This window comes from Balaenoptera acutorostrata, chromosome 9 (assembly GCF_949987535.1).
Source record: "Balaenoptera acutorostrata chromosome 9, mBalAcu1.1, whole genome shotgun sequence".
NCBI lineage: Eukaryota > Metazoa > Chordata > Mammalia > Artiodactyla > Balaenopteridae > Balaenoptera > Balaenoptera acutorostrata.
Window position 1 is genome coordinate 72,767,338 of NC_080072.1, and position 60,948 is coordinate 72,828,285.

At 41.1% G+C, this 60,948-nt stretch overlaps 2 protein-coding genes, 1 long non-coding RNA gene and 1 other non-coding gene across 5 annotated transcripts; all 4 read left to right on the plus strand.

The window, feature by feature from the left end:
• The first annotated feature begins 13,593 nt into the window (after positions 1–13,593).
• LOC130708963 (uncharacterized) lies at positions 13,594–16,039 on the plus strand. The gene is made up of 3 exons (XR_009009365.1): positions 13,594–13,870; positions 15,603–15,734; positions 15,989–16,039. It is a non-coding gene; the product is annotated as an uncharacterized LOC130708963 (long non-coding RNA).
• A 7,810-nt stretch (positions 16,040–23,849) lies between these two features.
• On the plus strand, positions 23,850–55,386 carry LOC130708881 (uncharacterized protein C11orf97 homolog). Its single transcript, XM_057553276.1, has 5 exons — positions 23,850–23,991; positions 28,705–28,809; positions 36,527–36,652; positions 53,752–53,821; positions 55,206–55,386. Exons 1-5 carry the CDS (start codon positions 23,850–23,852, stop codon positions 55,384–55,386), a joined length of 624 nt encoding a protein of 207 aa, XP_057409259.1.
• LOC130708971 (U6 spliceosomal RNA) lies at positions 51,762–51,868 on the plus strand. The gene has a single exon (XR_009009381.1). It is a non-coding gene; the product is annotated as a U6 spliceosomal RNA (small nuclear RNA).
• Positions 55,387–55,594: 208 nt separating the features above from the next.
• Positions 55,595–57,211, plus strand: LOC103006600 (alpha-(1,3)-fucosyltransferase 4-like). 2 transcript variants are annotated; one of them, XM_057552992.1, is made up of 2 exons: positions 55,595–55,730; positions 56,153–57,211. In XM_057552992.1, exon 2 carries the CDS (start codon positions 56,268–56,270, stop codon positions 57,099–57,101), a length of 834 nt encoding a protein of 277 aa, XP_057408975.1. In that variant the 5' UTR covers positions 55,595–55,730; positions 56,153–56,267; the 3' UTR covers positions 57,102–57,211. The 2 variants fall into 2 exon arrangements, with proteins under 2 accessions (XP_057408975.1, XP_057408974.1); XM_057552991.1 differs by lacking the exon at positions 55,595–55,730 and adding an exon at positions 55,819–55,925 and having other exon boundaries at positions 55,958–57,211.
• The last annotated feature ends 3,737 nt before the right edge of the window (positions 57,212–60,948 follow it).

The window sequence follows — 60,948 nt, forward strand, 5'->3', positions numbered from 1 at the left end:
GCTGTCCTAGGGAAATACGACTGCCCTGCATAAGTCCTACCATATCTGGGCCCAGGTCAGGCAGAGAGGTCCCCTGTCCCCCTAGGAGGACATCCAGAGGTCTTAGATGGTGAGTGTCAGAAACAGCCATGCTTAGGCCTCTGGAAGGTGTGCCTTCAGCAGAGGGCTACCAAACTAACAAGTCACTGGATTAAAGACCCTTGGCCACGTGGCTTAGGGGACGCCGGGTGTCTCCCCTTTTCTAGCAGCTCCAAAGGTCCAGCGAGATCATTTGGATTAGCCTCCATGGCTTGTGGACTCTCTGCAATCCCAATGGGCTGTTTAGAACAGGGGGCAAGTCTGAGCTCTAGAAACGTTTTATTTGGCTACCAGGACTTGGAAGTTTTTTGTTAACTAGCTGTCAACATTTACATTTTTTTTTCTCCATAAAACCCCAAGTTGTTAGCTTCTCTGGAAAATTCAGAAAATGACAACCCCATGACCCTCATTCCCACAAAACAATAGTAGCCTGGCCCCCAGGAGAGTCTTTGGCCTTATGATGGGGCATGAGCCGTCCTCCTCACAGCAACAGTCACTTAGAAAACCGGCCTGAGCCGGGTGGGAAAGGGAATTTTCTACCAGGGTTCAAGGGTCTCACAGGAAAGGTCAGCAGGCTCTGGGTGCTGTGAGCAGTGGGCAGGAGTGGATGAAGGAAGGAGATGAACCCCATTTCAAGGAAATACAAACTCCCACCGCCCAAAAGCCAAGCCCCAGGTACACAGGCCTGACAGAGACACTGCCAGCCAGCCCAGCCTGGACATTGTGACCCGCAACCAGAGACACAGAAACATTGGCCAAGAAGCCTGCACAGAGCCTTGTCACGTGTCCATAGTTGGAATGAAGACGGGGAATGGCGGGGATGGGAGAGAAGAAAGTGTTCTCTCCGTGTCCCTCCATCCTTCCACTGGACCTGATGAGAAAAAAAACAAACCCTCTCACTGGCACTTGCTGAAGAATCTAAACTAAACTCCCATTCATCCCTGCAGCCTAACTCCCCATGGACCAAAAGATAGATGGGTGGGTGTCAACCATGACTTCACAGCAGTTGTAGCATTTGTACTGCAGCCAATGGAGTCGGAATTTTGGGGTGGTGAGAGGATGGGGGTAGGGTGTAGACATCAGTGTGTTTCAAATGTGATTCCAGTGGGTTGAGGACCAGCGCACTGCAGCAGTGCCTCTCCACCTTGAACATGCCCCTGACTCACCTGGGATCTAGTTTCAAATGCAGATTCTGAGTGGTAGGTCTGCGGCCGAAGTCTGAGCTCCTGAACTTCACCAAAGTCAAAGGCGATGTCTGTGCTGTGGATCTTGTCCACGCTTTGAGTGATAAGAAGCTACAGCCTTTTCCAAGAGGCACAGGAAAAGATGTTCAACATCACTAATTATTAGAGAAATGCAAATCAAATCTACAGTGAGATATTACATCACACCAGTCAGAAAGGCTATCATCAAAATATCTACAATTAATAAATGCTGGAGAGGGTGTGGAGAAAAGGGAATTCTCCTACACTGTTGGTGGGAAAGTAAATTGGTATAGCCACTGTGGAGAACAGTATGGAGGTTCCTTAAAAAACTAAAAAGAGAGCTACCCTATGATCCCACAATCACAGTACTGGGCATATATCCGGAAAAAACATGGTCTGAAAGGATACATGCATCCCAATGTTCATTGCAACACTGTTTACAATAGCCAAGACATGCAAGCAACCTAACTGTCCATCGACAGGGGAATGTATAAAGAAGAAGTGGTACATATATACAATGGAATATTACTTAGCCATTAAAAAGAATGAAATAATGCCATTTGCAGCAACATGGGTGGACGTAGAGATTGTCATACTGAGTGAGGTAAGTCAGACAAAGACAAATATTGTATGATATCGCTTATATGTGGAATCAAAAAAAATGATACATATGAACATATTTACAAAACAGAAATAGACTCACAGACTTAGAGAACAAACTTACGGTTACTAGGGGGAAGGTGGGAAGGGATAGTTAGGGAGTTTGGGATTAACATGTACACACTGCTATATTTAAAATGGATAACCAACAAGGACCTACTGCATAGCACAGGGAACTCTGCTCAATATTACCTAACAACCTAAATGGGAAAACAGTTTGAAAAAGAACAGATACATGTATATGTATAACTGAATCACTTTGCTGTGCACCTGAAACTAACACAACATTGTTAATCACTTATACTCCAATATAAAATAAAAAGTGAAAAAAAAAGGAAGAAGAAGCTATAGCTTTTTCCTTTGTCATTCTCCTTTCAAGTACTTTAGCAGGGACAACCCCAAGTCTGTCACCTCTAAGTCTGAGAGTAATAATAGTAATGAAAAATATTATTAAAGTAATATAAAATAAGTAATAATAATAACTTCAATAATAGCTAGACTTTGTTGTGTGCTTCTCGTCGAACACTGTGCTGAAATCACACTTTTTAAAAAAAAATCTTCAACTAGATGTGAAATAATAGCTTGTTTTTGCCTCAAGCTGGTTACTACTCTATGTCTCTTACTTATATTAAGTCAGTTGAGCTTCACAACCATCCTATTGCTGTGAGTACTGTTATGATCATGTCCAGAAGCAGCCTGCCGAGGTCACACGGTTTTATGAGCGCAGCCCTGGTGTTTGGACACAGGGTGTGTGCTGGGCCCCGCTGGCTCTCCCAGGAGCAGGGGCCTAGGAGTGCTGAGTCCCTTGCCCGTCGCCCTAGCAAAAGGCAGAGCTGGGCTTCCAATCTCCATCTGCCCGACTCTACAGACTGAGCTCTTGGAAAGAAAAGTGAACGATGTATACAAATTGGGAGTCAGGGTTCTTGGCACATTGTAGACACTCATAATATGGTAACCACGTTTCCTGCCTCTAGCTTACTTGTTTTTACCTTTCTCCTAGAGTAGCCAGTGTGAACTGTAGACAAGCAGTTACGGGGGTGTCTTTATCCATTTGGGCTGCTATCACAAGATACCATAAACTGAGGGGATTGAACAACATGTTTTTTCACGGTTCTGGAGGCAGGAAGTCCAAGCCTAGGGTGCCAGCATGGTCAGCTTCTTGGTGAGGGCTCTCTTCCTGCTTTACAGACAGCCACCTTCTTGCTGCATCCTCACACGGTGAAGAGAATAATCATCTCTCTTTTCAGAAGGACATTAATCTCATTCATGAGGGCTCCACCCTCATGATCTAAAGACTTCCCAATGGCCCCACCTGCAAATCCCTAATTGGAGATTAAGGTGTCAACATATGAATTTTAGGAGGACACATTCTGTCCATAGCAAGGGGGCAGATAGTGGGAAAATGGAATGGAACACAGGAAATGGAATTGAAATGACCAGGCTCCCTAAAGGAGCCAAGGAATGTCAATGTCATGGGCGGAGGAAGGGAGGGATTTAACAGCAAGCCACACTCACTCCTAGAGTGAAGCAGCCAGTGGGGGCATTCAAAGCCAGTCCCATCCCCCTGCAGCCCTGGGAAGAAAGGAATGCCTGGAGCAGCCATCATTCTCCCAAAAAGGTGACCTGTGCCCATTTGTCAGGTACGATTGAGAAAAGTGGACAAGAGAGCTGCCATGAGCCCGAGAACAGACTGAAACAGCTCTGAGAGCCCCAAGAGGCTTTGGCCCTGAACTTGAGTCTGACTGATCCCAGTAAAAGATAACTTCTTCAGAGGCTCTAAAACCAGCAGTTTGGGGGAGAGCCTGGCTATGGTTATGGTAGCTGGGAAGAAGCTGTGGCGTGGTGAAACTGCCTAATTGCCTGTCTGTCTCCAAGCAGATCATAAACTTCATATTATGTTCCCTTAGCATGTAGTACTAGCCTGGCACGGTGAGGGGGCTTAACAATATTTGTTGCGTCAATGAATGAAGGTCTCATATTGAAATAAGAGAAACAGAGTTTATTCTCTGGCTCTGTAAGTTATTTCAACCCCCACCTTAGAACTGGATATCTTATTTTAAAAGACATTTAACATGGAAGCAATTATGCTATAATAGGAAATATTTATTTATTTTAGGTGTTTCTTATGATGCTAGCTCTTTTTTCATTTCTATTGGTGGTTTCAAGTCATTCACTTAGTCGACAATTTTCACTGAGTCCTCACTAAACAGAGAAAGCCAAGAAAGATAATTATCAACTGTGTTAATCTGGTTCAATCCATGAGCTAAACTACAGGTTAATAAAGTTCTCAGGGTCCTAGACGGCCGTGTGTAAGTACAGTCAAGGTGATATACCACAGGAGAGGTGAGGTTAGGTCACCTGGTTACTAAGGAGTTTCTCCGGAAAAAGAAACTTATGCAATAGACGCTTGACATTCCCAGGGAATGGATCCTGAGCTCTTTCTTTGCAAATTCTTAATCCTAGCTCTTTCCTAAAAATTATCCTTATCTGGAGCCAGGATTTCCCGCGCATAGCCTCAAATTCTAAATCTATAGCCCGTTCAATTCTGACACCTGATCTCTCACCTGGTAGCTGTTTTTCCAGAGAATTTCTCCTGAAGTCTCCTGAGGAGCTTCCTTCACTGCCCTCCACATTATTGAATATTTCCCAGCACAATTCCAAAATATTGACTGCATTGATTTGGAGTTGCTCTTAAGTAGCTGGGATGGCTGTTGTCAATTTAATGAATGCCAGTGATCTGCTGGGTCTGTTAAAGTCCCACCTAATTCAATACGAGTCAGAAACGTGACATGTCAGCTGATACAGCAGGAAACCAGAACCTACAGACCTTCTGCTCTCAGGATTTGCCTCTGGGAGGAAAGATAGAGCCATTTCCAGGGATGGCTGTGAATTATCAGTGCTTTCAAAGACTCTGTGGTTGGGGCTTCCCTGGTGGCGCAGTGGTTGAGAGTCTGCCTGCTAATGCAGGGGACACGGGTTCGAGCCCTGGCCTGGGAAGATCCCACATGCCGCGGAGCGGCTGGGCCCGTGAGCCACAACTGCTGAGCCTGCGCGTCTGGAGCCTGTGCTCCGCGGCGAGAGAGGCCGCGGCGGTGAGAGGCCCGCGCATCGCGATGAAGAGTGGCCCCCGCTTGCCGCAACTGGAGAAAGCCCTCGCACAGAAACGAAGACCCAACACAGCCAAAATCAATCAATCAATCAATCAATCAAAACATACGCATCTGATTCAAGATCCTCATTAAAAAAAAAAAAAAAAAAAAAAAGACTCTGTGGCCCCCAAATTCCTCCATCCCCAGCTCACCTAAAACACCAATGGCCCCGATCACTCAGTGGGAGGAGTTTGCATTAACTGAGTTATGACATATTGTGCCTTCCCCCCGCCTCAGCTCCCGCCGCCTCTGTCCTGCCCTCCAGCCACGTTGCTAATCTGTGAGCACCTTAAGGCTGCCCCCACCGCAGGTATTTGCATGTGTTGTCCCTCTGCCTAGAATGATGCTCTCACTCCCTTGTCCACAGGGCGCACTCGAAGACCACACTCCCAAGAGGCCACCCTCTCTGACATAGCAGTCCTGTCACTCTCTAACCCCTTACTCTGCTTTATTTTTTCTCCTAGCCCTTATGACTGCTTGACTTGTTATGTGTCTCTTTATAATGGGAATATAAGATCCAGGAGAACTGAAACTTTGCCTTTTTCACTGTTGCGCCCCAATTCCGCAAACAGTGCCTGGTACATGGTAAGTGCTTAGTAAACATGTGCTGAATGAATGAATGAATGAATAAGTGAGTGAGTGAACGGGCCCTGAAATATATAGGCACCATGTGAATCTTTTGAGAAGAGGCTCTCTGAGAGATGGGACAAAGAAAAGATGCTCTCTGAGGTCTACAGGCCTAGACGTAGCTCTGTGTTAGGTAGAGGGGCCTGAACATTTAGGGCACGAGGATACTGGATGCCAGGATCCTAGAAAAATCCAGAAACCTGGCCACACAAATGTTGCATTTTCATAGAGTGGCACCTCCATCATGTTACCCATGTCCAACAGGGCTCAGTTGTGCCCTTCCTCTGTCCTCCCTGAAATTGCTTATCCCCCTAACACCCGCCACTTGCTGAGGAACCGTGAGAAGGGTCTCATTATTACCCTGTAATCACTGCAGGTCAATGACAAGGAGCTTGTGAGGCATTTCAGTTTGAGAGGCTGGTGAGCAGAGCGGGATGGACAAGGGCTGTTCCTCACCAGGATCTGTTCAACTCAGCTCAGCGTCCATTCCACTTATCTCGGTAGCCAATTCCTAGCATCTGTTTGTGGTTTCCTATTTAAAGTGATGAAAGGTAACACAAACATTGGGGGAAAAAGCAACTTCAAAACCCATATATGGGGCTTCCCTGGTGGCGCAGTAGTTGAGAGTCTGCCTGCCAATGTAGGGGACACGGGTTCGGGCCCTGGTCCGGGAAGATCCCACTGCCGTGGAGCAACTGAGCCCATGCGCCATGGCTACTGAGCCTGCGCTCTACAGCCCACGAGGCACAGCTACTGAGCCTGCGTGCTGCAACTACTGAAGCCTGCACGCCTAGAGCCCATGCTCTGCAACAAGAGAAGCCACTGCAATGAGAGGCCCGTGCACCACAACAAAGAGTAGTCCCCCGATTGCCACAACTAGAGAAAGCCCACGTGCAGCAACGAAGAACCAATGCAGCCAAAAATAAAATAAAGTAATAAATAAATTTATTAAAAAAAAACAAACAACAAAACATACCCATATATGGTCACCATCTAACGACATAAATATCATGGTGAAGTTATTTCTAAATATCTGGAAAGGAATCCTTACTCACACGGAAACTGAATTGGTGTAATGGTTAATCTCTATGAATAATTCATTGTGGCCAGGTAGTCAGACAAATCCATAACTGATGCTTTTTATAAATCTTAGAGGAGTCCCAAGACCCGAACTCCAACCTCTACAAGTTACGTTTAAATACAGGTTCTAATGTTCATCTTACAACTTTGGGTCCTAAGTAATAGTGATAATAGGTAATATTTAGTTAGCACAAATTATGTTTGCCCGGATCTGAACTTGTTATGTGCAAACTCTCTCAGAGGTGCAATGTGGCTAAGAGCTCATTTTGCCTAAACTGGCAAGTGGAGAGCCATCGAAACCTGATTTGTTGAAAGACTACTAAACAAGTTGGTGTAGGCATCTGAATAAGGGCTGGGTCCTCTGGCTCTTGACTGATTGTGAAATCTTTACCTTGCCTTTGTAACACTGTAACAAGGAGAAATACCCCAAGGAGTGGAATTTGCAAATGGGTATGTGTGACCTTTTGTGCAAACATGAGGTAGATCAGGAGCAAAAAAAAAAAAAAAAAAAAAAAAGATAAGTTTTCTACCGGTAAGAATAATTGGCAGTTTCTTACAAAACTAAATATAGTCTCACCATACAATCCAGCAATTGTACTCTTTGGTATTTACTCAGATGAGCTGAAAACTTACATCCACACCAAAACCTGCACACAAATGTTTATGGTAGTTTTATTCATAATTGCAGAAAAACTTGGAAGCAACCAAGATGTCCTTCAGCACGTGAGTGGATAAAGGGTGGTACCTCATACAATGGAATATTATTCAGCAATAGAAGGAAATGAGCTATAAAACCACTAAACGTGGAGGAAACTTAAAGGCATATTATTATGTGAAAGAAGTCATTTGGAAAAACAAAACTATGGAAGCAGTAAAATGATCGGGGTTGTCGGGGGAGGGGGGAGGGGGAGATGAATAGGCCGAGCACAGAGGATTTTTAGGCAATGAAACTATTCTGTATGGTATTATAAGTGTAGATACACGTCATTATACATTGGTCAAATCCGTAGACTGTACAACACCAAGAGTGAACCATAAATTCAACTACGGACTCTGGGTGATAATGAGGTGTCAGGGCAGGTTCATCGATTGTAACAAATGTTCCTTTCTGCTGTGGATGATGGTGGAGGAGCCTGGGAAGGAGTATGTGGGAATCCTCTGAATTTTCCACTTAATTTTGTTGTGAACTACTCTGAAAAAATAAAGTCTATTAATTAAAGAAAAGTAATGTGTAAGCCTGGGGGTTGGTGAGGAAAACAGCAGTAGAACTGAGCATCAGAGAAGGAATATGAGCGGATGTCCTTGGCCTTGGGCTGGCCCAAGAGGCCAGGAGAGTGTATGAATGAGCATCACATTAACTGAGCACCTCCTACATGCCTGTCACATTTACATCCCCAGTATCTTCACAAAACTCTCACACTGTAATTCTGGCTCAGAGAAAATCAATCATTTTTTTTGCTGAAGTTCCCACGACTAGAAAGTAGCAAAGCGCAGGTTTGAATGCCATTTCTGCTGACTCGAAGTCCAGTTCTCCCCTCTAAGTAACTGCTGGAAAGGTCAAAGCAGTGACTACGGACAAGTTTGCTTTATGAAAGACAACATGCTTCAGATTCAACTTTGCACCTATGCATACAGAGTGGGTGCATGGATGGACTGAGTTTGTGGATGGAGGGAAAACACAAAACCACATCAACAGCATCACATTTATTTACTTCACTATTAAAAGAAAAAGAAGAGGCTGCAGGGGAGGCGATAGGGAAGGAGTACTGAATAGAGAATCATTATTACTATCCAGAGTAATAGCCTTTCTGGAATTTCCCATACCAAGGACAAAATTTCATAATGGACAGAGTCAGGTTCTCCTGGGAGTCACCCTCTCTGCCATGATGAGGAAGGAAAGCTTCTGCAGCTCTGGAGAGGGGCCAGGGAAGGTGGCCTCACAGTCTGGTGACAATGCATACCTCCCCAAGTCTCCTTTCTTCTCTGCGCTGCATCCCAGAGACACGGCCCATCTTCCTCACCTCTTCACGGCCACACTCATCTTATTCTTCCATGTCCAAGCCTGGCTGGAAAGGAAGATAAAGTCTCCCCACCTCCCCACTTCCTTGCTGCTCCAAGAAAACAAAGTCTTCACTCCATATTGCTTCAGGAAAACAGAAGGCAACACACACACACACACACACACACACACACACACAGTTTCAGTACCTTACAAGTCTCTGGTCTTAATGCTACTATTCAAAACCCCAACTCCCTTCCCAGCTGGTAATTATAGGTCCCCTTTAGAGCCCCCACCCAGCCACACATTTTCAAATCTCCTCAGGGTGCTTACCTGAAATCTCCCTTATTCTAACCCAGATTTTTCCAAAGGTCATGCACAGCCCTATTCCCATGCCACTTTGCCATAATCGATCCAGCGCGAGGGTTGGGGGGATCGAAATTGATGGCTTCCGTGCAGTTGAAGCCCTGGTTGAAGCCAGAGTGGTAGCCATAGGGAAAGGTCACGATGAACTCTCCAGCCTCCTGAGTGACCCGATCGAAGGGGATGCCGTTGTCCTTGAGGACCGTGGGCGAGATGAGAGCCACCTTGTGCCGCAGGAAGGCCTCACAGCCCCGCGCGCTGCCCGGGAACAGCTCCCTGGCCAGGCGTTCCAGGCGCCGGCCGTGCTCCGGGGGCACCGCGTACCACGTCTTGGGCTCCCCGAAGTGCAGGTAGTTGATGCTGTAAAGGTCCATGTCCTCCGTGTGCCAGGCGAAGGCGGTCTTCCACATGCCGAAGTACAGGTAGGGGGTGTTGACGCCCTCGATGACCACTCCGCACTCCTGCTCCAGCAGGTCCTGAATGGTTCCCAGGTGTCCAAGGTTCCACTGCTCCGTGTTTTGATCGAATAAGGAGCCACTGACGTCCGCACCATATACTGGTGAATCATAGAGACAATATCTAAACGCTGTGTTTAATAAATTTCTTCTCACGTTAGAAAGTCTACTTAGCGTTTATTGAAAATAATTATAACCATCATATTTGATGGCTAAATAAATTCTATTGGATGGAGATACGTGACTCAACTTTCCCCCTATTATTGGACAGTTATTTTGTTTTTTACTTTTCCACAAGTATTACTAATCCCTTATAAATATCCTATATTTCAGTACCTAGGTCAGTATATTTGGTAAAATATTAGTGAAATAATGAAATTCCTTGGATTAGTTATCTAGAAATGGAATTACTGCATTGCAAGATTTAAACATTTAAAATCCTTAACATGTATTGCCAAAACTTTCCAGAAACATATCACTTTATATCCTCACCATTAACTTTACAATGAAAAGAAATCTCTAATAATTTGGTAAGAAAATTATTGTGAAAAATTTTGGTGAAAAAGTGTAGCTCAAGTTTTAATTTATACTTCTTAGATTACAGCTAAGATTGACTTTTTTTTCTTCAATGAATGCTAGCCATTTGTATTGCTTCATATCCTTTGCCCATTTTTCTCCAATATGGTTCTAGTGTTTTTTCTCATCTACTTACATGAACATTTTATATATTATGTGACTATTCTGCATATTTTACACAGTATATGAACATTTTACTTGTCATGTGAATATTTTCCATATTAAACCCTTTGTTTAATCTGTTCATAGATTTTTCCCAGTTTGCCATTTCTTTAATTTATATTTAATTTTAATTTTAAATGTTTTTCACATATATTTCAGTTTAATATATTACAATGTTGAGTCGGCCTTTTCCTTTGTAATGCCTTTCATGGCCTTTATGTTTAGAAAGTTAGAAAGTTATTTGCCCATCCAGAGACAGATAAATATTCTCTTATGGGGTTTTTCCTTTTTATATGTTAATTGTACTTTTAATTTTGATTTTAATTATACCTTTAATTCTACCTGGGATTTTGGGTTTGTTTTATTAACTTGTTTTATTGTTTTGTGAGTGTGGTACGAGGAATAAGGGAGATGTAAGTATGATTCCTAGGCCTAGTGTGCTGTGTTCCTCTCTATTAGTTTATAGGAGCTTTTCTTTGTCCCAGTGCTCTTAAATGTTTTCCGTCTCAAAATTCTGGTTCTTTAGTTTTCTGAAAGCTTTTTAGTTACTTCTTTGACAACTTCCTCTAGTTTCTCCCTCTGTACATTACCTCCTGTATTTGGATATCAGACCTCATGGACCGTACCTCCAATTTTTGTGTCTTTTCTTCTTCCAATTTTCTATCCCTTTATGACTATGCTTTACCTTCTGAAATTTTTTCTCATCTTTATCTTGTACACCTACTTCTATTGTCTTTTTCATTTCTCCTATCAAACTTCTAATTTTTAACAGCTCATTTCTGTCCCCTTAGCTTTTTCAAGTGTACATACCTTCCTTCCCTGTCCCCCACCATTGTCCTCTTTTGTTTCACAGGTGCACTTATTTCATCTCTCAGAAAATACTAAAACCAGACACATATTGAGAAAGCAAGCTTCATGTAATAATCCTTATGCTTAAAATTGACATTGCAATCTAGTATTTCTGTTGTGTTCTATTTTGTTCCCTTTTAAAAAATATGCTGCTGGTAACCCACAAAGTTGTTTCTATGACCCACTAATGGCTCATGTCCTGCAGTTTGGAAAGAAATATTCTATAAATCATGTTGAGGCTTTTGATCTTTCAATGGCCGAGACACAATCACATTTGCTTTCTGGGCAGAAATGGGCAGACTGGAGTGGCCGAGAATGAATGAAGGAAAACATTTATAAAGATCCAGATGAGAGATGGTAGCTTGGAGTGGGGTGGTGGTTGAGACAGCAGCAGAGTGCCTCCTAGGGTGCCTTCACTCACATCTTCTTATTTAATCTTATTTCCTCAGTGTGCCACGTGGGGAACTGGACCAGAGCGTTCAGATGCTTGTCCAAGATGGCATAATCAGTGAGTCCTGAGCCAGATTTGAGCCAGGCCCGTCTGCTTCCTAAGCCTGGCCTTTCCTCTAAGTCACAGCAAATCCATGAGGTGAGCCTATATAATAGGAGAGAAATTGTCAGAAGAGCACATTTTAGAGCTTAAGAACCAATTCCTTGGAGGCTTCAATACCTGAAAAGGTTGACTATGTTTGGGCCCTGAAATGAAACCTAAATTTATTTGTTAATAAAAAAAAAAAAACAAGACACATACAGTGTGATGTCACAGTAACAACTAGACTTGGAGTCCCCTTTGATCTGGAGTTGATGACCCTGGTCACGAGGTACTTGTCCCTCAGCCAGGTCATCCTTACCCTTGTACACCTCTGTCATGTCCTCCATGGGAGGCTGTGAGGATTATGGTTTTCATGGGATTTTTTAATATTTATGTTACTATCTAGGATTATACATGTTCCCCAATGTCGATTCATGTTGTCAACTCTAAACACAATTAAACAACTGGAAATCAATCCCTCTCTTTCTCATGTTCTTTATACATGCTCTATTATGCTGCTTGTCATGTAAGGGTATTAATCATTCCTCTGTCTGTCTTCTCTACTAGATCGTGTACTTCGCGGAACAGGGTGGTCCCTTCTTAGTCTCTGGGTCCCATTGGCCACCACAGAGTCTGGAGTAATAGATATCAAATTTGATAATTATGTTGTGTTTGAGAATATGCAGAATATAAAATTAAATTCTCAGTTTTTATGACTAAAGCATTTATACGATTTTAATTCACAGTTTTTCAAACTTTCTTGATCCCTGCACCCCCCTTTGATAAGCATAACTATCTCTGCCACTACTCCCCCACCCCCTTCGGCAAATTCTAGTTTTTCCCCAGACCCCTGTCAGTGACCAACACGCACATAACACAGAACATTTGCACATCCCACAGCCAGGGCGATTTTGTCTACTTTAGTTCCTTTTAGTCTATAGTACAAACAAGAGAGCTTCTTTTTGTTTGCCTGCTTTCCAAAGATAAGTTATATGATGATATTGAGTTTACTTTTGCAAATTACAAACGTTCTCACCCCAAGATTCTAGAACACAGTATCTCATGGGAGTACCTTGATCTAATTAAAGTTTTTGCTGACAGCTCATTCTAGGGGAAGCCTGTCTTTCACAGCATCTTTATGAGCGATAATTCACTGTCTCCATTTGATCACCTCTGGTCCCTTTTCTTTGCCACTGATGCTCTTCTCCTGGGGACGAGGTTGCAAACCAGATCCTCTTAGGCCTCTGCACTCACACCCATGCCAATCCAACATCTGTCGGTAGCTGTCAGCAAAGACCTGAAGGGGAAGAATAATGGCTGATGTGGAATAAAATGACACTCTACTTGGATTTCAGTGGTTTGGTTGATTCTGTTCCAAGCTCTTTGAAGACATGAGTCAAAATCGAACCTTCTCCAGCCCTGCAGTTCTCACCACCTCATCTCTCATACCCAGTTTTTCATCCCTTCATCCCTGCCAATCCATTCTGCAGCTGGAGTGACTTCCTAAAATAAATCTAATGACATCATCCTACTCTTACAGCCCGTCAATCGCTCCCCATTTGCCTTAGGATGAAACCCTGCTCCCTACCTGACCCCCAAAACCACTGAGATCTGATCTCTCCCTCTTGGGCCTCACCTGGGCCTGTGCCACCTGGCCGTGTATGCTCTGAGCAGTGCTATTCAACTTCTTGCAGTTTCTACCACAGACAGTGCTCTCTCTTGTCCCTGAGACTTTGCATCATAAAATACTTCCCTTGGCCTGGAATTCTCACCTTGTAATCCCATCCCTTCATCTCTTTCATTTGGCTTTTTTTTTTTCCTGAAACACAATCCAGCTAAACATTAGTTCCTCAAGTCATCCATCTTCCTAACAAGCATGTCCTCACTCACCCCTTGCCCTCCTCCTGTCTTACGTGATGTTAAGGGCCCTTTCTGATTGTGCCTTTTGTTTTTGCAGCTTGTGGCATCTTAGTTCCCTGACCAGGGATCGAACCCAGTCCCCCTACAGTGGAAGCATGGAGTCCTAATCACTGGACCACCAGGGAATTCCCTGACTGTGCCTATTAATCCCAGTATTTCCCCTGTATCTAACTGCTACCTTCCCCCTCAGACATAAACATCGTGCCTGCTATGCAGTAAGTATTCAATACAGTGAGTAAATAAATGAATAAAAGAAAGGGAAAAATACCCTTCCATGAAATTTCATTTGGAGTCTCATGGCTCTAGTTCATTCATTCATTTTCAAAATGTTTTAAAAACATCTACCGTGAGCACTGGCTAGATGCCGAGTGTTCACGGAGGAACGAGGTTAGACTTGGTCCCTCTCTCATGCCAGCACCTCGCAGGGCTCCATGGGTAACCAGAAAAGAAAGCAGAAGTCAACTGATGCTCTGCCTTAGACAGGGAAGGGCAACGCTGGGGAACTTTCCCGCCACGAGTGAGTTCTGTAACGTAGACTTCATGCTGTGTCACCTCTAGCCCAGGGCAAGACAGATACAGAACTCTGTACCTCAGAACTTGAAGTAGGTAGGGAAGACAAACAGACAGACAGACAAGGAGTTCCGATACAGTGTGAGAAGTGCTCTTTAAGAGAGCTATGTGCTATGAGGGCAGGGAAGGGTCGCTGAAGCTACTCTGGGGAGAAGTAGCTCTGGAAAGACAGTAGCAATGGGGTAAAATCATACTTAATAATGAGGTATGGTGAAACTGTGGCTTGTATACTGGAATAATGATTAAATTTCTAGGTCCCTGAAGCTACTTCTTTGTCACTCCTCTCTGTTGATTGTCAAACACTTGTATGAAATTGACAGGTAAGGAGGAAATTAACCCCATTTGGATTATGAGGAGAGGCAAGGAGGCTGAGGAGTAGCTCCTATTTGGGTGAGGATGTCTGATTTATTTTCCTAATCATGACTACCCTAAGAAAGCATACCAGGCTCAACCCTCAAGTGAGAAGCAGAAGGCCTCAGAGTCCAAAGTGGTGGTTGACACCCAAGCCAACAGGAGACTGAATCACGCTCTCCTGAAACTGTGGACAGAACTGTCTTCTTTCTAGCAAAGCTACACCCTCGATGGTGTCTAGAAGTAACGCTAGACAACCGCAGTCCTCATAGAAGGAGCCATGTGTCCACAGGCATGCTCTCACCCCAGGAGCTTGCACTAAAAAAGACATATGGTCCATAGAACTCCTGAGCACTTCCGGATTGCTCAGCTTTGCGATATTGGTCCAGATGTTAGGGGACAACTGCAGACAGGAATAACTTTGAGTCTCCTCATGCAGAGAAGTATTTAAAATAAATTTTCTGAAACTTACTTTTTTCGGCTTTCCTTATCTGCAGGGAGAAGAGTGTAGTGGTTGTGAGCTGGGCCCTGGAGTTCGACTGTCTGGGTGCAAATGCAGTGTGATCCTGGGCACATTGTGGAACCTCTCTATGCCTCAGTTTTCTCATCTACAAAATGAGGATAAGGATAGAACCTACCTCCTAGAGTTGTTTAATTATGACAACGTGCATTAATATACCATGGTTCATTGATTCTGAGACATGCATTTTTCACATTTTAACATGTCTGAAAATGAGGTGCAATTTACAGTCAATAGTATAGCATAGTTCAGTTGCCTCAGTGGTATGAAAAATAATGGTGTAGCTTATAATCAGTGGCATCTTAGATGTGATGAAATTCAGGATACAAGGAGCTTAGAACAATACATAGCACATAAACAGTACTAAAGGAATAGTTAATAGATGATATAGATATAAAATGTATATAGCTCTTCTAACTTCATCAGAGCCAACCTATATAGCTCATTTTTAAACAAATGTCCAAGATCACAATGGCAAATGATAACATGACTGACCCATTTCCCAGGAAAGTGAGAAGCTGCTCTTCATACTTGGCCTGCAGTTGGTGGAAGCATCTGGTACCCATCCCTTTATCTTAGCCAAGATCTCAGAAAGGTGATATAACTGAGATCCACTGAGATGTGGATACCTTGGACAGGTAAAAATTTGATGCCTCTTTAGATCAACATTCTTTTCCTAATCATTTATTAGAGCGACTGGTACTCTGAGACCCAGCAGAGAAGTAGGATCTCTGACAGTGAGGCTCAGAAATCCAGCTCTCACCCCAAAGCTGCACACACCAGAGAACAAATCCAAAGCCCCAAGTTACCCAACTGCTCTTCTTAGGAGGATAGTGATCATTGGACAACCGTTCCCCAACTGACTAATGAGAATCTTGTTTTCCAATTACAGACCCCGCTATCCCTAAGAGAAGATGCAATAAACACATTTTCTAAATACCAGCAAGTTTCCAGTGATGCTCTAGTGAACCTTGGAGACTGGTTCTATAAGCAACTCCTAAGCCTCCCCTACCAACTTTAATTCAGCTCATCTCTGGGCCCCAAAGGAGTTTATTCAGATGGCAGACACGCAGACATGAGTGAATGTTATGTATTTAGACAGGGGATCAAAAGGAGCTTCCCTGGCCTTTTGTTTCTTACTGATTGTGTGTTCCCTTTTAAAATATATTCGACTGTCAACCAGAGAAAGCAGAACTTTCTGTTCTAAACTTCCACATTAAAATTTTTCTTCATTTTCAATAATCTGTGTATCTTTCATCTGTATTGTTTTATTTAACTAAAACAAACATATATTGCCTTTGTATTATGAAAGCTTTTTTTACTTTCCAGGAAAAAAGGAAAATAAAATTCTATCAATATGTTTATAATAGAAAGACTAATTAGAAAAGTAGAATAAAAAACTTATGCATGGTTTGGTCACAGTGTGTGAACATACGCAAAGGATAATAAAAGACTGAGAAAAGCTCAATAATTGCCTTTGCCCGATAGGTAAATAAAATTATTTTGTTTTATTTTTGTGTATTTAAAATTTTATACAGAAAAACTGTTTTATAAGAGAAAAAATGAAATTCTTTTTCAAAGCAAATAGTATTAAATTCAGTTGAAGTTTGGAAACCACTGTAGCTTTTGTAAATATACATTTAAAAAAAAACTCACAGGAGTATTTCATTTTCACTAGCTGTTCATAGATCACCAAGGCACTGAGTCATTTTATAATACAAACAGGAAATGGAGGTTCTGATGAAGCAAGATTACCAAAATCCACCTTCTCCAGATATTGATAAACTGCTTGGCTTGGCTCTCTGGCCTAACCCTTGTTAATATTATTTAGTATTTTCATAGTCCTTTCAGGATGATATAACAAAATATCATAGTGGCTTAGAAACAAGCATTTACTTCTCACTGTTCTGGAGGCTGGGAAGTCAAAGATCAAGGGGCCAGCAGAGTCAGTGTCTGGTGAGAACCAACTTCCTGGTTCATAGATGGCCGTCTTTTTGCTGTATACCCACATGGCCGAAGGGGCAAGCAAGCTCTCTCTGGTCTCTTTCTAGAGGCACTAATCCCTTTCATGAGGGCTCTACTCTCATGACCTAATCACCTCCCAAAAGCTCCACTTCCAAATACCATCACATAAGTTTCAACGCATGAACTTTGGAGGGAGACAAACATTCAGTCTATGGCAGTAATGTAGAAGACAACAGTCTGTTCAGTGGGTGAAGGAGGCCCATTTAACTTAAGTAGATGGTCTCTTCTTTTCCAAATATTGATGTGGATAGAGGAGACACTTATTTTTTCATTCAGCGAACACTGAGTGCCTTCCTCCGCACTGTGGGCTAGGCTCAGTGCTAATTGCTGGAGACACAGAGTGTATAAAACTTGGTCTCAGCTGTCGTGGAACTCACAGTCTCAGCTTTCTACCAGGTCATCTCGATTTTCAACACGGGACTTTAAACATTTATTTCAGAAATCTATTTGCCTAAGTATCTATTCCATTATAACTACTTATGAATTTAAAATAATTGCTGTTTATTTTTATCACTACAAAATATATTAAGGAAGACATTCAGTCCTATCTCTGTCTATATGTGTCTGTCTTAGTCTGAATATGACAGCATCTGGCAATTGCAAAAGAACTCCAGAAGTGCAGATAAATGGGAAAAGCAGAGGTCTGGGTATCAGGAGACTTTGATTGAAATCTAAGCTCTGCTATTTATCAGCTTTTGGAGCTCTCTGAGCCTTAAATGCCTCATTTGTAAAATGGGAATAATAAGACCTACCTCACATTTTTGACATGAGAATGAAATGAACTAAACAATGTGAAGCACTTAACCTATAACAAAACTGAACAAATGCTAGTTTGTTTCCTCCATATAGTTTCACTGTAGGTAGGTGGCCAGTCTTTCATCTGGGGGAAAAAATGCAATTACCAAAATCTGGAATTTACAAGACAGGTATTTTTAGGGCTCTGGTTCTCTTTTCAGAAAGATTAAACTCAGATTATAAATAGGTTGGCTGCAGGATTCACCTTGACAGTTCAATTCCAAATCAAGATAGCACAGAACCTTTGCAGCACAACCCTCCAGAAAAGGATGTCTGCTGTCACCACTTCTATTAAACAGTTTACTGCAGATTCTAGTCAGGGCAGTTAGGCAAGAAAAGAAAAGAAAAGACATCCAGATTGGAAAAGAACCAAAAGTATCTCTATATGCAGGTGATATGATCTTGTATATGAGAAATCATAAGGAATCCACTGGGAAAAAAGCATTAGAACTAATAAATGAGTTCATCAATGCTCCAGGATACAAGATCAATATACAAAAATCAACTGTATTTTTATATAGTATCAATGAGCAAACTGAAAATTAAATTAAGAAAACAATTTCATTTATAATAGCATTGAAAAGAAAAAACATACTTTGGAAAAAACTTAACAAAAGAAGTACAAAACTTTTGCTCTGCGAACTATAAAAGATTGTTGAAAGAAACTAAAGAAGCACAAAATAAACAGAACGACATCCCATTTTCATGGATCAAAACACTTAGTATTGTTAAGATGGCACTACCCTCCACATTGATCTATAGATTCAATGCAATTCTATCAAAATTCCAGCTAACTTCTTCACAAAAATTGACAAGCTGATCCTAAAATTCATATGGAAATGCAAAGAACCCAGAAGCGCCAAACAATCTCGAAAAAAAAAACAAAGTTGGAGAACTCACACTTTTTTATTTCAAAACTTACTAGAAAGCTTGTGGTACTGGCATAAGGATAAACATATACATCAATTTTGAATCCGGAAATAAACCCTCACATTTATGGAGCACTGAATACTTTTGACAATAGTGTCAAGACAATTCAATGGAGGAAAAAATAGCCTTTTTCAATAAATGGTTCTGGGAAAAGTGGGTATCCATGGGCAAAAGATTGAAGTTGGACTCCTACATCACACTATAATGTTAATACAAAAATTAAAATGATCAAATACTTAAATGTAAGAGCTAAAACTGTAAAACTTTTAGAAGAAAACATATGGAAAAAATCTTCATGATACTAGATTTGGCAATGATTTCTTGGATATGTCACCAAAAACACCACATTAAAGGAAAAATATAGATAAATGGGACTACATCAAAATTAAAACTTTTTTAAAATCAAAGGACACTATCAACAAAGTGAAAGGCAACTCATTAAATGGGAGAAAATATTTATAAACCATATATCTGATAAGGGATTAATATGCAGAGTATACAAAGAACTCTCAAAACTCAACAACAACAAAAAACCCAATTCAAAAAAGGATAAAATACTTGAATAGACATTTCTCCAAAGAAGATACACAAACAGCCCATAAACACATGAAAAGATACTCAAATCACTAGTCATTAGGAAAACGCAAAGCAAAATCACAAAGAGATACCACTTCACATTCATTAGGATAGCTAGCTGTTATATTTTTAAAAAGGAAAGTAACAAGACTTGGCAAGGATATAGAGAAATTGGAACCTTTGTGCATTGCTGGTGGCAATGTAAAGTGGTGCAGGCACTTGAAAAAGTTTAATGGTTCCTCACAAAATTAAACACAGAACTACCATATGATCCAGTAATTCCATTTCTAGGTATATACTCAAAAGAACTGAAAGCAGGAACTCAAAACTGATACTTGTACACCAGTGTTCATTGCAGCATTACTTGCAACTGCCTAAAGGTGGAAACAACCCAAATGTCCATCAACAGATGAACAGATATACACAATGTTGTATGTACATACAATGGAATATTATTCAATCTTAAAAAAGGAATGCAATTCTGATTCATGCTACAACATGGATGAACTTTAAAAACATTATGCTAAATGAAATAACCCAGACACAAAAGGAAAAGTTTGTATGATTCCACTTATATGAAGTACCTAAAGTAGTCAAATTCGCAGAGACAGAAGATAGAACAGAGGTTACCAGAGGGCAGGGAGAGGGGGAAATTGAGAATTATTGTTTAATGGGTACAATTTCTGTTTGGGATAATGAAAAAATTCTGGAAATGGATAGTGGTGATGACTGTACAACACTATGAATGTACTTAATGCCACTGAATTGTATACTTAAAAATGGTTAAAAGAGTAAATTTTATGTTATGTACATTTTATCACAATAAAAATAAAGCAGTTAGACCTCCAGATCCCCCATACCTAGCAGCTAGATGGTTGACCCCCCCCCCCCCCGCCACCGTCCACACCAGCAGAAGATTGGAGGTAATTCACTGAAGGAAGTCAAACAGGCTCTCTGGATGGAAGGTACAAAGCACAGTTGAAGGCAGGACCACCATACTGAAATGGGAATTTCATGAATACTTACATTCTACATATTAAGCCTTCAGTTCTCTTCTCCCCCTCACTTCCCAGGGTGCTGGTACCAGACTGATTCCCTCCAGCAGGGAGACCGGAGGAGTCACTCCATGGAGAATCAGAGCAGTTCACGAGATAAGACCTTAAAATACCAACATGAGGGCTTCCGCAACTGAACAGCCGAGACAGATCACCCGTCAGTAAAACCCCCAGTTGATAAGCCCACCTGTATGCACAGAATCATATGTCCACTACTAGATAGGGCAAGACAGTCAAAGATCACCTGAAGGTAGAGGAAAGCTACTAAGAGAACAAAACAAACTAGAACAGGTAACTTGGGGGAAGCAACAATTATACAAGAAGAAAGTACCATTGGAAATGAGTGTATCATTAATATCCTTAGACAGATAAGATATTGCATCCATGGCATAAGGCCAAAGTGTTATACAAAAAAGAGAGTTCTGAGAAATTAGAAACTTGATGGCAGAAGTGAAAAATAAAATGCATTGAAAGTACTGTTGAGGAAATCTCCAGAAAATAGTGCAAAAATACAGAGATATAAAATAGAAAAAAAGTCAGAAAATTAGAGGACAAATCAGGAGATCTAATATATAAATGACAGGAGTTCCAGAGGGAACAGAGAAAAAAATAGACATTACAATAAAACAATTCAAGAAAAAGTCTCTAAAATGAAGGACATGAGTTTCTAGATTGAAATGATCTGCTGAGTGCCCAGCAAAATGGTTGAAAATTTACCCACATCAAGGGGTATCATCATGAAATTTCAGAACATTGAAGACAAAGACAAGATCCTCCATGTTTCTAGAAAGAAAGAACAGGTCCTATCCAAGAGGTCAGGAATAGAATGGCAGTAGAATTCTCTGTGGCAGCAGTAGATGCCAAAAGACAATGGTGCAATGACTTTAAAATTCTGAAGAAAAATTATATCCAAATTAGAGTTCTTTATCCAGCTAGACCCTCACTTTAGTAGAGAATAAAATAAAGATACTTTTAAACCTGTAAAAACTTGGACATTTTATCTCCCATACACAATTTCTGAAAAAGCTCCTGGAGATATGCTCCACCAAATAAGTAAGGAAACCAAGAAAGAGAAGAATATGGACTCTACAAATCAGGGATTCAAGGCAAGAGAGAGGCATGATGGTGAAGGGAGATCCTTATACAACAGCTGTGCAACCACAGGTCTGGAGAGCGACCAGTGCAGACTGGGGCAGATCAGAGGTCTCTCTGGAAGGGACTTTTTCAAAAGGATGAAATTGATAGAATTCCTCATGTGTTTGAACATATTAAGAGATTTACACAAGGAGAGTTTAGGAATTAATTAGTGATAAAGACATTAAAATTCAAGCAAATTGGGGTTTCCCTGGTGGCGCAGTGGTTGAGAATCTGCCTGCCAATGCAGGGGACACAGGTTCGAGCCCTGGTCTGGGAAGATCCCAAATGCTGCGGAGCAACTAGGCCCGTGAGCCACAACCACTGAGCCTGCGCGTCTGGAGCCTGTGCTCCGCAACAAGAGAGGCCGCGATGGTGAGAGGCCCGCGCACCGCGATGAAGAGTGGCCCCCGCTTGCCACAACCTGAGAAAGCCCTCGCACAGAAACGAAGACCCAACACAGCCAAAAATAAATAAATTAATTAAAAATATATATATATATTAAAAAAAAAAGAAAAATGTTGAGTGGCCTTAGACTTGCCAAATATAAATTAAAAATAAAAATCAAGCAAATTAAAGAGCAAGGCACCTAGAGAGTCTCATATTAAGTGAAGTCAGAAAGAGAAAGACAAATACCATATGATATCACTTGTATGTGGAATCTAAAAGAATGACACAAATGAACTTATTCACAAAACAGAAACAGACTCACAGACATAGAAAACAAACTTTTGATTACCAAAGGGGATGGGGGGGAGATAAATTAGGAGTTTGGGATTAACAGATACACACTACTATATGTAAAACAGATAAACAACAAAGACCTACTGTGTAGCATAGGGAACTATACTCAGTATCTTGCAATTATCTATAATGGAAAAGAATCTGAAAAAGAATATATATATATATATATAACCGAATCACCTTGCTGTGCACCTGAAACTATCACAACATTGTAAATTAACTATATGTCAATAAAAAAAAGGAAAAAGAAGCAAAAAAAAAAAAAAAAAAGAGCAAGGCAACTATCAACTCCAGGTAATTAAAAAGTTGTACAGAAAGAAAAAGTGAGCCTAGGATATTGTGCAGTGGATAAACTCAGCTGCGACTAGAGTTTACATAGCCATAGTAAATGAAAACCCTCTAGGCAAAATTTCAATTTATCTACAGTGGGAGTTTGAAGGTGCAGTTAAGTACATGTGAGGTGGGAAGCATGGAAGAGAGCTAAATCTTCACTCTCCCATAGCAGGAAATCAAGACATGATACCTGAAACTAAAAAATCTAAAGTTCAGCAAAATAAGCAGTTGGTTATATGGTTGTAAATGCTAACTTATCATCCAGAAGAGGTGAAAAGTGGAGTAAAATGGAGGTAAAACGGAGGCAGATGGGGTCCCCTGTATTTGGCTACAAACCTTGTAGAAGCATTTAATTCTGCACGTTTAGCTTTCATAAAATTAACACCACAACATATTTTTAAATGACTGCAAAAACAAAACAAAAGCAACTTCTTCCTCCAAATAAAACTCTAGATTTTCCCATTTGCTATTCAAATTAAACTTTTCTGAGTTTGATTTCTTCATCTGTAAAATTTAGTTTTTATATGGATTCAAATAGATTGTGAATACAAAAGTGCTTGGACACTACAAGAGTTGTTTATTAATAATAACAACAACAACAACAACTTACAATCCGAAAGTTGGGAATCCTCAACATTGATTTATTTGATCATGTGTGTGTAGCAGGGAGCGGGACACGACAAGCAAAGCACTGCGTGAAACCAGAGACCTTTCCTTGAACTCACTGCCCAGTCCCTCCTCCCGCCCCTACTTGTTCCAGGTGGTGATTTATTCTTTAGCCTTTGGGGCCAAACTTTTCTGAATTCAGATTCCGGCTGTGCCACTTCTAGTTGTGTAACCTCAGACAATATCCTTAGCTTTTCTGAATCTCAGTTTCCCTACCAGGGAATAGTGAACCCTCTCTCGCCAAACTGGTGTCACAAACAAATGAGAGATTATTGGAAAGAAAGTCCTTTGCTTTGGTCGGTAAGTAATTGCAGCTCCCCAACTCCAGCGCCTTCCTGGGCGCGCGGGACACCTACAGACTCCCGCTGGGAGCGGCTCGGGGCAGGGAGGACCCACAGTCAGCATGGCAACCGGAGACGCCTCGCGTTCCCCAGCAGCTTGCGGCGGAGCAGAGAAGGCCAGCTGGCCGCGCGCCGCGAAGAAGACCCCCGCGGCATGAGGGGGGAGGAGGCGGTGACCGCGGTGGCGAGGCCCGAGGCGGGCCGCGACGGCGAGCAGTCTCGGCCGCCCGCAGGCCTGGGGTGCGGGGCGCGCGGGGAGACCGGAGGCCGCGGCCCCCAAGAGTCCCGGAAGCAGTGTGAGTTCCCTTTCAGCCTCGGACCCCGCGGGAGGGACGTGGACGAGGAGAAGTGGTGAAAGATGAACTGGGGGAAACCGGAGTAAGACTAGCTGAAGCCGCAAAGGTTTTGTAGGGAGGGGGCGAAGCTGCTGTTTTGGCAGAGGCAGGGGTGATGGTTTTGTGGCCGAAGGCATCTGGTCCATTTCCGCAAGCCCTCCTTCATAAAAGGCTACCTGAGTCCAGGTAGCCTCCAACTTAATTGGTAGTGGCATTGGCCTGGAAGGTATTGAAAAAAATTGTGTGTATATATACATACATATGATATTAAAAATATTAAATTATAAAATATATCTTAATTATAAAAATGTGTAAAATATAATATATAAGTTTTAAATATATTTAAAAATATGTTTAAATTATAAAAATGTGTAAAATGTAATATATAAATTTAAATTTTACACATAATAAAACTATGAAATTTATTTTTTAAATACATAAATGATATACACACATGGAAATATGCAGATCATTTTTGTCAATTCCTTCATTTTACAGGCCAGGAAACTGAGGTCTACACTAGAGGAAAGGAAGTGACTTGCCTACCGTCACTCAGTGCTGGAGAAATCCTTCAAACACTTAAACCCCCATCTCTTGGATTATCAGTTCATAAATTATGATTACCTGATCCTTTTAGAATCTCACAATCATGGACCACATTTTAACACACTGCTGTTGTTTCCTCCCTGCCCTGCCGAACACACAAACAACATTCAAATAACTAGAAGCAGTTCTGGTTCACAGTCACAGCCAACATGGTTGAGTCCGCGCTAGGTCGAAGTGCTCTTCCATACTGTTCCATAAATGTACAGATATTTCACAGCCCTTTGTGCCCCACAGGTCTTCAGTAGGTGGTAAGGAATGATGAAGATGAAAATAATAGGCCGAAGAGGAAGGCAAGCGTTCCCAGCCCTTTTGCAGCGCCTCCCTGATTGCCTCTCTAGAGCAGCGTGGCTTCCTCTGCGCCAGGACAACAGAGGAGCGAGGGTTGGGCTGAAGCGGCTCAGCTTCCGCTCCTCGAGGGACCACGCACCCTCCTCTTGGGAGACGGAGACCCCCCGAGGAGCCACAGAACTGCTGCCGCCTGGTGAAAGGACCTCTTCCCTCAGCATCAGCCACAATGTGCCTGACTATGATACCTCATTCCTGTTACTGTCAACAGCATGCAGAGACCTTATTTACAGCAACTAAATTCAGTATATATAAGTATTCAGTACACTTAAGTAATTCCTTACTCCGACTTAAAATTCTATCTATCTGGGAATTTTCCTGTTAAAGATGCTATAATTTAAAGGTTCTGTATTCCCTGTGACTGTAGGAGTAAAAGGTGGAATTAACCATTCACTCATCAATTTGACAACTATTGAGTCCTTTTTGCATGTCAGGCATTGGGCTGGTTGCTGGGAAATGAGTAATGAATTAAGGCAGGTGTCCAGACTTTCAGGAGCTCACAAAGTCAGGGTGGGGGGCATATGAAGAGTTCCTGCCTCAGCCTTCCTGAGCTCCTGGCCTCAGCTGAAGTAGAGACAGAATATTTACACCTGCACAAAGTACCCATTCAATTTTCAAATTTTTTTTTTGAAAGGTCTTCAATCTCTATTTTTTGGAAAGGTCCCCAGTCTCTGTACAGCTTCTACTCCCTAATCACACATCTGTTCCCAAATATACACAGATAAAATGTGGTGCTTCCCCACTGAAACATTTTTGAATTATATAGTGGCGGCTATTTGAGCACCCACCAAATCTTTCATAGACTCAGTGTTACCTTTCTTTTTTTCTTTTTTCAGTGTTACCTTTAAAATAATTTGTAGTGCTTTCACCACGCTGGCTGAACTATCCCAGTATTCTCCATTTTATTAAATCACTGAATCCAGTACAATCAGGTTAGTGTAGTGTAGTGTGGTGGGGCTATAACCTCCCTTGCTCTGAAAATTATACTTCTATTAAGTGGATCTAAAATTACATGAGCTGTTTTGACAGACACATTATATTATTAACACACATAACAAACGCAGTCTATGACATCCTTAGTTTCTCTTTCCCCCCCCCCGTCCAATTGAAAACATTTGACCCAGGCCTTTTCTGTCCTATGCTTATGCAATTCCTTTGTTTGGTCCTAAATACAGGTCGTTATATGTATCCCCAACCATCCCGTCCTATGAATTTTAGCACTTCATTCTGGGTGTAGAAGGCCCTTTGAGTCCTGAGTTTGCCATTCAGCACATAAACCGTTCACCAGGTTTGTGCCATTCTCACATTTGGTGAGTTTGCTGAAAGTTCCTATATTCAAATCAACAAATTAAATGGTGACCCCAACAGTTCCAAGTAGAGTCTCTAGAAGCCCCTGATCTGTCAGTCAGCATCTTTGGCGTGGGCGCTCTCTGCCAAAGAGAAATGCGCTTTATCAAGTGCCTTGCTGAAATGCACACACTGCACTGTAGCTACAGCATCTCCCTGGTCGGTCTAGTTTAGTAACTTGATTCGAGAGAGGTAGGCAGGCACGACTTTTAGTTTTTATGACTTCTGGAAGTTACTTTTTCGTCTATAAAATAGGAATAATTATACCTGCCCATAGGTTGTCAGGAAGAGAGATAATATATGTAAGATGCCTAGGGCACAGTAGCATTCAATAAACTGTAGCAATTGTTATTAGCCAGCTTGTTTGCTTTCTTTCTTTCTTTCTTTCTGTCTTTCTTGGAGCTGGGAATATTTGTCTATGCTAGCTCTTTACTACTATCTCATTTTTCATAGTTCCTCAAAACCTTTGGTGATTTCCTTTGTAAATTCTCTTAACAGAAGGGCTGAAATTTGTCAAGAGACTTGAACTTAGAGCAAGTGATCTCTTCCTCTCTTCTGAACTATTACAGGCTTTTCTTCTTTCTTGGCCACATTTCTTACACCCTTTTTCTGCCTGAAGATCATGATTTAACCAAAAAAGTTTAAACCAAAGTTAAGCTAGAGTAATTCTGACCCTCATTCATCTCTCATTCATATGACTCCTAATTTGGGGGAAACAAGATTCAGAGAGTATCCAACTCTGCCTTGTTCATGTCTGAGGGTGTGTTTGGGTCTCATGACCAGGAATGAACCAGACCCACAGCCGTATGCAGCAGGTCTTTTGCCCCATTAGGGTCAGTCTGCACACAAGTCAAATTTATTTACTTGTCTTCCCTATCAGTTAGTCAGGAAAAGATGACACCTGCCATAGCTTTGTGTTGGTTAGTTAGGTTTTCCATGGCTCCTTGGATTGAGCTTTTGGGCACTAAGACTAGAGCTACTGGTTCCCTGATGTTCACAAGGCTGAGTGCGCAGACATGCATATAGAAGAATCTTTCACTAATTGAACAATGCTTAGTTCCACTTGAACACACATTTGTTGAGCATCTATTATGATGTCAAACTCTGTTCTAGGACTCTAATGAACCGAACAGACAACATCCCTGCTCTTATGGTATTTATGGCCTGGTAAGGGAGACATATGGTAAACTAATAGTTACACAAATAATTGTATATACAGTAAATGAGGCTGCACACACATTGCAATAAATCAAATGAAAGAAAAGAGGAGAGTACTATGAGAAAAAGTAACCAGGGACATTTCAAGAATGTGGAGCCAAGGAAAGTTTCCTTAAAGAACTGACATTCCAGCATAGACCTGAAATTCAGGTAGAAGTTACCCAGGGAAAAAAAAAATTAGGAGAAAGGCAGTTCAGGCAGAGAAAATAGAATGTTCAAAGGCTTCCATGTGGGGATGGACAGAAGGGCCATGTGGCTGGAGCTCAGAGAGCAAGAGAGAGAAGCTGACAGGAGAGATTAGAGAGATGGAAGGGCTCAAATGACACAGCGCTCCCTGGGGTGAGCAGAAGAAATGTAGCTAAAGTACTTAGAACAAATATTCCATCCTCAACTATAGCAGTGTTGTCTTGTGGGGGCAGGTTTAGAGGACAGGAAAAAGTCCTATGTCCATTAGTGGCTCACTACTACAATTCAGGTTTATTCTTTAAAAGATGATGAGGGACTTCCCTGGTGGCACAGTGGTTGAGAGTCTGCCTGCCAATGCAGGGAACACGGGTTTGATCCTTGGTCCGGGAAGATCCCACATGCCGTGGAGCAACTAAGCCCGCGCGCCACAACTACTGAAGCCGGCGTGCCTAGAGCCTGTGCTCCGCAACAAGAGAAGCCACCGCAATGAGAAGCCTGTGCACAGCAACGAAGACCCAATATAAATAAATAAATAATAAATTTATTTTTTAAAAAAGATAATGAAATACTGCTAGACTCTTCTGTATTATGTATCTGGATTGTAGGCTCCAAGCATACATCTTTCTTATTCATTGCTGTGTCCTCTGCCCCAAATGCCTGGCACAGAGTATGTCTTTAATAAGAATTTGTTGAATAAATGAAAGTTTTCTTCAAGCTAATGAAGAAAACTTCATATATTACTTCATAACACCTAAAAGAGGTATCTGAAACTTAACCCCCAAATGTAAAGTTCCCCCCAAAACTAAAAGTTACAATGGAAGAGATCTTTCCAAAATAGAGTCTGCAGGGTGAGTCGTCTGCTGTTTGTATGGAAGGATTTGTCTCTTTAAAAAGTAGTTATTCATGTAAGTAGTGGCTAGAAGGTTGGGCAGAATTTATGATAAGTAACCAGTTTTGTTAATGTCTTTTTAGGGAAGAAATTTTTATATTGTGAGCCACATAAGAGAATTAAGGAAGTATTGGAAGAAGAACTTTATATTAAGAGAGATGAATGCCACATTAAACATCCACCTGCAGGTAATCTCAGTAACAAATGAGGTATATTTGCAAAATGGATATAAAATTGTCTGTCTGATGGCAGAGCGATTATTTTATTTATTGCAAAACCATGACTATTAAAAGAAAAATGGGTCCCTGGGAAATTCTTGGCTAATTTTATAATTATTTTGCCTATTCCAAATAAACTGTTGTATTTAGAAAAAATAAATGAGCTAGGTATCAGAATCTACATTGCTGTCCCACATTTTTGGTGGAGTTATTTCTACTTAATGATAGGTAGAATTTTTTTCCAAGTGCCTGAAAAGCACAATAACATATTCTATCTTTATCAATATAAGTATGAGCAATAACAGTGGTTCTCAAAGTTTAGACTGCATCAGAATTACCTGGGAATTACCTGTTAAAAGCAAATAACTGGGCCTCATCCATCAGTTACTTCTGAGTAACTGGCTCAGAACGTCTTTGGTGGGACTTCCCTGGTGGCACAGTGGTTAAGAATCTGCCTGCCAATGCAGAGGACATGGGTTTGAGCTCTGGTCTGGGAAGATCCCACATGCCGCGGAGCAACTAAGCCCGTGCGCCACAACTACTGAGCCTGCGCTCTAGAGCCCGTGAGCCACAACTACTGAGCCCTCGTGCCACAACTACTGAAGCCCGTGCACCTCGAGCTCGTGCTTCTTAACAAGAGAAGCCACCGCAATGAGAAGTCTGTGCACCACAATGAACAGTAGCCCCTGCTCGCCGCAACTAGAGAAAAGTCTGTGCACAGCAGCAAAGACCCAATGCAGCCATAAATAAATAAATAAATAAATAAATAAATTTTTAAAAAGAAAAAAAAAAAAGGTCTGGGGTGGGGTCCAAGAATTTGCATTTCTACCAGGTTTCCAGCTGACATTGATGATGCTGGTCCAGGGACCCCACTTTGCAAGTCACTGACCCAGAAGAATCTAAGTCATTTAAATCGGTCAAAGCAGCCAAGGATTTTATCCCACATACACATGGTATATGAGTTACATGGCCTGGGCATTGAGAGCTTGCACTGATGCTTCATTTGAAAAAAGATATGCTCTCAAGAATCCCTCATAGATGTTATTTTGAAACTGCTGGATCTCCTCATTTTCATAGTTCCTTCTCAATGATTGCTAGGTGCATATTTCATGCTTTTCAAACCATCAGGTTTTTATTGCAACCCTCTTGGGTACCAGCAGTTGCTTGAAGATATGAAAGAACTGTAAGGCATGACTCCTATACTCAGAGAAGTTGACATTTTCTGAGGAGGATTGTTGAACAACAGTCTGGTGGGACCCAAATTCACTAAGGATTCCTAAGAGAAGATGCTGCAGGCCCAGAGGTACATCTTTTCAGACTCCATGGTGTTTTTTCACACTTTTTTTTTTTTCGTATTTCTTCACTCTTTATTCGGTCCTCTTCATCTATTTATTGATCTCAATACCAGTGCCACATTGTCTTTGTTACTATAGCTTTATAATAAATCTTTTTTTTAAAATGTTTTCCCACTTTATGTTTTAAACCCAGTATAGAAACATCTTTTAAGGCTTCTTGTGTCACCCATTCTTATGGAAAGAGAGACCAACAAAATGGCTCATTTTGTTCATATAGTGTCTTGAAGGAAAGTTTAAAGTCTTAGAGTTTGAACTCTATGGATGGATGCAAAATGACCTACTAAATTACTTCTCTGAACCCCAATCTACATATACTACTTCCCTGGTGATTTAAAAAAATTGTTAAGTCCATACTATTATATTTTGTGTCACCTTCATTGTTTTCAGTGATTATATAAAAGCTGATTTATACACTAGTTGGATGTTGTATTATTCTTTTTTTTTTTTTTTTAATTTATTTATTTATGGCTGTGTTGGGTCTTCGTTTCTGTGCGAGGGCTTTCTCCAGTTGCGGCAAGTGGGGGCCACTCTTCATCGCGGTGTGCGGGCCTCTCATTGCGGCCTCTCATTGCGGAGCACAGGCTCCAGACGCGCAGGCTCAGTAGTTGTGGCTCACGGGCCTAGTTGCTCCATGGCATGTGGGATCTTCCCAGACCATGGCTCGAACCCGTGTCCCCTGCGTTGGCAGGCAGATTCTCAACCACTGCGCCACCAGGGAAGCCCAATGTTGTATTATTCTTAATGGATACATTTGATTATGAGACAGTCTAAATGATTAGGAAAAATCATTCGGTTTATAAAAAGTCATTTTTCTAGGCAGTGTTTTCAAATATTTTTCATATAAAATGGAAAATGCTTGGGCTGCATGGGGGGGCTGCATTTTTAATAACATCCACCAGAGGACGCACGAAGGTGCTATTTTAGCTTAGAAAAATCTTTCAAAGCTGAGGATTGATTCTGTAAGGTTAAGTCTTAAAGGGCTCTATTGATGAAAAACAAAAACCTACTATATTTTTTCTTTTCCTTTTCTTCTTCTTTTTTTTAATGGCTGGGAGCCCCACATCCTTGGCCAGAATAGGAAACTAGCACCCAGGGAGAATGCCACACTCTTCCAGCGTAGCACAGAGGGCTGGCAGCTCAGGTGAGCCACTGGACCTTCCAGAAGGAGGTTTTCAGTGACACACTCCTTTAAATATCAGAAGAAAGCTATGGCTTCTCTTGCTGGAAAACACACCTTGTCACGTACACCCATAATTCTGCATAAAATTCTGAGCGGCTTGTATGACTTATATCGTAGCTATTCCCAGATGTTAGGAGTAAGTATGCTTGACCCATTCATTGTCTTCATTTCTTTACCCATCCCAAATAGGCTTTTGCTTCCATGAGTGCAGGGAAATTGTTCTTTTCCAGATTGCAAATGACCTTTTTCTTGAAGGTCAAATTCAATCTCCTGGTTTCAATCGTACCATCTATTGAGGGGCATTTGTTCTGAAGTTAAGCAACTTAAAAGAGAGCATGTTTTACTTCCGATTGAGCTAATGATGACAATAATGGAAGTACCCCAAAGCAGTGGACTTAAGTTATTTCTGTCCTTTTTTCTTCTCCTTTGGTTGAATGAAATTGGTAAAAGGTCAAAAGTTTCTTCTCTTTGGGTTGCACAAAATCAACTAAAGGTCAAAAGATCCAGAAGTTAGGTTTTAAGGATGTTTAACAGAGTGAACATTACATTTATTTTAGAATACTGTTATTTGGATAGCAAGAAGGGACTCAGGAAAAAGCCGTTCAGTGAGGGACCCTCAGGTGATTGAGCTATCCCACCTGTTCTTGTGGTTCGTGTATGACAACAGTTAATAAGAGCTGTGAAGACCTTGCAGTGGCCAACATGTCCCAGGTGATTATTACTGTGCACCCCATACTTGGGTCTGGGGAATGGCATCAGTGACAACAAGAAAAATGGACTACCAAGCCTCTAAGCCTTCCCTTCTCTGGGTTTTTGAGTCCTTCTAGGTTCCTGATGTAGAGCTATATGGGTTCAGTGAGAAGGGGAGGGGTAGGTGGGTGAAGGGAGGCTCTCTAATGATGATGATGATGATGATGGTGGTAATCATTCATAATTTTATTTATTTATTTATTATATTGGCCATCATTCACAGTGTGTCTCCTGGACATGAAAGTTTTTACAAATTACCTCTCTTAATCTTTGCAACAACCCTATGCTCTTATTGAAACTGCAGAATGCGTTTTGGGACTTAGTAGAGCGTAGAGCTTGGTAGAGCTTCTGTCTCCGTGCAGAAAGAATTCAGTGAGAGACAGAGTGACAGGTAAGCAAAGAGTTTGTTAGTATAGGACACTTGTGAGATTTACAAGTGGGTGGGCAAGAGGGTGGCACGCCAAGAACTTAGTGGGCTGCAGTTTTATAATCAAAGGAAAAGTGGGGAGGGTAGACATCAAGCTTCCATCATCAGTTTCTCCTCCACATTGGGCAGGAGTATTCTTGTCCCTACATGGTCAAACTGGGACTATCACGGAGCAATGGAAATAAGCGAAAAGGCGGTTACATATACTAAAATATGGTAAATCATCTCAGGTTTCAGTTTAATGTCACCTTTTCCTCGTATTTTTGTTTTTAGTGTGAGCAGAGAAGCATGTCCTAGGAATCATTAACTTACTGGCCTCACTGGACAGGATGTGGGTCTCATTCCACCATTGTTTTATTGTTTTGGGACATGTCTCATGCTTCTGGTGCGTGGTTTTTTTGTTAAGCAAGCCTGCTTTCTTGAGTGATCATTAACTTATAGGGGTCTCCCATACTTTTTTCTTTACTTATGATCCCATCGTGGGATTAACTATTTAATCACCTACTTTGTCCCTGTACTCTGTCCCTATCATTATTATTCCCATTTTGCAGCTCTGGAAGCTGAGGCTTGGGGGAGGTACAATGACTTGCCTATTGTCACACAGTGGAATAACTGATACTTGAATGTAGGCTCATCAGAAGCTGATGTCTTTGCTCTTAGCCATTGGGATATACTTTAAAATATAAGATTATGTTTTCTTAGAGGAAAAAAGACTTGAAACTGTACTGGTAGCAAATAGTATTCTCTTCAGTAACAACAAAGTTGTCACAATCTTCTCCAGGTTTAAGTTCAAACTTGAGGTAGAAGAGGTTTCAGAGGCTTTACACATTCCTGCCCCAAGCACAGGGACCTGGATCTACAGGGTCTCATCATCCTGAAATGATGAAAAGAAGAAATGCAATTTTCTGATCAGATCTGCTGTCAGGTGTAAATGGAATTTGGGCAACCTATGGAACCTTCTGGATAAGTAAGAATTTAGCTAACATCACAATTCATATATTCTTAGTGGTTCCCTGAAGACTTCCCCCTCCTTACAACTTTTTTAAAAAGAAGAGGTAGGTTTATGAGACATGCATTATGGGACTATTGCATTCATTTTGCCATTTATTTTAAAGCTATTTCTACATTTTGAAAATTTTCTATAGAGGACCATGTGGAAATACATTAATGTACTACTTTAATGTTTTCAAACTGCAAGGGCTTTTGTATTTTTCTGGCTAAAACCTGCAGAGTTTATGGTAGTCATGAAAAATTTGATTCATGAAGCTCACTAGTGTTCTCTTATACATTTCCTTTCCCAATGAATTTCAAGAGTGTACTGTCAGATGCATTCATTTGTGTCTACATGTGCCTGAATGCATGCAAACTTAATGTTGAGTCTGGTTTGTTTATTATGTTTAGTACAAATTTAAGAAATGTGAAATATTACCCAGCAAGTGTGGATATTTTTGCTATTCATTAATTCATTCAACAAAAATGTTTTTGTACCTATAATATACAAGGAACTTACTAGACACCAAAGGCATGTCAAGATAATTACAAAAAAATAATAATAATTACGGAGCTTAGAAGTCACCAAATATAAATTTAAATTACTTAAAATTTTCTTCCTCTGAACATGTTTACACAAAGGAAGAATAGACAATATGTTTCTCAACTGGCTTTTAAAGCTCCAGGGTTCCTTATTCACAGTCCTGAGACAGCTGGGGAAACAAAAATATTTTTAAAAGGCGACCTTCTGATAGACCAGGTCAGATCCCATTGGCATCTAAAATTTTACGCTAAAATTTTCAGCGTAAAGACTTGGTTTTGTAACTTTAAAATTCAGGATAAAAACACACCTAAAAAGGTTTTTGAGTAGAAGAGGTTTGGGGGCATGAGAAGAGGAGAGAGAAGAAGAATCTCTAAGATTCCGAACTTCAAGAAAGGATTTGATTCCTTTCTCTTAGCGTCTCTCTTATGCCTGCTGCCCTTTTCCTTTTCAGGTTAAGCTGCCAACATTGAGGTCTCTCTGGCCCCATTGTTCTGCACAACCCCCCTTTGTCTTCCTTCCTCCTCCTGGAAAACATTTGCCCAGAGCTGAGAGAGTTGAATTTCCCTTTAAAGAAGCCGCTGCTTCAAAGGATATTCACACTTCTTTTTGGTCCTCTTTTCCTCCAGTTGAATATATCACTTTCCGTAATGTCTTCATGCCAATATCCTATCAAATCAAAGTCATGCTATTTTTCCCAGCACCCTCTATCCCCAAGTACAGTAAACACTTACGTATAACAACATTTTGCTTTGAGCGGTTTTTTTCCATGCATTTCTAGGCATATGCATTTACATTTCAGGTATTTTCTCTATTAAGCCATAAATGTGATTGCATCTGAAAGAGCCACCTAGATTAGACTAGTACAATTCTTCTATCTAATTTGATGTGGGTTTTCTACAGAGTTCTACCTCTGGATTTTTAACCGTTTTCCATTTACCAGACCTTCCCACAATGTGGAACAAATCTAAATCTATTTTCTTGGTTTCTCACAGGGTGTCACGGGGGTTATTGAATAAATGTTTGCGGACTCCTACGTCTGAGAGTCTGTTACCCTTTTCTATCTCTAGACGGGTCAGGAAAGGAAACTGGCTTGATGAGTAAGGGAAGATTTGGGTTAGGTATAAGGAACAGCTTGAACTTTGTAAGGTCTTGGCAGAAGGAGATTGTGGAGTCTTCCTTGAAGGTCTTTGAAGAAGAGGGAGGAAACGAATCTTGACAGATAGCTCCAGCCACTCCATTCAGGAGCCGGGAAGGAGGGGAAAGGACTGACATTCAGCCTGGTGGGTCAGGTCAGTGACTGTGCCTCTGGAAATAGAATCTGAGTCCATGCTTGTACAGGAAAATCATTGTCCCTGTAAAAAGAAAAAGAAAAAAAAAAAGCTACTATTTATTGAGTACAAAGCACTTATGTCCATTTCATCCAAATACTATAATAATCCTTCAAGGTAGATATTATTGTCATCCCCATGAAGGAACTGAGACATCGTAGATTAAAGAACTTGCCCGAAGTCATAGAATTGGTAGGTGGTAGAGCAGAGATTGAAACCCAGATCTCCTCTGAACTCAAAGGCTGTGCCCCTACTCATTGCATGGTACAGACTCCTTTAGGGAGAGATCATGTCAGTGGGTATGCCAGTGGGCAGCCTTGGATCTGTGGAGACTACTGGGCATTGACATTTGCAGCTTCAGAAATGGGAAAAACAGCTTACGGCATTTACCTGAATTCACTTCTTTGTTTGACTTGGGTCACAGTTTTCTACACAGTAGATTTTCACTAAATGCTTGTTAACTGATTCCCAGAATCTAAACATGTGATTTTAGGATATGGAGAAAAGCCCAGTGCAAATCATTACTAAACCAATACTTATTGGTGGTATCAGGATTTAGGACTATAATTTGCCTTGCACAATGCATAGACATCACATTACAAATATTTTGTTATGATGTTTTCCAGTGAGTTTACTATTTCTTTCAAGGGGGAGATTAAACAACAACTAGTTTAGAAGATTGTTGGATCTATTGAATGAATTACTCTGGTAATTTTGGGTTATGTTATCTTTGGAAATACTTGTGCTTCTAGGAGTTAAAGCAGAATCAGACAAGATTGCCTGATGAAGCCCATATATTAATGATTATTTATTCCTGATTTCTCTGTGTCTTGCTATTTGTATTTCTTAATTGACTTTTCATCTATTTCTTTAGGGGCAGGTTAAATTCATAACACTGTAGAGGTTTAATTGCATAGGGAATAATTCAGTGAATGAACTAGAATTACAGATTAAACAAAGGCTAAAGACCTTGGGTGGTTTGATAATCAAACCAAATAAACCTCCACCCAAATGGCTAAAGAAAATAATCACCAAGTAAATACTTTAGGAACGTTTTGTGCTGAAAAGAGAAGAAGCTAATAATCATTATCTTGCTTTTGAAAATATTGACAGTGGCCCTGGAAGGGATTTGGAGCATTAAAAGGAATCTCCCTGTGGGAGGCTTGAAGCCAGGACTGCCGAGCAGAAACAGTTTACTGCCACAAGCCAAGTACTATTCGAGGCACGGAGGGCTACAAAGTAAGACCTGGATACCCTTGACTTCCACCCCAAGTATGGAAGATACTGAGCTGTTTATAAACCAGTGGTGTATGCTTTATTTACAGCTCCCAGTCAAAATCCAATCTTCTTTTGACTTGCTTCTCTCAGGTTACTTGCAGTTTAGCTACATTGCCTTATTGTGGAACTTAAATAGTAATAGTTTAAGTAACCAATTTACCCCATGGATACAATAGAAGTTCACACTCTTGAGTTATACTCCTGACTCTTTCCTTTCCTTTTTATCCACGGAAGACCTTCCAGCACACAGGCTCAGTGGGGAGGAATCTTGCACTCTCCTTTCTTCTAGACAGAAGATCTGCGTTTACTAGTGGAAATGAGGAAAGGGAGAAGAGGGAATTCAGGAAGAATAAGGCAACTGCTTTGCTAGGTTCCATTAGTTTTACCCTATTTTAGGTAGGAGGCCACCAGGCTGGCCCCAGTAGACTCTTCCTCACAGACATTATGTTTGGGGAAAGAACTGTTACTCATTCCTCACTGCCCCAGCCAGCGTCTGCCAGTGATATTTGTGGCAGGATGTGGAGAAGGCAGGGGTTCTGACATGGAAGCACAAGCAGTGTCCAGATAGTGTACAGACATACAATTGGGTCTGTAAGTCCTGAAAACAGCTCTACAATTGGGAGGGAACCCTGTGCTGAGAGGAAAGAAGTGTGTAAGTGCCAAGCTTGGGTCCTCTTAACCAAGATATGAGTCATACTGGCAAATGCTATACAGCACTTCATATTCTAGATTCTTCATATATAATTATCTACTAAATCTTTACAACAATCACATGAAACAAGTACAGTTCATTTCACAGATGAGGAAACTGAGGCACAGAAAGGTTTGAATAATTTACCCAAGTCACTCAGCTAGTGAGTAGAAGTCACGAGGCACCACCAACTCTGTGAGCCAACGATGCACAGGAACTGGGCTGTCTGGTGAATCTGGAATGGGGTGAGGGCTCAGCCCAAGTGCCACAAAGGAGGGGCGTCCCCAGGGAGGAAGCCTCCAGAATATGGATTCAATAGGAGGAAAATACAGCCACTAAAGACTGCAACACAAGGTGAAAAAATAAACAAACTTATTACTTAAGGGGATTCATGTAGCAAAAAGGAACCAGTAATAGAGACCTGGGTCTAATAATAATAAAGTAGTAGTAGCCACCATTTATCATGTGCCAGGCGTGGCAGTCTTTTATAGTTATGTAATCCACAGGGTCACATGAGATGAGGGATTCAATCTTCATTTTTCACGTAAGAAAACTGAGGCTTGGAGACATTACATTACCCAAGGTACTATGTCTAGGGGGTAGTGAGGCCAGAACTACAAACCTGTTTCCATCTGACTCCAAGACTATGCTTCAAGCTTTGGGCCATCATGGCAGAGAATTCGCTCATCAGAAAACAAGGGTGGAATAGTAGTGGTTAAAGAGGTACAAATGCCAGGGCCATGGGAATGCAGGGTTAGGAACCTGGGAGTCAACTACATGCAAAATCCACAGAGATGTGAGTGACCTGAAGTAATGGTTGTTGCACCCAAGTCTGGGACACTTGCCCAGTGGGGGCTATTTATTTCAGCTTTCCACCCAATTTTTCAGGTCCCAACTCTAGTGGGCAAATCCATCATTCCAAGAAAACTCACAAAGCAATTTAGTTTAAAGATGATTTTCTAAATGCCATATTATAAGACTGGTTTGAAGAACAAATTACCTTCATTTGAAGACATAGAAGTGCAACAGATTACCCGATTTATCAATTGGAGGCATATAATAAAAAATATATGTTTGATTTTGACCATAATTACATTACTTTCATCCATACAGTTTAGGAGAAACTTATTCACAGCTCCCGCTCATTGATACTCATCCACACTACCTTCCTAGTGGCCCCCAGCCCTCTATCTCCAGCCTACATCAAGCCCTTACAGTGGTCATGTTATAGTATGTAACTGACATTGTTGTATGTTTTAGCTTCATCTCTGTAAGTTACCAGCTGCATTTTGCCATATAAACTGCTACTATCTGCTCTACAAATCACAACTGATGAATCCATAAGAATTAGCTGATAACTGATAACTGAGAATTAGATATTTCTCATTATCAATTAGAAAAGTTAGATGCAAGACAGAAATATCACAGATGAACAAAACCCACAGATAACTCTCAAAAATGGGTCAGTATTAACTCAGACACTGTCAGAAACCCAATGAAGGCGGGACCCATGTCTCTCTCACTCACCACTGTTTGTCTGGCACTTAGCACGGTACCTGGCACGGTAGGTGCTCAATCGCTATCAGTCACAAGAATGACCGCGCGAATGATGAAACAGGAAATACATACGTGTTGAATGCCTCCTGTATGTTCAGAACCTTCTTGCTGCTACCCTACACGTCTCCCCCTCCACAAAAGTATATGGTTTTCCCTCTTTGAAGTACTAAATTAAACAATGTAAACAATAGAAGGAAAAGCAAGGGAACCCATTGACTTTAGTGTATGAGTCATGAATAGTTGTGCATATCTTCTATACACGCTGATGCTTTCAAAGAGAGGTTTTCCTTGGAATACAATATTTCCAGAAACCTCTCCTATAAAGTGTACTTTAGGTAGATAATTTGGGCAATCCTCACTGCCATCTTTTTCCTATTCATTTGTGCTTCTTTTCCTTTTTCTCATGAACAACACGATCACTGTAGTTGTAACTCCTCCAACATTTAATACACGTCCTTTAAAATTTAAATTTAGAATCATGATCATCTAATTGTAGTTCTAAATCCTAAAACAGTTTTTGGTTAGAGACTATGAAGCATCTCCTGCTTTCATTATACTAACAAGACTGAGTCATTTACCTTGATCGTTTTCTTCTTATTCTGTGGCATGTAACAACAACAATAAAATCATAATATTAAAGTTGTCCAGCCCAGCACTTCTCAGGCTTTAATGTGCCTACAAATCACATAGGTATCTTATCAAAAAGCAGTTTCTGATACAGTCGATCTGGGGTGGGATGAGATTTTGCATTTCTAACCAGCTCCCTGCTGGTGCTGATGTTCAGACACTATACTCTGAGTAATGAGGGTCTAGAAGACCGAGGTTTCTCCAGTTACTTGAATCACATGGGTAGGGCTTTTACATTCTGCTCTACCAAATGAAGCACTGTTAAGAAAATTAAATCAATTTTAGATTAAAACGGGGTTGGAATTAAAGAGCATTTCCCCAAAGTAAAAACTTACTTATTTGTTCACTTATTGCTTTACTCTAGGATAAGATGAACAATTTTTCCATTGAGAAGAAACCTCTTTCTCCTGATGTCTGAAAAAACGGAAGAAACCCAGGCTTGTTTCACGGTTTAGATGTGTTTAAAAAAATGTATATTAGCCTGTAATTCCTATTATTGATATTAGTTCCTATCTATAAATTAATCCAAAGCAATGAAAGACGATTGGTAAAGTTTTGCTAAGCACCTGAAAGCAATGGAGGAAAATATATTTATTTTTAGTTATCACAGTTGGGATACACTGGCCTTCTATTTCAGCTTATTTTATTAAGTATGCCAAATATGATAAAACAAAGGCATGTTTATTGAGTCTACTTCAAGGAAAACATTATAAATGTTAACATTTCACTGTAATATAATTGTGGTCATCCATTAAAAAAAAATTACAGGTATAGGTAAAGGTTAGTAAATGAATGGCAGAGACGAAAAGTCTCTGACTCAGAGACAACCATTTTAATGCTAGCCTTGGTAGAGCTCATCCTTTCTCTAGAATTTGTCACTAAATAGTAAGGAGCCAGGAAATTTATGAAGAGATTTTAAAGGGAGGGGGGCATTTTACAAATTCTGTAATACTGCTGGGCTAAAAAGAGGTTAGTTAAAAAGGAGAAAAAAACCTTAACCTTCCTTTCCCCCCAGTTGTCAAAAGTAACATATGTACTGTGTAGAAAAATTGGAAAATAAAAAAAAATAAAGGAAAAAAACCCATCTGTAATTCAATTCCCAGAAAAAGCCACTGATAACATACTGATATATTTTTATTCTTTTTTCCTATGCATGTTTTACTTTATATGCATAGGAAATATTTGAAATCACATTGTATGGTATATATAACACAACATATAATTTCCCACTCATTAAGATATAAATGAATAATTATATTAAAAATCTTTATATGTTTGTACTATTTTTTTTTTGCATTTATTACTCTATGTTTTGGACCTTTGGATTTTTCAGATTTTTCATTTTATACATAACTGCTGTGATTTACTTACACCCCCTCACCCACTTAAAAAGTTCTTTTTCCTAGTATTCTGGTTATACACGTTTCATTCTCCTTCTTCACTTAAGCTCATCTTAAAACTTCCTCCAGTTCATGGTTCTCAAGTTTATTTCTCAGATGAATGAAATAAATCAAGTCAGCTCAACAAAGATTTGTTGACTGGGTATGTCTCTTCCCTACTTAAAAATATTTACACTGTGAAACAGTCAATAATCTCTTGAGTCAAAATCCAAACTTTCCCAGATTTAATACAGACATTTCCATTTAGTTAATACACACTAAGAGATCCTACATGTAAGCCACTTCCAGCCATCACCATGCTAATGGAACTCTCTAATCATCGGCTACTTAAAAGACAGTGTTGTGAGCCAGTGGCTAAAATGGGAGAGATTACATCTTCAATTAGTCAAGAAATACAACACCCCAAACTACCTGAAAATGGGGTAAAGCATTTACTATGCTTACGAATCTAAACTCTTAACCTCCCCCAAATTCTTACCATCAACCTTTCTGCATGTATATTAGGATGACACACAAAAGGAGCAGTGGCTGGGGAGTATTGACTTTTATTCACCCATTAGAAATGATGTCCTGTTTGCACTTGGGCTTTCAGGGTTACTTTACAAACACGTGCTCAAGGATTTCCTCCCTCATTTCCACTCTACTTCTGCCCAATACACAAGCTCCCCCCAGTTTATTCTTAGCCTTGCCACTCGGGCTGGGGCCTCTGCGTCAGCCTCTCTATTCCTGGTCAACCGATAACACACACTGCACCCTCCCCACTGCAGGACGGATTTCATGGCACGGTTTCCTTGCTAGGGCTTCTCTCCTTTCTCCACTTTGGGGCCCTGGTCCTTTTGGGGTTAAGTCCTGTTCTTTATTGCCCCACTGCACATCTTCCAAACTGGCTTCATGTACAGGGTTTTTCATCCCACGATTATTTATAATAATGAATAACGTAGAGGATGATTTTTTAAATTGCTACATAATAGGATGCATCTGTTTGGTTTCTTTTAATTTAAAAAGCATCTTTAAATGAAAACTTTTTGAAAGCCAGGGTCACAAGGACACTTCTTTAAAGTGATAAAAATCTATAGCAATCTTAAACCAATGGCTATTTTCATTATTGATGAAATACGACAGAAGCATTCTTTCTGAGGTCAGAAAAAAAATAAAAATGCTTTTTTTCTAAAGATGTTTGCAACTTGCTCACTTTCCTCCTTCATTTTATGTGCTCCTGGCTCTGGAATCTTTGAACTTCCTGGGTTCAGGCCAGGGACAGTTGCCATGGGTTGCTGGGTCACTTGTGTCATAGGGCTTGCACCCCACTTCCTAATTTGGCCAAATAGTCATGGCAAAAGTATCTGTGAGCCACACAGACTAAAAGATTAGAAGTAAAAAAAAAAAGCCAAATTGATTGGGAACACTCTTTAGTTGCATGAGATGGTGAAACAGAGCAGGACCCTTTGGTCCTTGAGCCCCATGTCCTCAGCCTGCCTTTTGTCTGTGGAAAAACTTTAGCCAAAGAATAAGTTTAATCTGAGAAGTGAGAAAATGCAGAAAAAAAAGGAAAACAGTCCAACAAGACTAAATAATAATAGTGTAGTCATTAAGCAAAGTCAAAGGAACATCTAGTTCCTTCGCAAGGGCTATAGATAATATTCTGAACCATAACTTTTGAGCTGTTTTATAGATACTGAAACCCTCACCAGGTGGAAGAAGTTAACTACCTGATGACCAGACAGTAGCCATGACATAAGCTGCCACAGTTCCGAGAACTGGCCTCAAAGAAATGGGGACAAACCGACCCTGGAACTGAAGGTTAACTGTACTTAAAACAATCAAGATGACGATGATCAAACAACTGCATGACCAGTTTCAAGATGACTGTCAGAGCTGACTGTGCTGTTTCTGCATGTAGCTCCCTCCCCTCACCTATGAAAGCTCTTGCCCACTGATTGTCTGTGGGGGGGAGTTGGCCTTTGGACAGGAGTCCGCCCTTCCCCCCAGGCTGCTGGCCTCCGAAATACAGCAAACTTTCCTTTCCACCCATTTGCCTCTTTACTGGCTTTAGACCTGCGAGCAGCCAGACCCCCACTTTCAATGGGACAAAATTTTTTGGAAAAGACAATGTTTTAGTCTTACTTTTAAAGAAATGTATCCTCTGGTTTGTCTTATTAAGATATCCTTTGTTTACAACCAAAATATTTATAGAGATAGAAATCATACAATGAGGATTTTTTTTAAATAAAAATACTATCACATTACACCTATTTTATAGCCTGCATTTTTTCACTTAGTCAGACATTATGACCATTTTCCTATATCATATATGTTTGTCTAAATCATGATTTTACAGTCTATATAGTATGTCCTGATATGACAGTACCACAATTTACTTACCTTCATGTTGCATCTGATTTTTCTAAACTTGGCATTTTAAGAAATATTTCTACCTCCTCCCACTGATACAACAAACAGGAAATGCTTTATATTTTCCTCATAGCCAAGATGACTCCCTAATCCTGATAGAAATCTGCACGTTTACACTCTAGATGGAATAAGCTAGAAGGAGTTTGGATGAAATAGGGTGATCAAGTTGGGAGTCAACATTGTCCATTTCAAGAGCCCAAATCCCCTTAGTTCCCAGAATTTTTCAGCCAGAGTCACACTCCTGCCTACACAGCACACACACGCGCACGTGCGTGCACACACACACACACACACACACACACGACAGGAGATTGGAAATTAACAGGGATGGACCTGGAGGACTTTATGCTAAGTGAAATCAGCCAGTCACAGAAGAATAAATACTGCATGATTCTACTTACACGAGGAATCTAAACTAGTCAAACTCACAGAAGCAAAGAATAGAATGGTGGCTGCCAGGGGCCAGGGTGAGAGAGAATGGGGGGTTTGCTAATCAACGGCTATAAAATTTCAATTGTGGAAGGTGAATAAGTTCTAGAGATCTGCTATACATCACTGTGCCTCTAGATAACAAGACTGTATTGTACACTTAAAAATCTGTTCAGAGGATAGTTCTCATGTAAAGTATTCTTACTACGGTAAAACTAAAAAAATTTTTTTTAAGTAAGTAAGCGACTAAATGCTGATTAAAACTGTGTGCATAGACAGGGCTTTTGACTCATGGTTTTCCCTGTACCTGGTGTGGTCCATCCAGCACCTGTACCATCAGTAACTACAGATCCTTTTTCTTGATCATATGATAAAACTATTAAAGTCATGTTTTCAAAGTGCATTTAAAGACATGGGACAAAGCTGATGTTAAAGGAGGAGAGATGACTACAAATAGTATCACAATATATAAACCATATATATATAAACTATATTATACTGGATATTCGTTAAATACCCAAATACAAACAGTGGTTATCTGGGGATGGAGTTGGGGGAGGAGCAATATTTTCTTTATCATCTTCTTTATATTTTCTATATTAAAAAAATTTTTATATAGTAAATATGTGCTGTATATATGAGACAAACACAATAAATGCTATGAAATAATCTTCCCTGACCGCACCAAGGTAATTTTATATATTTTATTTCTTGCCATGTCTCAGTTACTTTTAGTCTTGTTTTCTTACTATTTAGATGCCCTTTTGATGGTAAATGGTAATGATATCTCTTAAATACAAACCCATATTTTTTTATGGTGCCTGTACAATAGATGATGCCACCTAAAAGGACAGTAAAAAAATGTTTATGATGGCTTTATTCAAAATAGCCTAAAAATGGAAACAACCCAAATGTCTATCAACAGGAAACTAGATAAATTGTAATATATTTATACAGTGGAAAGATACAAGAAAACAAAAAAGAATAAACCATATGAGACCAATGACTCTCACAGTCATTATGATGACAAAAAGAAGCCAGACACAAAGAGAACATACTGGAGGAATCCATGTATAGATTTGGAAAAACAGGTAAAACTAACCTAGAGAGACAGAAGTCAAAATAGCAGCTTCTGAAGAACCTGAAAAAGAATACATAAATGTATATATATATAAATATATATTAATATATATATATACATATATATACACATATCTGTATAACTGAATCACTTTGCTGTACAACTGAAACATTGTAAATCAACTATACTTCAATTTAAAAATAAATAAAATAAAACAATAAAAAGTAACAGAAGACAATATGGGCAGATTTTAAAGAAAATATTGGGGTGGAGAAGTATGATTTTCTAAGTATGATATGAAAGTCAGAAACAATAAAAATGATAAATTTAACTATGCAAAATCGTGGTTTCCTTTGGGAACTATTGACTAGAAACAAGCATGAAGGATCCTGTTGTGTTTTATATCTTTATCTGGGTAGTTGTTACACAAGTAAGAGTATGTGTGTGCTGCATGTAAAAAGCATTGAGCTGTGCGCTTAAGTTTTGTGTTCTTTACGTATATCTTCAAAACAAAACAAAGCAAAACATAACATAGGAAAATTATCTTGGGAAAGAAAGGACTGCTTCTCAGAATGCTAAAAAGCAAAGAGGTTAGGATTTCCCCTGCAGCTGGGATTGTGTTGAAACTCGAATTAGGCTTTCTATATTCTGATTTAATAGTATTACCTATTTCCTAAGAAATAATATGACAATAGGTAAAGAGAAAATGAAAAAGAAAAATATACCCAAACTAATTATCCAGGGACATGGGGGTAGGGTGCAGCGTCATTGGGCCTAAGATTTAGTTGTGTCCCAACAATGTAGATTTGGATTAGCTCCTAATCTCTCTTTCTCTGTCTCTGTCTCTGTCTCTGTTTCTCTCTCTCTTCTCCACCCCTCTCTTGCTCCCTCTCATTTTCCTCCCTTCCTTCTCATCTTTCCTTCCTTCCTTTATTCTTTTCTTTCTGACTGCCTGTCTGCCTTACTTTCTTCCTTCCCCATCAACCCTTTATTTCTTTATACTCTGGGGAGTTTCAAAACAGATTTACGGCTTCAGATTGTTTAACAATGAGATTTTTGGTCCTTCTATTGTAAGTGTGCCTGGATCATTAAGCTATGTCTTTTTCCCCTGATCCTGATCTTTACTTCACTATATTCTTTCATTTAAATTCTAATTTAAAGTTTATCAAGTTTGATTCTGGTAGCCAATATTGAAAGGAAAACCTGGTAAATTAAACAATTCATACTGTTCATAACATTTTAAAAAATTCCCCATGTTGAATATAGGTTGAATTATGTCTCCCCACAATTCTTATATGGAAATCCTAACCCCTAGTACCTCAATAAAGTTGAGTTTTAAGAACACTTAGATTAAAAAAGAAGCCATGGCTCCTTGGAGGAATGTCTGATTCCAGATCTGAGGCAGGAAATCTCCAGGATGAATTTGGAGCATCTTGTACAGAAAACAGGGAAGTTTCCAAAATTAATAGGTCATATCCAAAGGACTTAGGAGCCACCGTGAAGTAATCCTCTGGCCAAAGATGGGGAAATTTTAGCATAAAAAATTTGGCACTCACTGAATATATAAAAAGCCATGAGTTCATAAGTGTATTTTTTAAATGAGAGAGCATAAGGCAAACAGCAACAACAAAGACAAAACCCAGCTTCACTAAACACTAATCGAAATTGCAAAGGCATTAATTCTTACTTACAAAGGCAGCGACTGAAAAGAAAGAATTATCTATTATCTTACCTTTTCTGAACAATTTGGTAATTTAGGTACCAAATAGCCCTAGTAGATTAAGGGAAGTCCTCTTTACAGAATTTCAGTTAATAAATGTGGAAAGAATGATAGATTAGTGAAACTACCATTTTATAATCCCCAAAGCATTAACTGACTCTGCTCATCAATGGGTGAAACCATTGGACGAATGTGGTTTTTTGTTTTTTTTAATTTCTTTGTTTTTATTTTTGGCTGTGCTGGGTCTTTGTTGCTGTGCGTGGGCTTTTCCGTAGCTGCGGCGCGCGGGCTTCTCATTGCGGTGGCTCTCAGGCTCTAGAGCGCAGGCTCAGTAGTTGTGGCACATGGGCTTAGTTGCTCTGCAGCATGTGAGATCTTCCCGGACCAGGGCTCGAACCCGTGTCCCCTGCATTGGCAGGCAGATTCTTAACCACTGCGCCACCAGGGAAGCCCTAGACAGATGTCGATGGGGGATTCCTCACTGGGAGAGAAGGCTAGGCACCACAAGAACCTGTGATTAATCTTAACATCACACAAGTGCAACAATTGGACACCAAGTGCCACCTGGTGTGAAGTTACCTGTGGCTTGATTGGATTCAGGTTCAGCTCTTTTGGTAAGTAGACTTTGTAGGTGACATACGTAATCATGAAGGAATGACAGATGATATATGGGATTTAATTGAAAACATAGAAATAAAAGAAAAATGGTTAGGTGGAGCATATGTGAGCAATCTTAATAATCGCTGAATCTTGATGAAGGGAACTGGGGGTTCATCACCTTTTTCTTTCTACTTTTGTATGTGTTTATAGTTTTTCATAATAAGTTGTTTGCAGGTATTTATTTTAGACATAAGGAAGCATTTGTTTATGGAAGTAATAGAAAGACTGAGAAAGTTCCTTCCTTGGTCATCTGTTCGAAATCAGAACAAACACAAGAGGCAGACACCTCTCCAGAACTGTTCAGCTCACAAAGGTGTTCATTTCTCTGAGAACTAGTACCCTCACTCCCTGCCCAAACCCACCTACTGACCACCACTGCTCTGGACCCAGTGCCAGACCATAGCTAATTTCACTAGAGGGACACCAGGCCCAAGGTAGTCCAGTCAGATTTTTGCTGCCAAAGACTTAAAACTGAGATTCAAAATCTGCTTGTCACACTCTGCTGTTGGAGAACTATGGAGCTAGGGAGAACTATATTCTGCCCAGTGAACTGGAGAAACACAGAAAGCTGATGGGGATGGCGGGGTGGAGGGAAGGAAGGAGATGGAGCATTCTGACAGCATTCTCTGCCCTGTAGTCCTCCTCTTGGGCTTTGTAAGAACCCCTTCTCACAAGATAGTAAATTTTGTTCAAGGGAGCTCTCTGTCACAGACTAGCCTTGGGTGCAGGACACCAAAGCCTTAGCTACCAGTGAGTTTGTCAGATGAGAGCCTGGGAACCAGTGAACATGCAGGGCATCACTGGAGACTGTCCCTCGGTGGAGGGGCCTTTGGACTCACGGAAAGGTTAAGTCTCTCATCATTTAAGGAAATTTCTGCCTAATGACTCTTTAACTTAATTACATTAGCTTTTTTTTCTTACTATTTTTAATACAACTCTTCAACTATTAAAAAAAATAGAGGTGGGTCTCTATGAGACACACTTCTTACATGACAGTAAATTTTGTCCCCCACCCTGCCCTTTTTTTTTTTTTGGTCTAATGCTGGGACTTCCCTGGCAGTCCAGTGGTTAAGACTCTGCACTTCCACTGCAGGGGGCATGGGTTTGATCCCTGGTCAGGGAACTAAGATCCCGCACGCCGCACCGTGTGGCCAAAAAAAAAGAAACAGTCACCATAAAGCTGTCTCTAGTAAGTCACTGTAATGGCAACGAAAAGAATCCTTAGTAGTACAGCTGCCTTTAGTTTTATCTGGCTTAATTATAGTACCTGCTTGGAGCACGTGTGTGGGCTAAATAGCTTCCTTCCGGTTCATAATTCCAGGTCTCTATAACTAAAGGGGATAGAGTGGAAACTTTTGGGTGGAGAGACCCAGGTGTACACCCGACCCCTCAAAAAACATTGCTTCCCTTTAACTTGAAAAACGTCTTTGATAATATGAACAAACCTTGCTTAACTATTTATAAACGGATATGAGAAAGTTGCAAAGATAGGTGTCTGAAAGAACTTTCTACCCTGATAATGACACTTGATCAGTTCAGAAGTGACAAGGCAATCAAGGAAATGTTGCCTCAAGAAGCAAATAGGCAGGGTTACTAAAGACCTGACACATCATAGCTTCTGAAGTCTACCTTTGGATTCTTCAGATCTGGAATTTCTCTAAAGCTATAATTTACATGGGTGGGTTGAGTGTGATAGCTAGCATGTCCCACAAGGGCAGAAATTTTTGTCTGTTTGTTCAGATATACCTCATGTGTCTGGCACATAACTGACATCCAGTAAGTGTTACTGCATGAAGTTACAGCCTTTGCAAGTTTTTAAGCCCAAACAAGGTCTGACCCTAATGTAGCCCTCCAAATATCAATATAGAACAACTCTCAGTCCTGTATTGCTTGGAAAACACTTGAGAAATAGCTCTGCAAGCTGATAATGACAAAGGAGTCGTCATAATATATCAAAATAAAGAAAAACTGCAGTATTTTATCTTTTAAAGGAACACAGCCAATCCTGGGGTCATCATATCAAAATCTTCTAACAACAATCCCCAAAGTTCTTTCTCAAACTGTGGACAGGGAAATGGGCCCTTGAGAGTTTCAAGGGAACGAAAGAGGCACAGCAGATTTTCAGTGACGAACAGTGAGAATGTGTGAATGGTGGTCAGGCAGCATCTACGGCTTTTATTCACATCTAATTTCTCTTCTCTGACTTCAAGAGGGGCTGTTACTCCCCTGCTGTCTTGGATGATCCTGGAAATTAAGTCTTTGAGCAGTGAGCTCACTCAAAGAAGTTCCCTTTTTTTGCAGGAGTCCAGTGGTGCCTCCAGGACAGAAGTAGTTCCTGCAGTGCCGTCAGACAGTTGGGGCAGTGTTTATTCACCTGTCTTTCTCTTTCTCCCAAGATCAAATACTTGCTGAATTGGCTTAAACATTGCTAAGGGTAAATACAGACAAAAGGTTCTTTTTGGAGTGGTTGAAAATAACATAACCAGCACTTTTATTGTGATTTCACCCTGGTGAATCTTGCAAGATTTCTGGGCTGTGGTTTATTTGGCCACGGTATGCTGGTGGTGGAACTATAAAAAGTGGCTGTCCCACTTATTCAAGAATGGTTTTTCCTTGCCATGCATAAGCAACATGCATTTACCCGTCCATTCTCACACTCTTCCAAAATCATTTGTATGTCACTAATTTTGTTGACTTTAATCCAACAAGTATTTCTTAATATTTCAAGTGCCTCAGAGCCCTTTTAGAAGAATCACAGGAACAAGTGTGATGGAACCTGATCTGACCACTTTTGTGCTCTCAGTGGCTGCTTGGAGGTAATTTGCTGGTCAAGACAGAATTCCCTGACTTCTATGGAAAAGGCATCTTCTCTCCATTTTCTTTAGTGAGGTGTGCCCTGGGTCTGTGTGAGAAGTGGGGTCAGGGCAGGGGGAGGGGAGGGGAGTCACGATCCCTTCCTCCAACTGTAGAGATTTGGGCTGCCTGCCTGAGTTAGGGTCTTGTCTTGAGCTAGGGTCCGATTGCCTTGAGTAAGGCCACACATAAGTTCTGATGTGGAGCCAGTACCATAGTAAATCCAGATCAGACGTGTTTGAGTTCCTGAGACTGTACGGAATTTGAGCTAACTCATTTGACTGAGGACCCAAGTAGACTTCAGGTGAGGTACAGAGATAATGCTGGTGAACCTGAAGAGGATTTGGGGAGGCCAGTATGATACTTACCATTTTCACCCTACACTTGTGCTATATTATTTATCTTAGTCATTACTTTTTAGTCCAAAGTCTTTTGCATACTCTCCGTGAATGAAGAAAGTGAACTGTTTCATAAGTGCCTCATGAAAAGTAAAATTAACAGTGGCGTTCATTGATTCACTCATCTATTCATTTATTTAACAAACATTTATTAAACACCTCGTATGTGCCAGGCATTGCACTGTGTGATATTAACATGCTTATTGCAATGTCAAAATAATTTCCTTTTGTGTGTCTTGTATTCCATAACTTCTACATGTGACTGCGAATAAACTCTCTTTTAGGAAAGAGTAGTTTAACAAGAAGAATGCAGAAGTAAGCCCTATAAATATTTTAAATATGGTGCAAATATTTCTGACTTTAACCAGAATTTCACAATGTACCTTTTTCTGAACATCCAAAATTCTTGCACTACCTGTTCAGTCAAGTAAGAATACAAGAAGAACTTGAGTGCATAAGAGTAAAACCCTAAAATAAATGTAATAAATTCTCATATTGACTATTCATAACAGTATCTTTTAGGGGCAGTCAATTTTTGCACTTAGATAAAAAGAAATGACCTTAAAAGTTGGTGTTAGTTTTCTTTTTTCTATCAAGGAATTAATAGGGCAATGAACAATAACTTGTGGATTGTTGTGGAATTTACACAAGTCCTAACACTTTTTAACTAACAGTGATTCCATAATCATCTGCCCAATTATACACAGTTAAAAACTTGTATCTGACAAAAGAAATAATCTCCACCTTTTTTTGCATACGGGTTAGCTTTTCCAGTTGAACCTGCTCACTGGCTGCACCCCATTTCCTGGTAAGTACGTAACACTGGGAGGAACTTTCCCCTTTTATCTCTTCAAGAAAAAAATTTGAAGTTTACTTGGCAGGTCAATGTTCAGTCACAGAAGTCTCAACCAAAAATAGCCACCCATCTGAGGGCAGCCTGGTTCTCATGCACCTGCAGCTGACCGAGCTAGGTGCTGGTGGGCAGACTCAAGGCAGTCGGAACATGTTCTGAGGCATCCCTGGAAAACAGCAACTGTCTCTGGTGAGGAGCAGTAGGAAAGACTTAAAATGAATTTTTTCCCTGGGGAAGAACAAAGCACAAGTTAGAGTTTTAGGAACCACAGTTGGCCTGGTTCTTGCCCCCAGAGAATCCTGTCCTATATTAAATTTTGGAACTGAATAGGCCATTCTTGGCCCCATTGTGCATGGAACCCTCATCTATCTTGATTAAATGAGCCTTGAGTGCTCGCTCTGGCAGCACATAGACTAAAACTGGAACGATACAGAGAAGTTTAGCATGGCCCCTGCACAAGGATGACATCTAAATTCGTGAAGTGTTCCATATTTTTAAAAAAGAAATTAAAAAATGAGCCTTGAATTTTGGAGCTCCCCTCTACACACCTTTAGCAAATTCAGGAGCCAAAAGTCCTTCTTGATACCTGACCTTGTCATCATGCTTGCGACTGAAATCCAGTTCTTCCTGTGTAATATTTTGTGGAAACTGGGAGGCCTTTAAATACACGAAAGAAACATTTGTTTATTATGACCAAATTAAAAAGAATCAGAATGTTTAACGTTCTAAATTGATTTAGAATTCATTTAGAATAATAATAATTCCTTGCACAAGGCTAGTAGACACGTTGTTTTGGCCTCTGCCCACCATCCCTTCCCTCTTCTTCAGGGAACAGCACTTCACTTTTTCTTTTGGGCAACTACCTTCACCCCACTATTAGTTCATGAGGTTTATATGGGACTGATTCCACCCCCTGGATCCAGAAGAGGGTCTAAAGAGAGTCCACATCCCCTGACCACAGTGACTGCTTCGAGAATGAGCACCCTGCCCAGGTTGGGCCGATGAGACGCAGCCTAATTTGATGGAGTTTCTGAAGCTTGTCCCCAGGGTCCTGATTAATACATGTGTAGCATTTTACACAGAAAGCTTAAGGAGCTTCTTAAGGTCACAGCAAGCCATTCAAATAGCCATCTTCTCCTGATACTGGCCCACTTTCTAGATGGGGAACAGTGATACCAACAGATCATTTCAATAATACATTAAGAGCATTCATTCATTCATTCAAGTATTCATTGAGATGATGAATACTACTAGATGCCTGGTTCTGTGCAAGAGATGGAGTTTGACTGAAACAGCCATGATTGCTGCCCAATGATGTTCTGAAAGATGTGTATATGGGCACACACAGGAGGGGCATGTAACCTACCCTGGATGTGTGCGTATGGGTGTCCAGGAAGGCTTCCTGGAGAAAGAGACTGGCTTCCTAAGTACCTCTGAATCTATTCTCCTTTAATTTTAATTTAATCTCATTCTCACAGCTACTGTCTTAGTTCAGCCTTTTTTGTTTCACATCTGAATTATAGCAAGAGCTTTCTAACTGGACTAGATACTTCTACTCTTATCCTGGTCCCTAATATCCAACTCATTCTTTAGTGATGACAGAATGATTTGTTTCTTAGCAACATTTTACTGACATATTATATACATACATAAAATTACATATGTAAGCATACAGCTTGATGAATTTCCTCAACCAAGCACACCCATTAACCAGTGCCCACATCAATAAACATGGCCACCACACCAGAAGCCCATCTCACGTCCTCTTCTGTATACTCACCTCCTCCCACAAATGAGTGTTTAAAAATACTAATCTCGGGGCTTCCCTGGTGGCACAGTGGTTAAGAATCCGCCTGCCAATGCAGGGGACACAGGTTCGAGCCCTGGGCCGGGAAGATCCCACATGCCGCGGAGCAATTAAGCTCGTGTGCCACAGTGACTGAGCCTGCGCTCTAGAAGCTGCGAGCCACAACTACTGAAGCCTGTGCAACTAGAGCCCGTGCTCCGCAACAAGAGAAGCCACCGCAATGAGAAACCCGCGCACCGCAATGAAGGGTAGCCCCTGCTCACCACAACTAGAGAAAGCCCGCGCACAGCAACAAAGACCCAACGCAGCCAAAGCTAAAATAAATAAAATAAATAAATTTAAAAAAGAATACTAATCTCATTATATTGCTCCCTTGCTTTGGTACAGCTTTTCAAGGACTCTCCACAGGCTTCAGGATAAAACCTCATCTCCTTAGCCAAACTAAACTCTTGTAATTCCTAACCTGCTATCCTGGTTCTCACTGCCTGGCCTTTGCATATGCTGCTTATTCTGTTTAGACTAATGTCTCCGCCCTCTTCCGCCCCCATTTTAATCATTCCTAATTATTCCAGGAACCACCTTCTCAAAACCTTCCAAGATCCCTTCTTCTCCATTGTCTGCACTTCTCATAGATTCTGAAAGGTAGAAATAGTGTTTTTCATCCCAGTTTCCCAGTTGGCTAAATGAATAAATGAGAACACCTGGCTTTATTACTTTCCCTTAAAGCCTTTCCTCCTCTTGCCTCCTCCCCTCCATTCCTTTTAAGTAAGAACAAACCACTGCCCGGTGAATAAATGCATATAGTTTGTAGGTAAGTCATGACTTTTTCACTGATCCAGCCACAAACTTCTGCTTGGTATCCCCTCGCATACACCAAGATATGACTGAAGTAGGGACAGTTTGTGGTCCTGCACCCTACCAAGATAAGTGGACACAATGGAAATTGATATTCATGAGATCTGAGCCATTCTGCCAGTAAAAAGTTGCTTTAATTGGAATATCTGAAGGATCTAAGGGAAAATTGGGAGTGGAGGGAGGATACAGGCAAGCAGGCTAACATTTACCAAATGCCAAACACAATGTTAGGCTCTATCTATGATGTCTTATTTAACTGAAGTGGGGGAGGAATGGGCATAAACGTATAGGTTTTTGAATTGCATAAAAAGAAAAGCCAATATGTCCTTTCCTTCCTTTGGTTGAAAAAAGTTATTCATGCATTTATAGCCTTTTCTTTCTAATTAAAAATAACAGAGTGGAGAATCACTGAAATTTCTAATTTCAAAGACAATTTGTTTAACTAGCTTGAAAAATGATTCTATAAAAACATTATTATAAAAGCTTTTGGTGTGTAAGAGAAAGTATCACTAGGCTGATGGATACAGCCAGAGCACCTAACGCTGTCCATTCAGCTCCCAAACTGTCACTGTGGGCGGGCAGGTAATGCCACTTGAAACTACCTAAATGAAACCATTTTTATAGAAGCTTTTACAATCTGTACTTGGTTTTCAATGAAAAAGTTCTTCATAATAAATCCAAATGGCATAACATCAAAAATACCTGACAGGTTGGCCCCATTCCCAGCAAGTCTACTTCTTCCCAACATCTTGTAACTTACATGGCACTGGGCTGAGGCACCACCAATGCACCGCTGTGATCTAAAAATTCTCTCAAACTGCCTCCTCTCCTTAGGTCAACAGCCCACCCATGCCCTATTTAGAACTTTGCTGAATAAAAGTGTAATTACATAAATGAAGGCCAAAATCCAGAAATTCAAATTCAAGCCATCGAGAAAAAAACCTCCTTAAGTCACGGTAGAAGTAGATGCCTCAGTTGCTTCATTGATAAACCTGAAGAGGCCACTGTGATACCCTTTATACCCTAAACTTGGATGCTATAATATTTATCTTAGTCATCGTTTTATAGTCCACAGTGTTTTGCTGGATCTTCATGAGCCCAGATATTAAGCTGCTTCTTAAGTGCTTAGTAAAATTAATGGTGTTGTTCATTCATTCATCTCACTGAATAGGCAGGAAGTTCATAGCTCTGGTACAAAGAAAGCTATGAGCCAGCAGGCAGAAGCGTTCATTCAGCGGGGGAGCGAAGAAAAAGAACGTGTTTTCACTGCTCAGAAAACTTTCGATTCTTCTGTTTCCTCTGCTGGGGCAGTAGGCAAAGCGAATGTTCTCCTGACAGTAGGGTTTCCTTGAAAACTTGGTTTCACAAAATGCACCACCTCTGTGGGCCGCGCCTCGGGAGCTGACTGCGCTACCTGCCTGCGTCGGCGGCAGGTCACGAGGTAAAGGTCCGCTCCGCGTAGGCTGCGCCTCTGTCAGCACGTTTCCGCGGCCTCGCGGGCTCCCTCCCTCCGGCAGGCGTCGCTGGCCATTGATGGGGCGAGAGGAAGGAAGAGGATCTTCGATCCCGCCCCGAGGCTCGGTACCCCTGGGCCGCCTTCCTCCCGCGCCCGCCTGCGCTCGCGCCGCCGCGCCTTCTGGAGGGTCTCGCACCAGCTGCCGGCGCCCAGGGATGAACCGGGCCCTCACTCTGGAAGGCAAGAATCTGGGCGGCCGCGATGGAGGGCTCGGGCGCAGCTGGGAAGGAATCCCCGGCAGGCGAGAGCGCCAGCGCCAGGCCAAGGCGTGGGGTGCGCGGAGAGGTCCGGGATCACGGCGACGGCATCCGGAGTCGCGGGCGGGGCGCTGCCGGGGAGTCCGGGAACCCTGGAGGGGCCGGGGAGTGGGCGGAGGTGCAGCAGGAGGCGCCCGGGAGTGGGCGGAGGTGCAGCAGGAGGCGCCCGGGGCTTGGCCGGGCTGGTCTGGTCGGGCGCGCGGTGGAGGGGAGGGACGGGGCTGCGCTGGGCTGGGCCGCCGGGTCCGCTTCCCTCGCCCTGGACTCTCGCTGGGCGGCGAGTGGTGGGGAAGAGAGCAAGACCTGCGGGCCTTTAGATCCTGGGACCGCCCTTTCCCGCTCCAGGTCGGGCGGCGAGCAGCAACGAAGGCTGAACCCTCAGTGGCAGCATGAGAGCGGGCACCGCCGCTCCGGGCTTGCGGCCGCGCGGCGGGCGGCGGCGGCTCTGCCGGCGCTCGCCATGGGCGCGCGGTGGGGCCGGCGGCGCACTCGGCGTGGAGGCCTGAGGCTGTCCGAGGCCCAGTTGGCGCTGATGGCCGCCAGCCTGGTGTGCAGCGCCGTGGTCGTCTATGTTTGCTGGAAGCAGCTGCCGCCGCTGCCCTGGGCCTCCTCCGTCCCGCCGCGGCGGGTGAGCGTGCTGCTGTGGTGGGAGCCCTTCGGGGGCCGGCACAGAGCCAAAAGGCCGCCCCCTGATTGCCGGCTGCGCTTCAACATCAGCGGCTGCCGCCTGCTCACTGATCGCGCGGCCTCTGGGGAGGCCCAGGCGGTGCTTTTCCACCACGGAGACTTGGTGAAGGGACCCCCGGACTGGCCCCCGCCCTGGGGCGTCCACGTGCGCCCGGCGGAGGAGCAGCAGGTGCTGATCGACGACGAGGAGGAAGCCGCGGAGGCCTTAGCCCTGGCTGCCTCGGGCCCCAGGCCCCTGGGCCAGCGCTGGGTGTGGATGAACTTCGAGTCACCCACCCACTCCCCGGGGCTGCAGAGCCTGGCACGTAACCTCTTCAACTGGACGCTCTCCTACCGGGCCGACTCGGACATCTTCGTGCCTTACGGCTACCTCTACCCTAGGACCCATCCCAGCGAGCAGCCGGCGGGTCTGGTCCCGCCGCTGGCCCGGAAACAAGGGCTGGTGGCCTGGGTGGTGAGCAACTGGGACGAGCGCCAGGCGCGGGTCCCCTACTACAGCCAGCTGAGCCAGTACGTGACCTTGGACCTCTTCGGCAAGGGCGGGCCCGGGCAGCCGCTGCCTGACGTCGGGCTTCTGCACACAATCAATTATAAAGTGAAAGAGTAAAAAGGTTTTAATCCCTTTAATAACAGAAATACATGGCCCCAATAAAGAAATCTAAAAATGATATGCATGCAATGCTTGTACTTTAAATGCATAAATAAATGAAAATTTTACCAGGGAAAAAAAGTTGTTCTCTGATATAAAATGTCATCCTTTTCATCTTTATGCTTTAAAGGATAAAAAAAAAAGGCCAAAAATGTGCTTGCCTTCTGCTAGTCTAAAATCTTAATTCCAAATGATGATACACGAGGACCCAGAAAATGGTTTCCTTGAAGGATTCAGCCTCTGAATGAAACAGGCTGTGCTCAAAGTCTGGCTATATATGTCCCACAGCAATTTCAATTCAATCAGTACCACCCCAATTCTAATACACTCATATCCAATCAAAATCTCTAATTTGATCCCACATAATTTTCAAGTCCCTTCCAATTGACACACTCCTTACCCAGTTCTAGAAACCCTCTCATTCCCATTAGATCGCAGTTCACTCAATGAGGTGCTTTTTCCTGAAAATCTGTGTGATTTTTACCAAGAAAATATTAAGAAAACATTAACTTAACAAGTTGGAAAATAGTTTAAAAATAAAAACTCAAGGAAAGGATATCCCAATGTATAGTTCCCTCTCGCTCTCTCTCTCTCTCTATATATATATGCATAAATAGTGTCATTTTTTAAAACTTCTGGTAGGAAAATAACTCTTTTGCTCATGCGCACAAATTACAGAAATAAAGTGACCTACCTTCTACCAACAAAATCCTGATTCCAGTTGGAGATATTCAAGGTCCCAGAGAGAGAGACAGTGTTCTCTGGGCAGCTGGCCTCCAAATGCAGACCCATGTCCTGATGGCTCTGGCTTTCTACCGGGGCAAAGGTATAATTTGATCAGCACCAATCAAAGGTATTTGCTCTGGTTGGTCAGCCCACTTTGTCTGCGCCCTTTTGATTTTTTAAACCAATCTGACCGCGAACTAAGAGGTTGAAAATAAAAGGCGTGCGAAAGTCAAACCAAGCAAATATTAAACAAAAGAAACCTGGTCGAGCAGCAATTAATATCAAATGTATTTATAAGGTCAAAGAAGGACAGCTTATGGTTATCAAAAAGAAAAACTCATGGGAAAGATTACAATGACGTACTTTACGCACCTAGACACATAGCACTGAGACATAGAACACAAAGACTGAGAATTATGAGATAAAACTGACATATTTACAATCATGGTGGGAAGTTTTTTTTTTCAAACACCGTTCCCCCAGAAACTGATAGACGAGGAGAGAAGAAAATTAATAACGTTATAAAAGTTTAAACAATAAATTTAACAACTTTGATTATATTACCTGCAGCGACCACATAGCAAAATGCCATTCAACACATATAAAACATTTACAGAAATTTACCACTGTAAGACCACATAATAAATCTCAACAAAAATTCCATAGAATCAACATATTGAGTACCATCTTGATCAATCTTTTATTTCAATCATGAAATAAAATTGAAAGTCAATAATCGAAAAACTGAACACAACCATATTTATATAAAAATGAATATCCACATAACATCTACAACAATATCCATATAATAGCTTAAAATCTATTGATTTTTATGTTGTATGCAAGTAGTTAGTAAAACCTAAACCAGAATACCTCAGAATTATTTAAAAGAAAAAAAATATAAAAATGATAGAACAATTCAAAAAACAAAAGGGAAAACAGCCATATACAAAAATACAAATGATTAATAAAGTAGAAGTCTGTTACTTAAAAACTAAAAGAAAGGACTGGGTAATAAATTATATCGTGCTCCCTGCTAAAGGAAGGGAGTGCTCCCTTAGCGTGAGAAGCAGGTGCAGAGTGGTAAGTGGGGATGGGAGTCGGGGAGAGGTAGTGATTTTATAGAGGAGGACCATGCCAAACACCATTTTAACCAGGTCAACATCAAGAGTCGTAAACTGGGAATTCCCTGGCAGTCCAGTGGTTAGGACTCCGCGCTTTCACTGCCTAGGGCCCAGGTTCGATCCCTGGCCAGGGAACTAAGATCCCACAAACTGCGAGGCGTGGCCAAAGAAAAAAAAAGCCATAAATTACTTTAATAGTATATGTGCTTGATATGATGTGATTAAAATGTGATAAAATTCCCTCCGAAATCTTCCTCCAAAAAAATACAGAAACCTAAGATAATCATAAGAAAAGCATCAAATTCCACTAGAGGGGCATCTTACAATATACCTGACCAGTATTCCCCCAAACTTTCAGGTTTCTATACTAACTTTTGGTCAAAAACAAGGAAAGTCTGAGAATCTGTTACAGCCAAGAGAAACCTAAGGAGACATGAAAACTAAATGTAATTTGATATTTTAGATGAGATCTTGGAACAGAAAAAGGAGGTTGGGTAAAAGGTGAGGAAATCTGAACCAATGAGAGCCTTTAGTAGACAATAGCATATTGACATTTGTTCATTAATTGTCATCAATATACCTTGGGAATTAAGATGTTAAAAATAGGGGGACATGTGAGTGGGGTCGGGTCAATACTCCCTGATCCACGTGCTCAATGTTTTGTAAGTCTAAAACTGTCCAAAAACTTACATATTACTAAATATAATATGGTAAATAATAAACAGGAGAAGGCATCAATAAACAATATTAGAAAGAAAAAAATTAGAAACATAATCTGAGTTTTGGAAACAGTCTACAATACAACATGCTATAAACCAAATGATTTTATGAACCACTATGTGACAATTTTTTAGAGCACTTTTAAAAATATTTTAAATTATGAAATATAAAGTGTTCACAGACATCTGTAGAGCATATATGTACAGTTCAACAAATGACTATAGAGTGAACAGAAGTGGAGCCACTACCCAGGTCAAGAAATGCAACATTGCCAGGCACCTGGCTGCTTGACTTGTGCTCTTTTTCCCAGATTACAGCCCCTTCTGCCTCCTACACTGACCTTATCATATTCACATAGTAATTTTGGTAAACATTATAAAATTAAAAATCTGTCCTTTTTTGAAAACTTTATTAACCTTGAAGAAACACAAATGTATTTATGTACTTTAGTGTATTTTTGGTGTATTTTTTCATCATTTACACCGTTACATGCAGATGGACTTCTCTGTTTCAGGGCTGTAAAGTATTCAACCATATACACTTTCTACTGTTGATGGGGCTTTGGGTTGTTTCCACTTTTGGTCTCTTACAAACAGCGTTGCTCTGAAAATTCTCTTCAACTTGCCAAATTTTTTCAACACATTTTACCAGTTTACACACTAGCTGCATGCAAGGGTGCTCATCGCCCTTCACTTTTGCAAACCTTTGGTGATTTTCTGCCTTTTTAGTTTTAGCCGATCAGGTGAGGGCATAGGGGTAGCTCATAATGATTTGCATTTACTTGGTTCCTAATAGGGGTGAACCAATTTTTCTGATGATTATTGCCTGATTGGAGGTGCTCCTTCAGGAAGTGCCTCATCAAGTATTTTGTCCATTTTTCTGCTGGGTTGTCTGCCTTGGTAGTAGTTACATGTTCTGCTTATTAGTTCTTTACTGGGTATGAGTAACGCGATATCTGTTCTCACTCTTTGATTTGTCTTTTCCCTCTCTTTTTCATTGTTTTTGATCCACAGAAGTTTCTCTGTACCTCCAACAGAACAAATATTATTAAAAATAGCTAATATATGGTGACTATCTAATGCCAGACACTGTTCAATGCACTCTGCATAGAATAATTTATTTATGCCTTATCTTCATAATGACCCTATAAGGGAAATCCTATGAACCCTATTTCTCATATGAGGAAACCGCATCAAGGAGATATTAAGAAACTTGCTCAAGATGACAGATCTAGT

Excerpts from the sequence above, each read along its gene's own strand:
- LOC103006600 (XM_057552992.1), top strand. The coding sequence starts at position 56,268 with ATGGGCGCGCGGTGGGGCCGGCGGCGCACTCGGCGTGGAGGCCTGAGG.
- LOC130708881 (XM_057553276.1), top strand. The coding sequence starts at position 23,850 with ATGAGGGGGGAGGAGGCGGTGACCGCGGTGGCGAGGCCCGAGGCGGGC. Across the intron at positions 28,810-36,526 it reads CATTAAACATCCACCTGCAG|TGGCCCTGGAAGGGATTTGG; the intron begins GTAATCTCAGTA and ends AAATATTGACAG. Across the intron at positions 53,822-55,205 it reads CTTCTCATAGATTCTGAAAG|GCAGGAAGTTCATAGCTCTG; the intron begins GTAGAAATAGTG and ends CTCACTGAATAG.